A 72,089-nucleotide genomic window follows, 5' to 3' on the forward strand; every position below is an offset into this window, starting at 1 on the left:
GCAACTTAACTTCTAATTTCTAGCATATGGCTATTATTTTCAATTCTAACCATTTCAACACAATTATATATGCCAATTAGTGTTTTGTGCCAAGTTTCGTTCATAACAAACAATGTTTGAGCTACTTTACGCGCGAAATTGAAAAAAACGCTTCAAAACCCTTAAAATCGCAACTTAACTTCTAATTTCTAGCATATGACTATTATTTTCAATTCTAACCATTTCACCACAATCATATATGCCAAATAGTGTTGTTTTCCAAGTTTCGTGCATAACAAACCATGTTTGACCTACTTTACGCGCGAAATTGAAAAAAACGCTTAAAAATCCTTAAAAGTACAACTTAACACCTAATTTCTACCATATGACTATTATTTTCAATTCTAACCATTTCAACACAATAATACATGGCAAATAGTCTTGTGTGCGAACTTTCGTGCATAACAAACCAATTTTGACATACTTTACGCGCGAAATTGACACAGCAGCAAACTAGTGACCAGACCACCTTGCACGACATGTGGAGACCAAACCTATGCATCCAGGACCTAGGCTAAAGTGGAAATGGAATCTTGGTACTTGGATCTAGCTATCATGGTCCTAAAACCATTCTAACAATCCCCGTGGACTCCTAGAAGCTGAGCTGAAGGAGGGCTGCTCGACAGTTTGCTAGATCAGAATTTTGTTTAAGTGTTTGTGGTTGTTTCGTGTTCTTTTAATGATCATTTGTAGTTTTTGACTGTGTCATTAATCAAATCTTACGCACAACATTAATCCTTGCATAACCAAGGCCTTAATCAGCCCCGATTTTCGCATCAAAACCAAGTTTGAGTACTTTACGCGCGAAATTGAAAAAAACGCTTTAAAACCCATAAAATCGCAACTTAACTTCTAATTTCTAGCATATGGCTATTATTTTCAATTCTAACCATTTCAACACAATAATATATGCCAAACAGTGTTGTGTGCCAAGTTTCGTGCATAACAAACAAAGTTTGAGCTTCTTTACGCGCGAAATTGACAAAAACGCTTAAAAACCCTTAAAATCGCAACTTAACTTCTAATTTCTAGCATATGACTATTGTTTTCAATTCTAACCATTTCAGCACAATAATATATGCCAAGTAGTGTTGTTTGCCAAGTTTCGTGCATAACAAACCATGTTTGACCTACTTTACGCGCGAAATTCACAAAAACGCTTAAAAATCCTTAAAATCGCAACTTAACACCTAATTTCTATCATATGACTATTATTTTCAATTCTAACCATTTCAACACAATAATACATGCCAAATAGTCTTGTGTGCCAAGTTTCGTGCATAACAAACCAATTTTGACCTATTTTACGCGCGAAATTGACACAGCAACAAACTAGTGACCAGACCACCTTGCACGACACGTGGAGACCAACACTATGCATCCAGGACCTAGGCTAAAGTTGAAATGGAATCTTGGTTCTTGGATCTAGCTATCAAGGTCCTAAAACCATTCTAACAATCCCCGTGGACTCCTAGAAGCTGAGTTGAAAGAGGGCTGCTCGATAGTTTGCTAGATCAGAGTTTTGTTTAAGTGTTTGTGGTTGTTTCGTGTTCTTTTAATGATCATTTGTAGTTTTTGACTGTGTCATTAATCAAATTTTACGCACAACATTAATCTTTGCATAACCAAGGCCTTAATCAGCCCCGATTTCGCATCAAAACCAAGTTTGAGTACTTTACGCGCGAAATTTGAAAAAACGCTTTAAAACCCATAAAATCGCAACTTAACTTCTAATTTCTAGCATATGGATATTATTTTAAATTCTAACCATTTCAACACAATAATATATGCCAAACAGTGTTGTGTGCCAAGTTTCGTGCAAAACAAACAAAGTTTGAGCTTCTTTATGCGCGAAATTGACAAAAACGCTTAAAAACCCTTAAAATCGCAACTTAACTTCTAATTTCTAGCATATGACTATTATTTTCAATTCTAACCATTTCAACACAATAATATATGCCAAATAGTGTTGTGTGCCATGTTTCGTGCATAACAAACCATGTTTGACCTACTTTACGCGCGAAATTGATAAAAACGCTTAAAAATCATTAAAATCGCAACTTAACACCTAATTTCTACCATATGACTATTATTTTCAATTCTAACCATTTAAACACAATAATACATGCCAAATAGTCTTGTGTGCGAAGCTTCGTGCATAACAAACCAATTTTAACCTACTTTACGCGCGAAATTGTCACAGCAGCAAACTAGTGACCAGACCACCTTGCACGACACGTGGAGACCAAACCTATGCATCCAGGACCTAGGCTAAAGTGGAAATTGAATCTTGGTACTTGGATCTAGCTATCAAGTTCCTAAAACCATTCTAACAATCCCCGTGGACTCCTAGAAGCTGAGCTGAAGGAGGGCTGCTCGACAGTTTGCTAGATCAGAATTTTGTTTAAGTGTTTGTGGTTGTTTCGTGTTCTTTTCATGATCATTTGTAGTTTTTGACTGTTTCATCAATCAAAGCTTACGCACAACATTAATCCTTGCATAACCAAGGCCTTAATCTGACCCGGTTTCGCATCAAAACCAAGTTTGAGTACTTTACGCGCGAAATGGAAAACAACGCTTTAAAACCGATAAAATCGCAACTTAACTTCTAATTTCTAGCATATGGCTATTATTTTCAATTCTAACCATTTCAACCCAATTATATATGCCAAATAGTGTTGTGTGCCAAGTTTCGTTCATAACAAACAATGTTTGAGCTACTTTACACGCGAAATTGAAAAAAACGCTTCAAAACCCTTAAAATCGCAGCTTAGCTTCTAATTTCTAGCATATGACTATTATTTTCAATTCTAACCATTTCACCACAATAATATATGCCAAATAGTGTTGTTTTCCATGTTTCGTGCATAACAAACCTTGTTTGACCTACTTTACGCGCGAAATTGATAAAAACGCTTAAAAATGCATAAAATCGAATTTGTGTACCTTTCTTGCTATCCATTTTGGAAATGTGGCTCTGGATGTAGATCCCATTTGTCCACGCACTCTTTTGATTGCGCTGAAACGCATGGGAAAAGTAATACTTTATATATATATATATAACACTTAATTAAATCAAATTGGTAAAATAATTAATATTACGTATGCATTCAACAATGCTTTGAATTTTGTGTTGCGAGGTGGGCTTTGAGGTTTTAGTAATGAGTCGAAGACGTGCACAGTGTTCGTTAAAGGACAAATGATCAAAAGTATCCAATGCAAACAACAAACACAAATTTAAAATCAACAAATTAGAGATTAGGTGACTTTAAAAATCAAAAGAAAAGTTCAATTTCAATAATAAAACTTACTCTTCCCAATATGGAGCCAGAATGAATGTGTGTTTAGATGCAAGGGAATCAGTCAAAGCAGTCTCAATGTATGCTCTGACCTGATCTGGATCATTTCTACATTTACTACCCGAAATCGACTCTGGACAAAACCATCCAATTTTTATTGGAGGTTCGCAAGAATTTAGCTCCTCGTAAGCCGCACTAAACTCACAAATAAGAGAATTTTGTTAGTAATTCGGTCATTAAAACAATTAAACAACAATGCCTAACTTGTAAGATAATGAACATCACCTCATGTAGACATGGAAAAGAGCTACGTTCAGCATCTCTCTTCTCAAAAATTGCTGGATGTCACTAGGACCAATAATTACAAACGGGCTCTCTAAAAAGCAATATTGCTCCTTCAGCAGGGTCAAAATGATTGGGTCCTCCTCACTTATGCGAGATGCACAATAATGCAGCCATTTGCAATCTTGAGAGAGATCTTTTAGCTCCTCATCAGTCAAAATTGGAGTGCTTGGCATCGACTTTGACCCAGTCGACACCTTTGCTGAGGAACCGACCTCTCTCCATGATCTCTTTGGACTCTTTTGCTATTTCAATTTATACAATTAAATTAGTGTGAGCATGCAATTAAAAAAATAAAAATAAATAAGGTACAAATGATTCTTACCATGTTAGTGAATCGGACCCAAGCATATGACCATGTGACGAAACTACCTAGGGCGTCTGATAGTTTCTCAAGGCTCCATGCTGGCATTGGAATTGGGAGTGAGAAATCTTCAAACCCCTTTACAATAGTCTCCACGACCACACTGATGTGGCCACTTGTAACAGGCATTGAATGCACTGTTTGGCCCTCTTTATTTTCCTGGGCCACACCATATGCAACCTCAGTTAAGTCGCCATCACTAGTAACACCTAACTGAGGCAGCAAAAGAGAACAAGGAGTCGCCTCCTGAAAATTGTATCGTTTAGTATAATAAGCATCATAATAAAATATTAATTACGCGTTGCAATTTAAATTAATAAGTGCTTATATATTTAAAAACTATGTACCTGTAGCACTGGCTCTGGAGTTGGCTCCGGATTTTGAGCAACGAAGTTTATGTTCTCCGGTGTGGTGTTTTCCCCTTTAGGGGTATTAATAATGAGCTGGGGTGCTACGGGGGTAATGGGCTCGGGTGTTGGCTCGACCAAAGCGTTAGGATCCCCATGTTGACTTTCCTGATCCTCGACAATCAGGTTTGCCAAGTCCACAATGGGTGCTCCCATCTTCTGCAACACGGCGGCCAGCTTGGCGAGAACGTCCTTCGTAATCTCCGCTCGGAGGGTTGCTGCTTCTTCCCGCAGTGCCGTTCGGGATTGAGTAGCAACACACTCTTTGCCGAATGCCTTCTGTAACCCCACGCGGACGCCTCCTTTTTCGACTACCCGCCCATTGTGGTCTTTCCCTAAGACCATATGCAATGCGTCAACATTGCCTCTTGGGGTGAACTCCCCCGTAGCTTCTTTTTCCTTCCAGCCCATCTGTTCAAATAAAAAGTGACATATATAGCAATTAGTATAACTACATCAAAGCTAAAGAATACAAAACAAATGAAGAATATACTTAATAATTTCAAAACTCACCACAGCATCAGCAACCTTCTTCGTCCCCGGATCATTAATGGTAAATTTACCACTTGCATCTCGGGAATAAAGCCCGCAAAACCAATCACGCACCCGATCTCCAGCAAGAGTATTCACGGATGCGGAGGTAGTCGTAGATGAGGGCGTGGATGAACTTTGATTGGGGTATAAACCCGCATCCACCCACTCTTTTCGGACCTCATCGTACGTTTTCTGGCCTAAGCGATGGTAAAACTTCCTTTTGCTTGCAGAATCAGAATCTTTACCACGCTTTTCCTAATTAATCAATAGAAATCGAATGTCATGTATTAGTTTAATGACTGAATCAAAAGAAGTAAATTCAAATTGGTAAACTATAATATAATATGAAATACTTACAACTTCTATGGGAGTTGTTCTTTTGGCAACAAAGGCCTCCCAATCCCTCTTCGATATGTGACCCCATATTTCGTAGGGCATCTTCGAAGGTGCTTGCTCTCCACCTTCGTTTCCCGTTTTAACCTTTTTGGTCGTACGAGCACGGCTCTTCGTAATCCAGCCAGTTACTAGCTTGGATTTGAAATCTCTGAATCTTTCAGCAACAGCTGAAAGAAACACATTCTTCTTGTCCTCATCGCTCTCGATGTGGAAAAGATTCTATAAAAAAATTTATATTTATTACTATCAATCAATTTAATATTAAAATGAAAATAAATGAGTAAAAATAGTAAAGTTGCTTACCACAGTATCATGCCATAGAGAATTCTTCAAACCCTTTGGAACCTCGTTCCATGCGTGCAATATGGAAAGCTTGCGGATACATAGACCCACTTGTTTTCCATATTGCCTACGCCATTTTCCGCAGGGTTGACCCAATGCATTGTATTCCAAATGCATGGGTTCTGTGACTTTGAGGTTTTTTGTAGGACCTCGCCCTTTTCTTTTCTTACTGGTAGTGGTGAGAGCATCCATTGGTGGGGCGTCTTCAGTTTCAAAATCATTGTCAATCGGTGGAGCGTCTTCAGCCATACGCTCGTATCTCACAATTTGGTCTTCTTCACTGTCATTACTACGATGCTCATTATCCAAGGTCTCAATCTCGGGGAAAATTTCGTCTCTGAATAAATGCATTGTATATCAGTACCTGAAAGAGTATGAATAGAAATATATTAGAACATAAGCTAAGTAATATTAAGAATATGACAAACAATTCTAATACGTTCAACACAATAATATATAACAAATAGTGTTATGTGCAATGTTTCATGCAAAACAAACCAAGTGCCAAAAAAACTTTTAAAAGCTTTAACTTCATACCTTGTGAATCACTTAATTCAAATGTATTCCTTCCGTGTGATCTACACGCATATAACCAACATCTACATCATCTACATCATCTTGATCCACTGATTTTGGATAGATAAAAGGAGGGGAGTCTTCAAAAGCATCATATTCTTCCTCATCCTCAACATCACCTATACCAAGGATACTTCTTTTTCCCGGTACAACAATAGACCATTTTTTATCAGACGGGTCGACAATGTAGAATACTTGCTTGGCTTGTGTAGCTAGTATGAATGGCTCCTCACTATCACGCAAACGAGCTAAGTCTACAAGAGTAAATCCACAAGGGTCGTCATTTTTAATGCATCGTCGATTATTATCTACCCACTTACATTTGAAAAGACCAATATTGAAAGTAGAGTAGTCAAGCTCCCATATTTCATGTACCCGCCCGTAGTATACCAATTTAGCATCAACCGGCGCTTGATCCTTCGCACTCGCGTAAAATGTAGATGACGCCAAAATAGAAACCCCACTATTCTGTAGATACGATGACTTCTTTTCTTGACCCTCAGTCCAAAATGTGAAGCCATTGACATCGTAACCCTCATATTTGTTGACATCATCACGAGGACCAAAAGCTAACCACTTAACAATTTCGGATACACCCTTGAGTTCTTCGCATATTACTCGATTATGAAACCAATTAATAAACGTCTTGTTATGCAACTGCATCAATGCCCTATCCCCTTTAGAAGGATGTTTTGCGCGCAATATATCAAAATGCTCACTCAAAAAAGGATGAACTTCCGGAATATGATGCAACACATACAAGTGTGCTTGTAGAAGGCTTTCTCGAGGAGGTGTGACCGATTTGGAGCCAATTGTTCATTTTCCCTCAAGCCTTCCTTCATGTCTAGAGGTGGGAAGTCCAATAGGCTTTGCCATGGCCAAATACTCGGCCATAAAGTTACTAATCTCATCGCTCACAGTGCCTTGAATCATACTCCCCTCGGGTTGTGCTGGACTCCTCACTTTGTTTTGTAAAACACCCATGTGTCTTTCAAAAGGATAACACCACCTTAAAAAAATTGGACCCAAAAGCTTGATCTCACGAACAAGATGGACAATAAGATGAACCATTATGTCAAAGAAAGAAGGTGGAAAATACATCTCAAACTTGCATAAAGTTACAATCACGTCGAGTTGAAGTGCATCAAGTTTAAAGGGATCAAGAACTTTACTACAAATTGTGTTGAAGAACGAACATAGCTCGGTAATAGCATATCTCACATGTTTTGGCAGTATTCCACGGATTGCAATTGGTAAGAACACTTGCATCATTACATGGCAATCGTGAGATTTCATGCTTTCCAACTTCAGCTCACCATTTAGGCTCACAAATCTCTTCATGTTGGATGAGTACCCAGACGGAACCTTAATGCCATACAAAGACTCACAAAATGTCCGCTTCTCTGATTTGGACAATGTGTAGCAAGCTGGAGGCAAATAAACTTTGTCCTTACTCATCTTCTTCTTACTGCCACCAACTTCATCAGCTCTATTTCTTTTCTTACTCACCTTAACATGTGCCCACAACTCCGGACGAAGACCCTTACATTCAAACCAATCTCGGACGGCCCTAACATCTTTTGTCTTACCCGGAATGTTCATGAGAGTCCCGAGTATGGCATCGCATACATTTTTCTCTATATGCATAACGTCAAGACAATGCCTAACCTGTAGATCTCTCCAATATGGAAGCTTCCAAAAGATTGATTCTTTTTTCCATAATCGGTCTTCACCCCCTTGCACTTGCCCCATTTTACCAAATACAGTCTCAACTCCCTTAACCTGTTCATAAACCTCATAATCGGTCAACGATCGACGAGCTACACGGTCCTCAACCTCCCCGTTGAACAACTTCTTCTTCTTACGATATTGGTGGTCTCGTGGGAGGAACTTTCGATGGTGCATGAATACGTGTTTGCACTTAGGAATCCACGTGGATTCCATGTCATCGATACATATTGGGCATGCTTTCTTCCCTTTGTTCTTATACCCCGATAAGTTGCCATATGCCGGAAAATCATTAACGGTGCATAAAAGCATTGCACGCAAGGTGAACTCCTCATTAGCATATGCATCAAACACTGAAACGCCTTCATCCCACATCTTTCTCAAATCCTCAACGAGAGGTGCAAGATACACATCTATGTCATTGCCAGGTTGTTTAGGACCCGAGATAAGAAGCGAAAGCATTATGTACTTACGCTTCATACACAACCAAGGTGGCAACTTATAGATCACTAAAAGTACCGGCCAAGTATTATGTTAAGAACTAAGATTGCCGAATGGGTTCATTTTATCCGTACACAGTCCGAGCCTTAAATTACGAACCTCATCCCCAAAAGTCTTATGCAACCTATCAATACTCTTCCACTCCGGAGAATCAGATGGATGTGTGAGCAAGTGACCTTTCTTCACCCTATCTGCATGCCACCTCAAATTTAACGCATCTTTCTTTATAGAAAACAAGCGCTTGAATCTAGGTATTATTGGAAGATACCACAATACTTTAGCCGGGGGCCCTTTAGCATCCCGAGCCCCTTTACGCTTGTAGCGCGATAACCCACACCTAGGACACTCTTCTAAGTTCTCGTTTTCATTCCGATACAACACACAATCATTCGGACACGCATGAATCTTCTGGTACTCTAAGCCGAAAGGACACATGAGCTTTTTGGCATAATATGTCGACTTTGGAAGTTCATTTCCCTCAGGAAGCATCTCACCTAACGCTTCTAATAATATTGTGAAACTAGCGTCACTCCAATTGAACTTTGACTTAATGTTGAAAATTGTCAACACTGCTGTTAGTTTGGTGAACTTTGTACATCCAGGGTACAAAGGCTTTTGAGAAGCCTCTGTCAACAAGTCAAAAACACGAGGACGTTTTCCTAACTCATCCTCGACTCCCTCCATCATCTCATCAAGACGATCCACATCCTCATCGACATTCTCTTCATCTGTCTCATACCCATCAACATGATCTACTACATCCTCATTGACATCGGCCACATTATTGACGTCCTCAACAACACTTTTGTCTTTGTAAACTCCCTCCTCACCATGCCAAACCCAAACATGATATTGAGGCCTAAACCCACGTCGAAGTATGTGCTCCCTAAGGATATCAACACTATCTACCTTTGATACATTGCCACAACTGACACATGGGGAATAAAAACCAACTCCCCCCGTCCTAACTTGATGTTCAACCGCAATACTACAAAATTCTAATACGCCATCAATAAATTCCGACGATTCAATGCTTCCATACATCCAAGAACGATCGTTTGTCATCCTAATTAGTGTAATTAATTGATTCAAAACAAAATTAATACACAACTTTTAAACATATATACTTAACGAACTCTAACTAACCACAAAATTAAGTAATAATCATTCATTTAACACTAATTAACCCAAATAATAACACAATGTTCATTTAACACTATCCAAATGATGTTTATTATAGTAACCATAATTAATAATATTCATATAAAAACAATAAAAATTAATAATTAATAATGTTTTTTAAGATTGTTAATGATGACTTCAATACTATAAAAAGTGATCATTTTAAACTTGTAGGTGATTACTTTATAACTATAATTGGTCACTTTAGAATTGCTACAAATTATTTGAAGGTACTTAAACTCTTTAATTATAAATAATCTTTCTAAAAATTTTAAAAAAAATAAAATTTAAAGTTATAATTGACTTTAATATACATCAAATTAACCTAATAGTGATCTTATTTGAAAATTTATGATACTACATACTAGACGTAGAGTATAAACAAACATAAGTCCAATTCACCCTTAAAATTCGGTCTAGTGGCTTACCAAGAAGGACTGATTTATAGATTATGTATCATGCATTATTTTTCCAGTTAAGGGAATGATTTAAAAAAAAGCGTTGTTGAAAGAATTTTACAAATAAAATTGATTTATATGAATGTGAATTATAGAATGTGATTAGATCATTTGCATATTATTTCTAGTGAATTATATAATTCTATAATTCTAATCACAAACTACAAACAACTCATACATCAATGAACTCTAACAACAACATAAACGAATCATACACATTTAAAACTTAAACGAACAAGAAACTTAAAAATTAAATATACTTTCTGAACAAAAATTATTTACTCCACAAATAATAATATACTAGTATTATTTATCAACTAGGAGTATTATTATTTTGTATTAACTATAATAGAAATAACATGAAAAATAAGAATGCAATATTAATATTTTCATATTAAAATTTTCATCTCTGAATCGAAAGAGATGAAACAAATTTAAGTAGAAAGGAGATCAGAGTAGCAAGCTAACCTTGAATTTCTATAATTTCTAGTGCATAAACGAACATGTATGACAAATCAAAATTAAAACTTAAAAAAAACAACATACACATTCATAAAGTATGAAAAATTTAAACCTAATTTACAAAATCAAAATGAAAAAGATACCTTGAATTTCGTGGGTTTGAGAGAAAATGTAGAACAAGAAGAAGAAAATGGCGTGATAATGGCGTGATAATGGTTTGAGAGAAGGATGAAGATGAACACAAGAAATGAACACAAATCTTGATTATGCTTAATCTTACGTTGGTGAAGATGAAGAACGATACGTTGTAGTCGAGTTTTTTCAATGGGTTTGAGAAGAGGAAACGTTGTGTAGTCGAGTTTTGTGAAAAATAATGGCGGGCTGTGTAATTAAAGTGATGAAGAAGCATGTTGTATACAATAAGATAGGTTATTTGCTACGGACCTTAACCAACCGCAGCAATAAAAGCTTTTTTTTTTAAATTTTGCTGTGTTAAAACGGTTATTTTGGGATATTTGCTGCGGGCTCAATGATAACCGCAGCAATAAATGCAATTAATACGGTTATTTGCTGCGGGCCCTAGCCAACCGCAGCAATTAATGCTTTTTTTTTTAATTTTGCTATGTGTTAACGGTAATTTTGGATTATTTGCTGCGGGCCCATAAATAACCGCATCAATTAATATTAGAATGGCGTATTTGCTGTGGTCAACCAACAAAAATCGCAGCAATTAGTTCTTTTTTTTTTCCAAATCTTTTTCCTATTTATTGCTGCGAATAAACAAAAACCGCAGCAAATGATAAGCAGCAAATACGTTTTTTCCCACTAGTGCGTTTTGGGGGCTGACCGCAGCAAATAATGCCACTTATTTGCTGCGGTTTTGGGGGCTGACCGCAACAAATAATGCCCTGTTTTGCTGCGGTGTTAAACCACAGCATTTAAAATAGGTCATTTGCTGCTATCACTATTGCTTGGGGCCAAAACCGCAGCAAATAATGGCCAAAAAACTGCAGCAAATGAAGTTTTTTCTACTAGTGAAAATTTTCAGGACAGTTTACTTTCGATTTTGGTTTGGATTTTCGGGTCTGATTACATTTGAACAACTCTATAGGAGTGTTATGTTATAAGTTTAATAACATAGTTTAGAATATCACTAATCAACAGTTGATCTACTGGTTGGAGTGTGATAATAATAATAATAATAATCATAATAATAATAATAATAATAATAATAATAATAATAATATTAATAACACTTTTTGAGGTGTTGGTGCCACGTGTGCTCCAAGTGGGTGTGTAGAGGTTGCCAATTTTTCATCCAATTTTTTTTTGGACCAATCTGGTGGTCAGAATCTGGTCGGAAAAATGGTCGAAAATTTTTTTAGCAACCTTTTTCTTGTTATTTTCGGATAAATTCTAAAATAGTGTTTTCCGACTAATTTCCGACTAATTTCCACCTATTTATTAGTAGGAAATTAGTCGGAAATTTCCTACTGTTTTCTGACTAACTTGGTAGTTGAAATTTCCGACTAATTTTTCGACTAACCATGGTTAGTCGGAATTACCGAATGTTTTCCTACTAAAATGAAATTTCGACCATTCTGAACGACTATTCCAATATAGTCGGAAATCAGTCTGTATAGAGCTATAACGACTTATTTTCGATTGTTTTGGGCAGTCGAAAAGTTGCTGTTTTTTTGTAGTGCTTGTAACAGTTTTATCATCAACCAAAATTAATACAAAAAACCCTAATACAGAGAGTTATTCAACTCTTCAGAATGTACGCAACCTTGCCTTTTTTATTAATGATAATACTAACAAAAAAAATTATTTCTGATTGATTGTTGGTAGCAAATGTCATGTATAAATTGATATAGATAAGTGCACATGACTTAAATATATAATCTATTCATATTTAATAATTTTTAAAATTAACAAAAATCAATGACTTGGAATTTATAGTAAAAATGAATGATTAAGATTGCTTAATTGTGGTGATTGGCTTAAAGAGTATAAATAGTCCTGTCACACTCGGCTCTCCCACATCCCCTTGAAAAGTATAAGCATATCCTCAAGATTTGTCAGCCGATCGAATAGGAATTTCCAACTTGGATAAGTTAAGCTTTGCCAATTTTGCGTCTAACATTTCCGAATGTTTTGAAGAAAAGTGTCAAAGTCCAAATAAATCAAATCATTTCATATATAAATCCCCTTATTGGAAAAACCCTCAAACAAACACCTGGAGATCAGCTAACTAGATAGATCATGAGTTCAGCAACTCGGAGTAGCAAATGTTATTCAATGATGATGCTCCAAGTCTTATGGGTTTTGGTTGTTTACATGTTCAGTGCATTTGCTGATTCTGATGATTGCCCACCTAATACACCTGCTCATGAAGGTTTGCATATTATTCTAGCTTTTTAAAAACTACTCGCTCCTTTAGTTTTATATTTATTTATTCATATTTTTGTGTCGACTTAGCTTTTAAGTGTTCTACCTTGCATGCATGCATATTATTATTGATTATGTTTGAAATACAAAATAAAACAATTTAAGCTTAATTATGTTGTTGCATGTATATTTTGAAGATATATATGTTGGCCAGATCACCATATTTATATATACACGTTTGTGCTATATTATTATTGACATTGGCAATGCAAAAACTTAAGATGAGAATGGGACGTAAACATAACACAAGATTAGAATTGTTCGAGCCGCTAGAATTAATAAAAATTTCTTCTCAACTAGTATCCACTAGAGCAGTGTCTTTCTTGATATTTCATGGCCTTAGAAAAATCGAAAGAAATAGTCTTTTTTATGTAAAGTCTAAATAAAACTTAAACGGGTGTTTGAATAAATAACAGAGACGGACCGTATATATTGTAATTATCATTATTAAATATAAATTGTAAATTTTTAAATAACCATAATTTTCATATATCAAAATCCTTTTAAGTGCTATACAAATATCTATTTTATAACAAATAACCTACGCCAAAGGAAAAATTTAATTAAGGAGAGCCGTGTCCGCCCCCAACACCTCTATCTACGCGACTAGGCCTATAACTATTGGTTGACATAAAATACTTTGAAAAACTCTAATTTGGTAAAAATATTAATCAATAATAAAAGGTCAACTCCACCAATTTATAATCTTGTTTGGAGATATTTTTTTAGAAGAGAATGTATTCTCTCTACACAAAGTGTCAATATTATTAGAGTGATATTCCGAATTACAATCAAGAGTATTTTGATAAGATGCATAAAAAGTTTGGGTTATTACGAGAAGAATACATTAATTATAAGGATAATTTGAGTTAACTAATTATTAGTCAGAATTAAATTATTTTAAATATATTTTTCCTAAAATAAATTAACGTCCAACAATAATATTATATCTCAATATTCATCATAATTATTACATTTTAGTTTTTACTATTAGTTTACTCAGCTCTAAGTCACAAATGCATTATGTATTTGTGGCTGGTTACAAGTGTATCATTCGAAGCGATCTTTACGTTTTCCATCGCAAATTGAAGCCACTTCAAATATTCTTTAATCTCTAAAAAAATATCCCTACAATTATTTTAGTTCACATGTAGGATTGGAGGATCGAAACCAAAAATAAAGTAACATAATATCATACCTCACCTAAATAAACTAAAATTTTTTTAATTAATGATCATCTGGCCGTAAGTATATTTTTTTTCTTTCTTGATTCTTTATAGGAAAATCATTAAGTTCCTTGCCTTATAATACTTTATTATAATCGTTAAGCTAATCTTGAATTAAATTTAGTTAAAAGTTAATGTTGAATTGATTAGAATACGTATCATATATGCATCAGTTCTGTCTCTATCAATAGGTTTGTTGGTCAATTTAGTTGCCGTGAGCTGATTGGGATTAATATTTAATTAAGATTTAACTCATATCGCTTCCTTTTTACAAGTTTTTCGTACTCTATTATTATGTACACACTAAAACCAGGTGGAAGATTTAATATCACTAATTTTTTATTAAGATTGTCTCACCGTAAGACAATTTTAATTGGGTTAGCTCAAATTATTAAAAGAAAACCGCTTCATGCACAAGTTTAAATTCAATTTTCATTGTTTTGTAATTTTTTTTTACTCATAGACCTTTTGTATAAGCCGATATCACAGTGAGACGGTCTCATACAAGACGTGTTGTCTACTAATTCATTGATGTATTAACACTAAAACCGGTTTCTTTCACTCCCCGTGTGAAAAAACTTCAAACCCTTTAAAGCATCATCAATCATACTTTTTTAATTTGGTCAATGACCTTGTCTTTTTTCCCGCAATAATAATCTGTGTTGAACATTTCCTAATATTCAAATTAAATGGAATTCATGAGGCACAACAGAAGGGAACAATAAATTGTAATGCATCTTTTAAGTATAGTTAAAAAGAAAGAAATTATAAATAAAACGTTATCGTGATTATTTTTCCATAATAAAATAGGGTAGAGTCACTATTGTTAGTAAAATGTAGTATATAAGTAAGAGTAGCTATCTTGAGTTGGTGAAGTTTGAGATGTAACAAGGAGAAGTAAACGAGAGAATTAAGAGCCCGAATTCAGAGGGCTTAACTGGTCTTAGAAGACTAATATTCCCATTTCCAAATATAAAACCTTACTCAAATTAGGTTATTGTTGGCTAAAAAGTACTCCTAATATTTTTTAAAGTTGATCCCACAAATAACTTGTCTTATTTGTTGTTTATCCGAAGATTATTTCTATTTACCACTAATGTTTTAAATATTTTTTAATACTCTTTTCATTTTTTCCACTAACTTTATTTAATATATTTTTTAATGTTTTTAGTTTTCACTTTTCCTCAATCAAATTAATTATTTAATAAAATAATATATCTATAATCAAAAAGATTTTATTTTTAATTCTAGAAACGGAGAAGTAATAATAAGTAAGAACAATAATAAAAAAGAGTTTTTGTTACTGTTATAAAACAATATTTGTAATTGTCTCGAACTTCTGATGATTATTCTCGAGTGAGCGACTCTTTATGAATAGTTATAGTTCCTTATATACAATGAATACGATGATGATGCCTCCGTATATTCTAATCAACTAAAAAACCTTAACACAATAATGCGTGTAATATTTGCTTTCTACTTTTCATTATTGTTATGTATTAGTTTGAATATAATAAGAATTAATCTTACAAGGTGTAATAGTCTTTTCTGTTATTTGAGTACATACTCATTTTTGCAATAATCCTGTTATTTAATTAAGTCATGTTACTCATGTAAGATTAAGATGTTTACTGTGGCTGGTCTCTAATTGCTGCTTTCTAGATTCGGGCGACGAGAAATATTCAAACTAGCGTTTTCACTCTAATGTTTGACAATTATAATTATAATTTATAATAATAATATAATATAATATAATAAATTGTCAATCGTTTTAATTTTCTATAAACAGTTTGAATGTTAAATTATTTAATTTGGGTATAAACCTGTACAGTGGCGGGCCTAGGATTCGAAATATGGGGTTGCAACCTTAATAAAGGCGTCTTAAAATAAAATTAAAGTTAAACTAAATCATACAAAAATACAAAACTAAATTATTATTAAATTATACTCCCTCATATTCTCTTTACTTGTTCCATTTGGTTTTGGCATATTTACCAATGCACGTTTTCAATCTTAAATGTCTCTTATTTTGCTTGAATAATAATTATAAAAAGTTGATATTAATGAAATCTACAATTATAAGACGAATTAAACGAGATACCACATGACTTTATTGTAACTTATAGATTAAGAACAAATTACATAATAAAAGTAATTGATGAATAGTGTTGAAAAAACAAATGAAATAAGTAAAGCGAATATATTAAATTATACACAAATAAAATTGAAATTATACATCTTTGTTTAAAGCAAAAAAATTATACCCAAATCAAATTATACTTAAATTCACAATACAAAACTAAATTAAATTCTAAATTCTAATTCAATTTCAATAGTTTACCTAATTATGGGAGAATTGTAGTGTGTAGAAGAGGCCAAATGGGCGCGACTAAAAATGGACGAATATCAACAATAAAATTTAGAATGCGACAGCCGATGCAATGGTGTAAATAGGATGCAACAAGTCGGCAACACCAATTTAGAAAACACCGAAATAGAGTCAATGGTGTAAGAGGAAGGAACCGACAGTCGCCTAACAATTTCCTTCTTATAATAGTTATTAATTGCAATTGCTATCTTAAAGTATTAATAATAATAAAATTATAAATTATCAAAAGTGAATGTTATAGCTTAGTAGTATTGAACTAGGTCCGCCACTGGACATGTAGATGCATGCAGTACTCACAGTTCTCCATCATTTAATTCATTCAGGCGCAGATCCAATATAAGGTCAGTAATGTTAACTGACATCACTTCAAATTTTGGAGATGAAACACAATATTAGAAATCCTATTGAATAAATTGGTAAAGAAATTGACTTTTAACATAAAGATCATAAGTTCAAACCCTTCTAACTCATATTTTGTTGGCTTTTGCTGATTTGATGAATATATCCCATCCGGCCATTCCTATTGTTGATCCTTTTTTTTATTTATTTTTTGTTAATTTCTAATCTCAATCCCCCATTTTCACAAACCGTAATTCTTCTTATTTAGTATTTTCTTCCAAGTCTTGTTAGATAATCATGTTAAATTGTTAATATAATGTTTAGATTGTGTCGAAATAATGGAGAAATGAGGTTGATAAGTTATACTTTTAGAGGTGTTTGGTAATGGAACATAAAATATAATGAAAAGGAAATAATAAAAAAGAGTAAGGGTAAGGGTATAGGTTGTAGTTATATATTGTTTGGTATAAAGTTATAAAGGAAATATTTACTTGATCAAAATAAGGATATCCATTACCCTCAAGAAAGAGATTGTGTTAATCTAATAATTATACCAAATAAAAAATATAAAGTAATGGTAATTGAATCTCTTACTTGCTATTAAAAAATTCTTACCAAACACCTCCTTAATTAGTATATTATGTTTGTCATGTAAATATATATTTTCATGGAGTAAAATAGAACTAGAAAAAATATAATCTTTTAATTAGAATCATTAATTTCTGTTTTTGTCGATATTTAATATTTTAATGATTTATTTTATATTTAACTTTTATTTGAATTTAAGTATGAAATGTGTACTTTACTAATTTAAATTTAAATAAGAAATGTTTATTGAAAAAAAATACATAAATAAAATAAAAAATTAAATATGTGAATAAAAATAAAATATTGTGACTCATACTAAAAAAGAAAATATAATAAATACTACTACACGAAATAAAAAGGTAAATTGTTAAAATTAAACTAATATTTGCTCGATACGCTGAAAATAAACTCAACTTGTTAAGTTATTAAATTTATATAATCTACATGATGACATTATGCGTCGTATTTAGGAAATAAAAACTCGGCATGGACAATTACGTTTATCAATTATTGTTCATTTTAATTTTTTAACGCAATTAATTATATTTTTTTAAATTATCGACATTCATTTTATAATTTTCTGGTTCCGCCCATAAATTCATAATAATCGACTTTTACAGTTGTACTCCTCCATATACTCTGTCGCATATAGATTACCATTTGCCCGTGCATGCAAATTGTATTCACCTTTTTATGTACTACCTTAGACATTCTATTTTTTTTTTCGATCATTTTGATTATCTATCATCTTACGAATAAATTTAAATTAAATATCCCGTTTCGTAGGACTTGATTCTTTCACCGAAGAATATAGCCACTTCCACGAAAATTACTAAACGAGTATTTAATTACTTGCTTATTACTCCATAACTACGTCATATCTTACGATCATACCTCGTACAATCATACTTCGTACAATAATAAATACTTGCTAAATAAATGTTTTATTTACCATGCTTTGTCAAATGACAATGTTTACATTCGAGACAGAATAAAAACAAACTTGCTACCTTATTAAATACTTATATGATTTGAAAGTTAGCCCTCATATAAAAAACAATATATTTAGTTTTTAAAATCACACCAATTTAAATTTATACTCCCTCTGAACCAATTTAGTAGTCTCATTTTCTTATTTGGTAAAGTCTTTTTAGTTGTCCCATTTCTATTTTTGTCAATCTTTTTTTACCTAAATATCCTTAGTTCACACAAGTAATTACGAATATACCCTCATATACCTTACTTACCCAACTACCCTTCACTATTTACCCTTTATTACTTACCCTTTTTAATGGACCATACACCATCCTTAATAACCATACCCAAGCAAATGGGACATCTAAATTGATTCGGAGGGAGTATTATTTTATGTAAGTTTTAAAAAAGTAATTATCACCTCAAATTAGTCTATGCAATGAAACTATATAACTTGTAAAACTTTACATGAATAAAATTACAATCTTTTGTTATAAGGAAACATATTTTTGAATTACTTTGGAATTATCTAATTAATTGAATGAATTACATCTTTATTACCTCATCATAAACTGTAGAAATACTAATGGATGATCGAATGCAACAAGAGGGGGGTGAATTGTTGTGTAGTAGGTTTAAGATTTTTTGCTCAACTTTTTGCGGAATTATATTAAGTAAAGGACAAAACTTAAACTTAAAAACGAAAAGAAAAATAATAAAGGAGACAAGGATTTTTACGTGGAAACCTTCTTGGCCTAATAAGAAGGAAAAACCACGACCCCCCGGGATTTCAAAATTCTCACTATGTTAAGGCAATCAATTACAATTACACATAACAATAATTTGCTTCACTTGAAGCTTCTTAATTCTCTAAGTGCTTTTCTCAAAGCTTCTCTACTTAGGCCTAATTCTCTTCTCTTCTATTCTCTCCTTCTCTTTCTCTTCTCACGATTCTCTCTTCTACTACCCTTAGACTTCCCACAAGTCTAATTACAACAATAACACTCAATTACCCTTTACAAGGCCAATTCATAAAGATCAAAATGAAATAGTTGCATTAAGAAAAATATTATGAATTAATTGGCATTAAAAACTTAGAATATTTTTCTCAAATAAATCTCCCTTTTGATGGACACTCTTAATTCATGCATACCCATCTGAACCGTAAGTTCCCTCTTTTAAAGGGGAACAGCAAGTAGTGCACTCAGCCCATGTTCTCCAGGAGCTGCACACATCCCACGTTCTCCATAACTAACTTACTCCCAAAGAAAACGGGAAGTTAGTTAAAGGTGGGAGTGGAATGTAACTGCTGTATACACGGTTAAATCATCATGGGTCAAGGAGATCCTAAACTGTAGGAGACCAATTCAAAGTAGAGAACAAGTCTCTTGAATTCCGAGTTTATAGGAGATAAACAAGGAATTGATTTTCTCCATGTTTTTAGGCGAATTAAAATTATTTTGCCAATTAATAAATAAATTTAATTAAGCAACTAATTAAATTTTAACCTTTTACATTAACCAAAAACAGAAAATATAATTTTCGTAATCTTCCAGTCAATGTCTTCTTCGGACCTGTATCATGAGGAACAGCACACTGTCTCCATCTACAACATTCGTCAGAACTTCAACTCTAGGAACAGCAGACTGTTTTCCAGAGCAATTTCCCAACTTCTTGGATATTTGAGACATGTACTTCTTCCACGAATCAAGTCATAGGCTTCATCAACGATTCACATTAAATCGGATATGTACCTACAAAACAATCTCTAATAATATGTTTGTTTATTTAAAAGTAAAGTCATCATCAAAACCTTAAGAGGCCAACATAAACTATTTTAGTCACTAAATGAATTTTCCTTTTTAAAAAGTTTTTTTTTTAATAAAAATGATACATCATATTGTGATTCTAAGGTAATTTTGAGGTCATTTAATATGTTAGAAAAAATCTTTTGATCAAAAAACTTTATCTGATTTTTTTTAATATACTTGACTCTTTAGTCAGAATTAGAACCACATTTAAAGTACTTTCAACTATAAATAAATTTACTTTTATTCTACATTTGCACATTCAATTTCTATTAATATATATGCTAAAATTTATTTTATTCTCTCATAAAAAATCCATTGCATTATGTCAATTCACTTAAAAATAATTATGAATTTAACTTTACACATGAAATTATTAGCTTTATATCAATTTATTTATAAACAAATGGAAATATTTTTATATATGTCAATACTAAGAGCTAAATGCGTAGCACAAATATTCTATATTAGTATATAATATATAGATCGGTATTGTATTTGTTTTTTAGTTTTTAAACAATGAACATCCATAAAGTAGACTATTAATTCCTTAGACTTATTTTTTCTTACTTAAAAAATTTTAGTTTTTACAAAACAATTAACTCCTTAACATAAGTTTATTATAAAACAGTAGTATAGAGAAGAAAAAATTCATTATATAATGTTTATTTCCTCTTTCCTAATTCCCATTCGAATTCTCTAGCTTATCCCGCATGAAAAATAGCATACACCATGACAATTTTGTTGGTGGAAAATATTTAAGAATAATAATCATTATAAAATATTACAATTGGACATTTTCGTTTTCAAACATGCTGGTTTAAGGGGTGTGCGCAACCGTACAAAGCCCCCGAAATGAACGACTTTATATATGATTACATAGCTAATAATTTTCTTAGGAGGTGTAATGACAGGATTATGCTAGTTAGGATAGTAGTGAGGGAAGAAATCATATCCATTATCAGTGCGTACGGGCCCCAAGCTGGACTCGATGAGCAGGTAAGGTGTGAATTCTGGGATAACCTAGGAGAGCTCATGAGAACTATCCCCGAGGATGAGAAAGTTTTCTTAAGAGGGGACTTTAACGGACATATAGGCAGAGATGCAGGCTACTATAACTCGGTACATGGAGGGTTTGGTTTGGGGGTAAGGAATGCGAGTGGAGAGAATTTGTTGGACTTTGCGCTAGCAAAAGATTTGATTATACAATCTTTAGAAAGAAAGAAGAGCATTCAATTACATATAAGAGCGGAGGGCATGCAACCCAAGTTGACTATTTCTTAGTGTGCAAGGGAGATCGGCCCTCATGCTTGGATTGTAAGGTGGTGTTGGGTACAGAGATGCCCACCCAACACAAGCTTCTAGTAATGGTTTTCAAGACGAGGAAGAAAATCGTAGAGAAGAAGGTCGAGTCTAGGGTGAAAATCATGTCGAGGAGACTCAAAGGGGATATGGTCAGAATCAAATATTCATGAGAACTTCAACAAACTTAGCAACACAGATGATCACTAAACTAGCATAAACACAGCAGCACACATATCATTCATAAGAATCAATATAAATCAACAAGATATGTAACTGTGTATTCACTACTCCTGTTAAGTTTGTGCATAATCTTCCCCCTTTTGACATCAATCAAAAAGAAATGGAAGTTATCAAATCTCAGCACAAACCATATAGATTTGTTAGTGATGAAAACAACAAACAACAATAATAAAAGCAAGTGCTATGAACAATGATTAAACCTGCATAGAGTTAATTGTTTCAGACCATGAAAATAAAAAACAAAGAAAAGTAGCAATTGTTCAAAGTTACAACAACCATGTACCCCAGATGGTACAAGGCAAAAAAAAAATTGTTTGATAAGTGATACAGCCAACAAATCATTAAATTTTTGAGCAGAGGGATCAACGGTCAGTCTCTTCATCAATGTACTCAGTCTGCACCTCCACTGTGTCCAGCTTGGCACCAAGGCGTTGTTCCATTTGGTTTAGCTGATCCACAAAACTTTTCTTTTCAATGCAGTCTGATAAATGAGAGATCATCAACGAAGGAAAATTTATTTTAATATGTTTTTCCATGCAGTAAATCAAGGTGGCATCACGCAAACTCACTTGACTACGTTTTGAGTTTCGTGGTAAGATAAATCTGCGAGCAACATTGTACAACAATTTATGCATAGGGGACAGAACATTGTGACTGATCTTCCCCTTTTGATCAATTCCTAAAAATTTTAAAATTGTTCGTTCATTAATGCCAGAAAATGCAATCTTTGACCCAATATGATATGTATCGAAACCAACATTGGGAACATTAAACCATTCCCCTAATAAAGCGCTGTTAAATTCAATTTTAACAGTTTTAACAACACTAGTACACATACCGCCATCATTAGAGAAATTTACAATAAATTCTCTCATTAGGTTTGGAAAAATCGAATTGCAACTGAAATTTGACATTAACAATTCCCATTCTTGATACTGTAAAATCTCATGCAATCTAGGAAAGTTCGTAGAATCATACCAATATTTGTCCAACCCGAACGCTACAGTCATCTCCTTTGAGACTTCTTCTGCGCTGTTTGGATCAACATGCTTCGATCGCTTAACTACTCTAGAAGATGAACCACCTGTTGACATTTTTCTTTTGGTACTGGTGGGTTCAGTGGAGTGTTTCGGTGATTCTTGTGTAATTTCAGTTGGTGTTGGTGGTGCGTCCTGCAGTAATGGAGGTGGAAGTACTACCCTTAGTGGTTTTGGTTGATCAGGCATACAGGATTTCGGAGTTTTCTTGCCTGATTTAGAGGATTTGGGGGTTTTCATTTTTGAATTTTGAAGGTTTTTTGAGAGGAAGAAGGACGGTTCTTGAGTGAGAGATTGAGAGAAGGTTTGGGAAGGTGACGTGAAGCAGGGGTTTTTAAATTATTGAAGTGACGGTTACTCCTCCAAGTCCCATCTCTTTATTGCTTTGCATTACTTGAGTGAAGAAGAACCGTTTTCCCAAAAGTTCTCAGACGGTTTGGCCGTATAAAAATGTTAAATATGAATAAAATATAAAATAAGAAATAAAGAAAATTAATTATGATTTTATGAAATATTATGAAGAAAATGATGAACACATTGCTTTGGTCTGATTGAATTAACAACATGCAAACATAAAAACATTCATAGTACAAACTTTATTACGTGTTTACTTGATCCATGCAATAATTGATTTTCAATCAAGATATTGAGATTGATTCCTGACCTTTTCATTCTCATGATGCTTCAATGGGAAATATATGCAACTAACTTTAGTGGAGCTTGATCATACCAAGTTCCAATCTCATCTTTTCATATTGTTCCCTAGGAAGTGGTTTGGTCAGAATATCTGCAACTTGTTCATTTGTGTTAACATGCTTCAATACAATATTTTTGTGTTCTACGTTATCCTTTAGAAAATGATGTCTAATGTGTATATGTTTAGCACGTGAATGATGCACTGGATCTTTGGATATACATATGGCACTGGTATTGTCACAATAAATAGGAATGCATTCAACTTTAATACCAAAATCTCTAAGTTGCTGTTTTATCCAGAGCATTTGGGAACAGCAAGCTGCTGCTGCTACGTATTCAGCTTCGGCAGTGGATAATGCAACTGTGTTTTGTTTCTTGGAACTCCATGAAACTAAACATGAGCCAAGATATTGTACCATACCTGATGTACTTTTTCTATTAACAAGATCACCTGCATAATCTGCATCACTAAAACCTTTTAAATCATAAACATCACTTTTAGGATAAAATAGGGACAAGTCGTCTGTTCCCTTCAGATATCTCAAAATTCTCTTTACTGCCGTGAGATGTGATTCTTTAGGATTTGATTGAAATCTAGCACATAAACCAACACTAAAAGAGATATCAGGTCTACTTGCAGTTAGATACAATAAAGAACCTATCATGCCTCTATACATGGTTTGATCTACGTTGTTCCCATTTGGGTCTTCATCTAGTCTAACATTGGTAGCCATAGGTGTGTGGTTGGTTTTAGAGTTGTTTAGTCCATATTTCTTAAGAAGTTCTTTAATGTATTTTTGTTGATGAATAAAAATACCATTTTCAGTTTGTTTAATTTGCAAACCAAGAAAGAAATTTAATTCTCCCATCATGCTCATTTCAAATTCTGTACCCATAAGGTTAGCAAATTCTTTACATAATAAATCATTAGTAGCACCAAAAATAATATCATCAACATAAATTTGAACAACCAAAATATGAGAACCTTTATTCTTAAAGAACAAGGTTTTATCGATTTTTCCTCTTACAAAGTTATTTTGAATCAAAAACTTTGAAAGTCTTTCGTACCATTGCCTAGGTGCTTGCTTCAAGCCATATAGGGCTTTGTCAAGCTTGTAGACATGATTAGGACAAGAGGTATTCTCAAAACCTGGGGGTTGTTCCACAAAAACTTCTTCATCAAGATAACCATTCAAAAAAGCACATTTCACATCCATTTGATATAGTTTAAAATTCATAAATGCAGCAAAAGAAATTAAGATTCGGATAGCCTCTAACCTTGCTACTGGAGCAAAAGTCTCAGTGTAATCAATACCTTCTTGTTGATTATAACCTTTAACCACGAGTCTAGCTTTATTTCTAACAATTATTCCATGCTCATCAAGCTTGTTCCGAAATACCCATTTCAAACCAATAACTTTCTTGTTTTTCGGTTTGAGTTCCAAGTGCCACACTTTATTTCTTTCAAACTCATTTAATTCATCTTGCATGGCAACTATCCAATCGGAATCCTTCAAAGCTTCCTCGTGATTTTTAGGTTCAAGTGATGATAGGAACGCAAAGTGTGCACAAAAGTTTCTCAATTGAGATCTAGTTTGTGTTCCCTTATTTATATCACTTACAATTGAATCAAGAGGATGATATCTTTGATACTTCCAAGGTTTAGGCACAAATTCTCTTGAAGGAACAGTAGCATGTTCTTGTTCAGTAACTTGATTGACATTCTGTTCAGCTACTGGATCATTTTGTTCATCTGTGGGAACAGCTGGATTGGGAACAGTCTGCTGGTCCTGTTGTGCTGGCAGTTCCTGGGTTTGGTCAGTTTCTTCTGCCTCTTCTTGTATCGACTGTTCGCTTGCTGTTCCTCGATCTTGCACTTTTATTCCTTCATCTTCATCTTCCAAATTTGCAAGACCTATTTTAATATTACTTGTTTCCTGTTCACTTGTTGAAAAGTTAGTTTCATCAAAGATTATGTGAACAGACTCTTCTACACTCATTGTTCTCTTATTATATACTCTGTAAGCTTTGCTTTGTGATGAATAACCAAGAAATACTGCCTCATCACTTCTTTCATCAAATTTACCTATGTTTCGTTTTCCATTCACATGAACAAAACATTTGCATCCAAATATACGAAAATAGGAAATATTTGGTTTAACACCTTTGAGCAATTAATAGGGTGTCTTTGAAGTGATTGGTCTAATTAGTACACGATTCAATGTATAGCATGCAGTATTAACGGCTTCTGCCCAAAAATTCCTAGGTAGACCACTAGCAATCAACATGGTCCTAGCCATTTCTTCTAAGGTCCTATTTTTCCTTTCTACCACACCATTTTGTTGTGGTGTTCTAGGTGCGAAAAAATTGTGATTTATACCATGTTCATTGCAATAATTCATGAAGTTTGAATTTTCAAATTCTTTCCCATGATCAGACCTAATGTGAACAATTTGATTATTGGTAGATTTTTGTGTTTTATTAGCAAAGGAAACAAACTCATCAAAAGCTTCATCTTTGCTTGCCAAAAATAAGGTCCACGTGAATCTACTATAATCATCAACAACAACAAACACATACTTTTTGCCACTACGGCTTTGTGTTCTCATTGGTCCACATAAATCCATATGAATTAATTCTAATGGTCTAGTGGTAGTCACAACGTTCTTTGATTTAAAGGATGACCGCACTTGTTTCCCTTTAGCACAAGGATCACAAACTTCATTTTTAAGGAATTTTATTGCAGGTAATCCTCTTACTAGGTCTTTTGATCTTAAAGTGTTAATCAATGAATAACTAGCATGACCTAGACGCTTGTGCCAAAGAAGTGGGTCTTCTTCAATAACACTTAAACACGTTAGACTGTTTCTGGGAACAGTGTCCAGGTCCACCACATAGGTGTTCCCTTTTCTGATTCCCTCCAGCACAGGGTCTCCTGTACTGTTCCTAGAAATTATGCATTTTTCAGAAGTAAACTTAACAAAGTTACCTTTGTCGCAAAATTGAGAAATACTTAACAAATTGTGTTTTAAATTCTCGACTAAAAATACATTATCAATAGCATGGGAACTAGACCTTCCAACCTTTCCTTTGGCGATTATCTCACCCTTCATGTTGTCACCGAAGGTTACTGTTCCCCCATCATAGGCTTCAAGTGAGAGAAATTTAGATTTATCACCCGTCATATGCTTGGAACACCCACTGTCGAGATACCATGAGTTGTTCCCCCTCACTTGATCCTGCAAAGCAAATTAGTGGTTAGGTGCAGGAACCCATTCATCCTTGGGTTCCTTGTCGACAATATTTGAATCACATTTCTTAATCCATGTACGTTCGACATAATTTTTATTTGCTTTGACATGCTGTTCCTTCTTTATACATTGATGTTTTAGGTGTCCACTTTTACCACAGAAGGAACATATTTTGCTACTTGGGAGATCTACATAGAACTTTTTCTTTTTATCATTCCTTATATAGCCTAGACCTTCTTTACTTTTGGTTTTAGCATTTAGAATCCATTTGGGAATTTCATTGATTTTCCCTTTTCCTCTTAAGTTTATTTTATTTTTCAAATTTTCATTTTCAATTTCGCAGGATTCTAATTTTGATTTCAACCTTTGAAATTTAGTGCTAACCATGTGAGTGGTTTTATCATTTTCAACCGATTTTGATCTTAACAAATTGCTTTGATTCAATTCAATATTAAGAGTGATAAATTCCTGTTTTAATTTTTCCAACTGCTCTTTCAAAATGATATTCTTATCTAGCAAATCAAAGAATCTACTTTGTACATCGATTCTAAAGGAGTTTAGATATGAGATATGATCTTCACTTAAGTTAAGATCTTTCTCAATCTGGAGACACCTAGCTGTTTTTTCATCTAGCTTTTCTTGTTTCTCTAAGAGTAATTTGATTAAATCGTTTTTACTCATGTTGGACAGTTGTTTAGGAGATGGTACAGAAAGCATTACCTCTTTTTCTTCGGATTCTTCATGAGATGCCATGAGGCATAGGTTTGCTGTTTCCTCCTCCACTGGAGCTTCTGTCTCAGCCTCGCTTTCCGTATCTCCCCAAGCTGCTACCATTGCTTTTCTAAAATCTGTTTTGAAATTACCCTTCTTATATTGTCTTCCAACTTCTTTTGCTTTTCCCTTGCCCTTCTCATTTTTCCATTGAGGGCAATTCTTGATGAAGTGTTCAGTGCTCCCACACTTGTGGCATTCAAAACTTGTCTTCAAGTTCGGTGTTCCCTTCTCTTTGTTATTCCTTTGATTACCATACCTTCTGTTCCTGAAGAATTTTTTGAATTTTCGAGCCAACAGTGCTGCTTCCTCTTCACCAGTTTCTGATTCATCGCTATCATCAGCTGCTAGAGCCAGTCCTTTGTTTCGGGAACTGTCAGCTGTTCCCAAATGCAATTCATGGGTCATAAGAGAACCAGCCAGCTCTTCCAAATTGAACTTGGTGAAATCTTTGGACTCCTGAATGGCTGTTACCTTTGCTCTCCAGCGTTCGTCTTGAGGAAGACTCCTAAGCACTTTTCTAACTTGTTCATCAACGGGAATGATTCTACCAAGAGAGACTAACTCATTCGTAATATTTGTGAACCTAGTGAACATTTCTTGAATGTTTTCCCTAGGTTCCATTACGAATCTTTCATATTTGGACATTAGCAAATCAATCTTGGATCTCTTTACTTCACTAGTACCTTCATGGGTAACTTCGAGCAGGTCCCAAATCTGCTTAGCGGTTTTGCAACCCATAATTCGATTGTGCTCATTTGGACCAAGCCCACAGTGAAGTAACTTGATAGCAAAAGCGTTCATCTCCATCTTTTGGAAATCTTCCTTTTCATATTCAGTGATTGGCTTTGGAATTACTTCATTATTGGAGTTGATGGTCGTCACCTTAAAGTCTCCAATTTCAATGACTCTCCAAACTTGATAATTTTCGGCCTTTATGAAGATTTCCATTCTATTTTTCCAGTAAGTATAGAATTTCCCATCGAACATGGGTGGCCTTTGTGTGGAGTACCCCTCTTCCATGCGCTCGTTCATCTTCAACATCTTGACAGGGAACAGGATACAGCTCTCAGGGTTTCCTGATTAAATGAGGAACAGGGCTCTGATACCAATTGTAGAAATACTAATGGATGATCGAATGCAACAAGAGAGGGGGTGAATTGTTGTGTAGTAGGTTTAAGATTTTTTGCTCAACTTTTTGCGGAATTATATTAAGTAAAGGACAAAACTTAAACTTAAAAACGAAAAGAAAAATAATAAAGGAGACAAGGATTTTTACGTGGAAACCTTCTTGGCCTAATAAGAAGGAAAAACCACGACCCCCCGGGATTTCAAAATTCTCACTATGTTAAGGCAATCAATTACAATTACACATAACAATAATTTGCTTCACTTGAAGCTTCTTAATTCTCTAAGTGCTTTTCTCAAAGCTTCTCTACTTAGGCCTAATTCTCTTCTCTTCTATTCTCTCCTTCTCTTTCTCTTCTCACGATTCTCTCTTCTACTACCCTTAGACTTCCCACAAGTCTAATTACAACAATAACACTCAATTACCCTTTACAAGGCCAATTCATAAAGATCAAAATGAAATAGTTGCATTAAGAAAAATATTATGAATTAATTGGCATTAAAAACTTAGAATATTTTTCTCAAATAAATCTCCCTTTTGATGGACACTCTTAATTCATGCATACCCATCTGAACCGTAAGTTCCCTCTTTTAAAGGGGAACAGCAAGTAGTGCACTCAGCCCATGTTCTCCAGGAGCTGCACACATCCCACGTTCTCCATAACTAACTTACTCCCAAAGAAAACGGGAAGTTAGTTAAAGGTGGGAGTGGAATGTAACTGCTGTATACACGGTTAAATCATCATGGGTCAAGGAGATCCTAAACTGTAGGAGACCAATTCAAAGTAGAGAACAAGTCTCTTGAATTCCGAGTTTATAGGAGATAAACAAGGAATTGATTTTCTCCATGTTTTTAGGCGAATTAAAATTATTTTGCCAATTAATAAATAAATTTAATTAAGCAACTAATTAAATTTTAACCTTTTACATTAACCAAAAACAGAAAATATAATTTTCGTAATCTTCCAGTCAATGTCTTCTTCGGACCTGTATCATGAGGAACAGCACACTGTCTCCATCTACAACATTCGTCAGAACTTCAACTCTAGGAACAGCAGACTGTTTTCCAGAGCAATTTCCCAACTTCTTGGATATTTGAGACATGTACTTCTTCCACGAATCAAGTCATAGGCTTCATCAACGATTCACATTAAATCGGATATGTACCTACAAAACAATCTCTAATAATATGTTTGTTTATTTAAAAGTAAAGTCATCATCAAAACCTTAAGAGGCCAACATAAACTATTTTAGTCACTAAATGAATTTTCCTTTTTAAAAAGTTTTTTTTTTAATAAAAATGATACATCATATTGTGATTCTAAGGTAATTTTGAGGTCATTTAATATGTTAGAAAAAATCTTTTGATCAAAAAACTTTATCTGATTTTTTTTAATATACTTGACTCTTTAGTCAGAATTAGAACCACATTTAAAGTACTTTCAACTATAAATAAATTTACTTTTATTCTACATTTGCACATTCAATTTCTATTAATATATATGCTAAAATTTATTTTATTCTCTCATAAAAAATCCATTGCATTATGTCAATTCACTTAAAAATAATTATGAATTTAACTTTACACATGAAATTATTAGCTTTATATCAATTTATTTATAAACAAATGGAAATATTTTTATATATGTCAATACTAAGAGCTAAATGCGTAGCACAAATATTCTATATTAGTATATAATATATAGATCGGTATTGTATTTGTTTTTTAGTTTTTAAACAATGAACATCCATAAAGTAGACTATTAATTCCTTAGACTTATTTTTTCTTACTTAAAAAATTTTAGTTTTTACAAAACAATTAACTCCTTAACATAAGTTTATTATAAAACAGTAGTATAGAGAAGAAAAAATTCATTATATAATGTTTATTTCCTCTTTCCTAATTCCCATTCGAATTCTCTAGCTTATCCCGCATGAAAAATAGCATACACCATGACAATTTTGTTGGTGGAAAATATTTAAGAATAATAATCATTATAAAATATTACAATTGGACATTTTCGTTTTCAAACATGCTGGTTTAAGGGGTGTGCGCAACCGTACAAAGCCCCCGAAATGAACGACTTTATATATGATTACATAGCTAATAATTTTCTTAGGAGGTGTAATGACAGGATTATGCTAGTTAGGATAGTAGTGAGGGAAGAAATCATATCCATTATCAGTGCGTACGGGCCCCAAGCTGGACTCGATGAGCAGGTAAGGTGTGAATTCTGGGATAACCTAGGAGAGCTCATGAGAACTATCCCCGAGGATGAGAAAGTTTTCTTAAGAGGGGACTTTAACGGACATATAGGCAGAGATGCAGGCTACTATAACTCGGTACATGGAGGGTTTGGTTTGGGGGTAAGGAATGCGAGTGGAGAGAATTTGTTGGACTTTGCGCTAGCAAAAGATTTGATTATACAATCTTTAGAAAGAAAGAAGAGCATTCAATTACATATAAGAGCGGAGGGCATGCAACCCAAGTTGACTATTTCTTAGTGTGCAAGGGAGATCGGCCCTCATGCTTGGATTGTAAGGTGGTGTTGGGTACAGAGATGCCCACCCAACACAAGCTTCTAGTAATGGTTTTCAAGACGAGGAAGAAAATCGTAGAGAAGAAGGTCGAGTCTAGGGTGAAAATCATGTCGAGGAGACTCAAAGGGGATATGGTCATAACCTTGTCAAGCAAGATAAGTTTATTGGGCTTCCCAAGTCAGTCAGAAAATGTGAATGAAATGTGGGTGAACATGGCAAAAACCATTAGAACAGTGGTAAAAGAGACCTTGGGGGTGTCGTCGGGTAAACCAAAAGTGTTCAAAGAGTAGTGGTGGTGGAATGATGAGGTGGAAAAGAAGATAAAGGATAAAAACAAGAGATTTAAGGATCTTATGGCATGCACAGAAGATTAGGATAAGAGAGTGAGCTATAAAGAAGCAAAACGGGCGGCAAAGAAAGCGGTAACGGAGGCAACAAACTGTGGTTACGAGGACTGTATCGGAATCTTGACACCAAAGAGGGGGAGAAGCAGATTTTTAAGTTGGCAAGGACTAGGTCCAGGCAGAGGCAAAACTTAGAGGCAGTGAAATATATCAAGGATGAGGGCGGACGAGTTCTCCTGAGACAAGAGGACATCAAAACGAGATGGCTACAGCATTTCTCTCAACTACTCAATGACTCTAGGGGCCAAAGGACGCAGAAAATCAAATTTCTGACGGCCAAAGACCACTGGAATATGGGTGAACAAGTGATATTACAACAGGATAAGTAAGAGAAGCACTCAAAAGGATGGGGAGAACAAAGGCAGTCGGGCCAGATAACATCCCGATTGAAGTGTGGAGGGGTTTACGAGAAGAGGGCATTAGTTGGTTGAGTAACCTCTTTAATATTATTCTGAGGACACATAAGATGTTAGAAGAATGGAGGAATAGCACCCCAAATACCTTTGTTTAAAAACAAAAGCGATGCGCAAGTATGCGGGAACTACAGAGGTATCAAACTTCTAAGTCACACAATGAAACTGTGGGAAAGAGTAATAGAGAGGAGAATTAAAACGGTGATTAGAGAGAACCAATTCGGTTTTATGCCATGAAGGTCAACCATTAAGGCAATTCATGTTTTGAGAAGTCTGATGGAGAAATATAGGAAGCGAAAGAAAGATCTACATACGATATTCATTCACTTGGAGAAAGCATATGATAGCATACCACGACGTGTCATATGGGATAGCCTCAAGGCTATCGGCTCTAAGCCCTTTCATTTTTACTGTCATTATGGAAGATATTTCTAAATCTATTTGGGAGACAGTACCGTGGTGTATGCTTTTCGCTGATGACATAATGCTGGTAGCAGAAACTGGAGAGGAGGTTAGTAACAAATTGGATGAGTAGAAGGAAGCTTTAGAAGGTAAAGGGTTGCGCATTAGTTGTACGAAGACCGAGTATTTGCACTGTGACTTTAGTGGGACAGCACTGGCAGGTGAACCAGAGGTGTCCATTGATGAAGCAGTTGTCAAAAGTACGATTAAATACAAGTATTTGGATCGTTCATTCAAAGGGATGGGGAGATTGATGGATATTTAAATAATCGTATACAAGCGGGTTAGCTCAAGTGGCGAGCAGCCACCGCGGTGCTATGCGATAGAAAATTCCCAAGCAAGTTAAAAGGAAAATTCTACCGAGCAGCAATCAGACCTGCCCTACTATATGGGACCGAATGTTGGTATGTAAAGAAGTTTGTTGAACATAAGATGGAAGTCACAGAAATGCGTATGCTGAGGTGGATGTGTGGGCACACATTGATGGGTTGAATTAGAAACCAAGAGTTTAAGGATAAACTAGGGGTAGCCACTATTTCTCGAAAATGCGCGAAAATAAATTGAGGTGGTTTAGACATGTGCAGAGAATGACTTTTGCCGCCCCAGTGAGGACGGTAGAAAGCATTATAGTAGAGGGTAAGAGGGGTGGAGGCAGACCCAGGAGAATTTGGGATGAGTAAATGAGAGTTAACTTGCATGTGTTAAACCTCTTTGAGGGCCTGACTAGGGATAAGGGTAGTTGGAGGCGTCATATTCATGTTGTAGACTTCTGAAACGAACTACTGTGTTTATTAGGTCTTATATACATTAATTTAAGGTAATATATATGTGGTTATAGGCTTGCTTTGGTAGTGAATACTATGGAAATATGAATTAAGTTGTGACTCATGAACATATTATATATTGGCAGCACGGCCGATCTTATAAGGGGTAAGAGAAGCTTATGCCTAAATTAATCAAAAAAATTAGAAAAATAATGCTTTAATATTTAATAGTTAGGTGCTATAAAAGTATATTTAGTAATTAGGAGTCCATATTAATATTTTCCCGAATCTTTCAAATCTCAGGGTCGACCATGATTGCCGTTGGAAACACAATATAGCTGAAGGAACAAGATGAATATAGTTAGGGATTAGGGGGAAAAAAGTTGTGCAAGGGAAGGAAGATATTTCTTAAGGGAAGATATGGGTTGAAGATTGGCCGTAGTTGAAGATAGCGTGAACAGTCATAGTGTTTGGACTAAAACAAGGACTTAAGATAGAAAAAGGGTTTGAAGGATCAAAATGTAGTAATATGATCATACCAAATTAAAAATATTGGCTTGTCAATATAAAAATTATTAGCTTGAACATTATTGCACAATAAAATAAGGATGGTATTTCTAATTTAAAAGTTATTTTATCTTGGAGAACAAGTTAAACATTAACCTAGGGTTACCAGGTAATAACAAAAATAATAAATATTGACATACTCTCTTCGTTTCTTAAAAAAGTTTTCTTTTGTCAGTTTTGAATGTTTCAGTTGTTGATATTACAAATTTTGGACAAAAATAACCTTATTCCTTTTTATTTTAATATCTTAATAATGCTTATAGTTTCCACATATTTTCCACTAACTTCATTTTAACATTTGTATATTCCTTATTGAAAGAATAGATTGGTTGAATGGTGTCCATTCTCATTAGAAGGAATGATAATATATACAATAATACAATCTATAGTTTAGGAAACTAAATATTTACCCAATATTCTATATAATCATATTGATTATATAAAATGTTTTATCAATAAAAATATATTATTCTAACGCACCCTCGCAGTCGAATTGGAAGGTTGACAGACGCTGAGACTGGAGCGAAAATCATCAAATAAGACTTGAGAACGACCTTTGGTAAAAATGTCAGCAATCTGATAATGAGTTGGGACATGAAGCACCCGAACATCACCACATTTAACTTTTTCACGAACAAAGTGAATGTCGATCTCAATATGTTTAGTGCGCTGGTGATGCACTGGGTTACCGGCCAAATTATCTTCACTAACATTGTCACAATAAACAAGAGTAGTTGTAGTAATAGGAGAGTGAAGCTCAAGGAGTAAGTTACGAATCCAATAAGTCTCAGAAACAACATTAGCAACAGCACGATATTCAGCCTCAGCACTAGATTTAGAAACAGTAGGCTGCCGTTTAGCGGACTAAGAAATTAAATTATCACTAAGAAAAACAAAATAACCAGAAGTAGAACAGCGGGTGTCAGGGCAACCACCCCAATCAGCATCGGTATAGAACAAAAGAGTCGAAATGGTAGATCGATACAATTGTAGACCGTGATGAATAGTACCCTTGACATAGCGAAGAATGCGGTGAATAGCAGCCATATGTTCAACTCTAGGATCATACATATATAGGCAAACTTGCTGAACAACATATGAAAAATTTGGTCGAGTGAAAGTAAGATACTGCAAAGCACCAGCCAGACTACGATACAATGTAGGATCATCACACGGGGAACCAGCATTAGCGCAAAGTTTCCCAGATGTAGCAACAGGAGTAGAAACAGGCTTGCATTAAGACATGACGGCCTTTTCATGAATCTCAGAGGCATACCGCTGTTGAGAGAGAAAGAGTCCCGTAGAAGTATGATTAATAACAATACCCAAAAAATAATTAAGAGGACCTAAGTCCTTCATAGCATTCTCAAAGCTAAGTTTGGACATAAGAGATTTACGAAGAAAATCAGAAGAAGCTATAAGAATAATATCATCCACATATAACAAAAGATAAGCAATATCAGAACCACGACAGTAAACAAAAAGAGAACTATTGGAGATGCTGTTAGAAAAACCAATAGTAGACGCAAAATTGGCAAACCGTTGGTACCAAGCACGTGGGGCTTGTTTGAGACCATAAAGAGATTTGCGAAGAAGACAAACATGATCAGGATGAGCATGATGACGAAAACCCAGAGGTTGACGCATGTATACAGTCTCAGTCAAGTGACCATGAAGAAAATCATTCTTAACATCCAATTGATGAATAGACCAAGACCGGGAAAGAGCAATGCTTAAAACAATGCGAATAGAAGCAGGTTTCATAACCGGACTAAAAGTTTCATCACAGTCAATGCCTTCCCTTTGAGAATTACCATCACCAACAAGACACGCTTTATAACGCTCAAAAGAACCGTCGGACTTGGTCTTTACACGAAACACCCACAAGGACGGAATGATATTAGTATTAGGAGGACGAGGTACATGATCCAAGTGTGATTTTCAATTAAGGCATCAAATTCCTCTTGCATAGCTAACTTCAAATTCGGGTCACAAAGGGCATGGAAAAGAGTTTTGGGTAAGGATGAAAACGAAACCGATAAAGCTTGGGAGTAGTATTTGGGATTGGGTTTGAAAATACCATGTTTACTACGCGTAACCATGCCGGGTGGTGAGGATGGAGAGTTGGGATTGGAAAAAAAAAGAGGGCGGTTGGAGCTGGTGGCGTACTGGGCTACGTAAGGCAGGCCTAGTAGAGCTAGGTGGGTTAATGGAAGGAGAGGATGAGAGGAGAGGACTGGGCTGGAATGTAGCTGGGCCGGAAGCAAAAACAGGCCCAGTTGAGAATAAAGGTGAGCAGGGGGGAATTGGGGTTAGCTGTTGGGCCGAGAGTGGGAGCAGGCCCAGTTTGGGGCATAGGCTGGGTAAGGGAATGTGTTTGGCTTGTTTTGAGCAAAAGAGTGGGAATAAGATCATCCAAAGAATTGGTAGGTTTGGGGAGATAGTGAATGAGAGCGAGAAAAAGGAAAAGTGGCCTCATCAAAGAGAACATGTCGAGAGATAATGATTTTACGGGACGAGAGATCATAGCACTTGTAACCTCTATGGGAAGACGGGTAACCCAAAAAGACACATGGAGTGGAACGAGGATGGAGTTTTTGGATAGTAGTAGACAGAAAGAGAGGGAAATATAAACACCCGAAAACTCGTAGATGAGTATAGGTAGAAGACTTATGATAAAGTAAGTGAGTAGGAGTAAGATTTCCAAGGAGTTTAGAAGGGAGAAAATTAAGGAGATAAGTGGCCGTGTTTAAGGCGTGAGGCCAAAAACACGGAGGAAGAGAAGCATGACACAAAAGAGTACGGATTATGTTATTGATGGAGCGGATTTTGCGTTCGAATTTGCCATTTTGAGAAAAGGTGTAAGTACAAGTGAAACGAAGAGTAATACCCCGACTAGTAGACAAAACGGAAAAAGCTGATGATGTGGATGAAGTAGAAGAAGCTCCATGTGCTGACTTGAAAGGATAAAGATCACCTGTGCTATTAGATCTCAGAATGATGTTCCCCGTGGCCAAGTCCTTCACAGAAAATCCAAAATGATCAAATTCAACGAAGACCATATTATCATGAGTAAATTTACGGACAGATATTAAGTTTTTAATAAGTTTGGGTGCATATAAGACATTTTTGAGGGTAAGGGGTTGTTGTGAGGAAGGAAAAGAAAGTTGTCCGTGACCATGAACTGGAATCATGTGACTATTACCAACAACAATAACATTATTTAATCGATGCTTTAAAGGAAAATATGGCACCGGTATGCATGTAAAATTGCTCATCAAGAGTAGACAAAGAAAGAGTATTCATGGCTTGATTAATATCCGTAGGAACATAACCCATAGAAGCACTAGTCCCGGTGTGGTAACTTTGAACCGACAGTGGGCCAAGAAGTCCAGCAGAAGAGGAGGAGGCATTGCTTTGTGTAGGATGAAAAGCTCATGGAGTAGTAGGAAGGGGGTTGGAGGTTCGGCCCAAGTCTGAGTGGCCCAGTATGGCCAAGAAGGGGAATGCCATGGATTGAAAGAAGATGGGCCAGAGGGGGGAGCAAAGCTGCTGGGCCTGTGACCAAAAGAAGAGTTGGGCCTGTGAACGAAGGAAGAGTTGGGCCTTTGACGCTGCAGGGACTGGCCAAAACCACTAGTGATGCCATGGTGGCTGCTGCGGCTATTTCGGCCACCACGTCGAGGCTGATGGTGGCCACCACGGTCGTGAGGGGTACCACAGAACGCAAAATGGTCGGAATTGGCCTTAATTGTAGCAATAAGAGCCGAATCTTGAGTGGTAGAAGAGTGTTTATGATTAGAACGCTCTTCTAATTCCAACATAGAACGAAGAGTATCAAAAGAGGGAATCAGAGTCGTGTTGAACCAAAGACCGAAAGGTTTTATAATCCGAATTCAAACCATGAAGAACTTGAAGAGCCAATCGATTATCGGAGATAGAAGCACCAAGATTAGTGAGAGAAGTAGCAATAGTTTCAAGTTCGTTGCAATAGGCTTTGACATTGGGAAAATTTACAAGAGAAATTTCATTAAATTGAGACTCAAGATGGAGAATTCGGGAGGTTTTATTATTTTGAAAATTGTTCTCAAGACGAGTCCAAGAATCAAAAGCACAATCATCGGGACGAACAATGGATTGGAGAAGGGATGGACTAATAGAACCATAAATCCATGTGCGAACGATGTCATCAAGTCGTTGTTATTCGGAATCCTTAGAGGCCGATGCTTTAGTTGAGTCATCGGGAAGAATGTGACCATCCACAAGATGAGCCCGACAATGAAGTTTGAATAAAGTAACCCAAGTATGAAAGTTGGTGCCTTCTTCATCAAGTTGGATTGGCACACTAGTTTTAATATTAGTAAGCAAAGTTGCGGGATAAATTTTTGTGGGAGAAGCCATAGGAGGAACAAGAAAAGATAAGAGAAAGATAGAAGGTGGAGGGAGTAGGATGCAAGAAACCTAGGCAAATGATACCATGAAAGAATAGATTGGTTGAATGGTGTCCATTCTCATTAGAAGGAATGATAATATATACAATAATACAATCTATAGTTTAGGAAACTAAATATTTACCCAATATTCTACACAATCATATTGATTACACAAAATATTCTATCAATCAAAAGATATTATTCTAACACTTATGGTTTCCACATGATTTCGATCCCACTAACTTTATAAAAATATTTTTTTTTAGTTTTATTTTCTATACTTTTTCCACTAACTTTCTTTTAATATTACTAATGTTTATGATTCTCACTTTTCCTCCATCAAATTTAATATTCAATAAAATAATATATCCATTATCCAAAAGATTTTATTTTTCTTAATCTCCATAAGTATTTATTGTGAAAACTTCATTAAGGATCGGAGGGAGTATTTTTAATTCTATCACATACATGATACAAGCTGTGGTTGTGTGCAGTTGCTGCCCTTGGAGAGGTTGCTAAAGAATTGAAGTATGTTTTAAAGTGCAAGGGGGATCCATGTAACAAGAATAATAGTTGCTGGCATACACCAGTTGATCCAAGCAGGCATAGTTACGTCAACCAACTATCTTGTGAATGCATCGATGGTGTATCGCATGTCACTAATATGTACATCATCACTCCAACTTTTCAGTGTCTTATCATAACTTGAATGAAAAATTACAATAAACTACTTAATGTATAGAACTTTTTTGCAAGAAAAAAAAAAAATAACTACCTAATTTTTTTATTTTTGCAAAAGACTACTTTATATGACTAAAACATTTGCAAAGCACTACAATTTGACAGAAATCATAAGTTGACCGTTAAATGGAGGTTTGACCAAACATGTGTTTGACACATAATGCCACTAATTGAACCTTATGACAGGGGAAATTTGTTACTTTCATGGTCAACTTAATAGTGGCGGTTCAATTAGTGGCACCATGTGCCAAACACGTGATTGGTTAAACCTCCACTTAATGGTCAACTTATGACTTCTGTCGATATAGTGTTTGAACATATTTTTTACTTTGTTTTTTATTTGTTTATGAACATATACTGAAATTTCAGAAGCGGTAAGTTTTTGCAAAAAAAAAGAAAAAAGATTAAATAGTTTTTTTGTTGTAGGAGTTATACATTAGGTAGTTTCTTGTAATTATTTCTAACTTTAATTCACTAATACAGTGACTAAATTTACGTTGTTTGTCTTTAAAAGCAGTTCATGGAAAGGCCAAAGTCTTAAAGGCATCCTGCCCAGATCCATTGCAAAGCTTCCCTACATTAAGACTATGTGAGAATTCGCTGGCTTAGCCCTCTCAATTACATAGTAGACACAGATATTTATTATTTAAAAATGTTTTTAATTAAATATAGAAGTATATATTTGTAGTGATTTATCAAGGAGTCTTCTTACTGGAACAATACCAAAAGAATGGACTGCTACAAAATTGGAATTTGTGTAAGCAATAACCCATTTCTTGTTTTATAATTTATTTGTGCATAACATTCTCTGAAATGCAATAATAAGATGGATTTTTGCAGGTCTCTCTTTGCTAATCGTTTGTCAGGTCCTATTCCAGATTACTTGGGAAATATTACTTCTCTAACATATTTGTATGCTCCTTTCTCTTTTTCTCTTTATACCTTGTGTTTGAACATATTTCTTTCTTTGTTTTTTATTCTCTTATGAATATATACTGAAATTTCAGAAGTATAGAGAGCAATCTATTCAATGGAACAATTCCACCCCAACTTGGAAAATTAGTTAACTTGAGCAACTTGTAAGATTAGTTTTTTTTATAATTATGAAATTAAAAGAACACTTAATATAATTTGAGCAATCTACACAGCTGCTGACCTTTTTTGTTGCGTTCTTTGATGTTGTCCTGGGTAAAAGAACACTTACAGATAATGCACTTACGGGCTCTTTGCCTGTTGAGTTAAAGAAGCTCAGTAATCTAGCAGAACTGTAAGTATTCTATGCACTTTTGAGGCCGATTACAAGAGATTATATCCTTACGCTCAGAGATTTACCACTATATATAATTTCTTGTTCTTGTGCATTGCTAGTCGATTAAGCAGTAACAACTTCAGTGGGCAATTGCCTGATTATTTTCAGAGTTGGACAAACCTTAGAGCGTTGTAAGCTTCCGTTGTTTTCTCAAAACATGAAAACTTGTTAGATCTTCCAACTCTATATTATTACTCATTTTTCTTGTTTTGTTGGCAGAGAAATTCAAGGAAGTGGCTTTGAGGGGCCAATACCTGCTTCGATTTCTCGTCTGCTTGATTTACAAGAACTGTATGTAACCTACTTGGTTCTTTTTTGTGTTTATATCTTCCTTGCCTAAGCAATAAAAACACCCTATCTGTCGTTAATTTCACTTAATTTATCTGCAGGAGAATTACTGATTTGAAAGGAGATGGTTCCAAGGTTCCACCATTGAATAATTTGCAACAACTAAGGACATTGTGAGCCAATTCTTGTTAAAAAAAAAAGTGAATTAATTCAAACTATATACTTCTTCCGCTCTTTAAATCTTGCTCCATTTGACCATTGGCATTATTCACAGCAAAATTTGACTCTTATATTGTCGTTAATCTATAAGTTAAAATATAGTCATATAGAATCTTGTTTAAATTGTTTTGATCTAAAACTATATTAATTTGTTGTTTTCATAATTTTTTAATAAGCATAAATAGAGATATTAACAATTGAAAACGATTAAAGTTGTGCATTTGGGGATGTAAAAAGTCAACTGGTGCAAGATTTAAAAAACGGAAGTTGTATAATACTTCATAGAAGTTTCTAATCTTAAATTATTTTGATTATTGATAGGACTTTAAGGAACTGTAATCTCACCGGAGAAATTCCTCCATACATAGGAATTAGTATGCCGCAATTAGTTCAAATGTATCTCCTCTCCCTTTCTGTCTCTCTTTTCTTTTAAATATAGAAATATGTTTTTGCTGAATGTTTTCAGTAATGGTTAATTCCATGTTGCAGAGATCTTAGCTTTAACAAATTAACAGGAAATATTCCAGATACTTTTCAAAATTTATATGCTCTGCGGAAAGTGTAAGCAACTAAAACATATATATTCTTAAGAAAACAAAATTTCAGCATCGATTTAAATTGCTTATTTCCACTTGAAAGATTTTAATTAGATCATGTTAACCGTAAGCAACCTAAGCATAATCTATGTTTAGGTATCTAACAAGCAACATGTTTACTGGAACTATCCCAAGTTGGATCACTGACACGGATGACAGTAGGTATGCTCTTTCTTTCTTCCATTTATATTCTCTAGAACTTCCCAATCATCCTACAAGTAACCTTAAAAGATACTTGTAGGGGTGTTCATTGGTCTGGGCCCCCCATTTTAGGCTTTGAAAGCGTCGGGCTGAAAATGGGCTGTACTTATACTAATGTGGAGTGGGCTGTAAAAAGGGCTCTATACAATAACATATGTATATTTTGATCCAATCACTTTGTTCATTCTACGATGGCAAATTGACAAATTACACAGGCACAATCTGTGACGCGAAGGCAATAACCAGAAAATTTTAGAATTGCAATAAACATGCAGGCCAGCGTTTGGGAAATCATAAAATGAATAGAAAGGAACTGCAATAGTAGTTTTAGCTTAATAACGAATTTTTTTTAAGTAAAAAGGGGTCATATTGGCTATGTTGGGTTTTAAATCCCGACCTATATTATCATCCCACATCAAGTTTCCTAAGCCCAAGCCAACTCCGGCTAGTATTTCATTAAGCTCAGCCCGACCTCTATCTATCTTGTTAAACAACCTTAGATACTAGTATGAGATATATTAGTGTCTATTGTGTACATTGCTTGGATGATTTTATGTCATTTTTTTTCTCTTTTTCCTTTGCTTCAGCCGAATAGACCTTTCTTACAACAACTTTAATGATAGCACGTTACCATCTCATTGCGAGAAAGCAACTTTGTAAGTATACTCCATTTTTTTTCTTCTGACCTTCCATAGATTGTTTAAGATAATAATAATTTTACATTTTTGTCCTTTCATTTGTCACAGAAATTTATACAGAAGTAATGCAAGGGAAGAAAACTTGTAAGTGGATTAGTTTTATCATTTTTAGTCCTATTGGATGATATCTAATAGTTTAATCTAATGCATTACTTTTGATTTTTTTTTTCTGCTCTATTCAAATTAAAAAAAGAGATTCAAGTGCGTGCTTAACAGACTTAAAATGTTCAAAAGGTAAATAAACGACTATCTCTCTATAGGTATGTGTGTTTAGTCCTTTAATTTAATCAGCTTGTTTCTTCTAAATTCTAATTCTATTTTCGCATTTGTAAATAAAGCGCGATATTCATTACATATCAATTGTGGAGGGCAAGAAACGAGAACAGAAAAAGGTAGGTTTGAGCAAGATAATGAGGATGAGGGTGCAGCTAAATTTATTCCACGAACAGCAGAGTGGGGATACAGTAGCAGTGGGGAATTCTGGAATCCTAGATTTCCTACTGGTAATTTTATAGCACAAAGTAGTACCAAACTCAAAATGAATGACACACAACTGTATCAAGAAGCTAGGCTTGCTGCCACATCTTTAACGTACTATGGTCGTTGCTTGGCAAGAGGGAACTACACTGTCACCCTATACTTTTCTGAAATCGTCTTCAAAAATAACAACACATATTTCGGTCTTGGTAGACGCTTTTTTGATATCTATATCCAGGTTTCCACTATTTTCTCTTTTACTCTTCGACTCCCTATATCCTTAAATGTTAACATTTACTAAAAATATCAACATTTGGTTATTTTTATCTGATGAACATTATAAATTATTATTTCATGATCTTTAGGAGAAGTTGGTTGCCAAGGACTTCAATATAGAAATGGAGGCAAACGGCACAGATAGGGCTCTCATAAAAACATTTCCACACATTGCGGTAACCAATTTTATTGAAGTTCGCTTCTATTACGCGGGAAAAGGGAGTTGGCAACTCCCTGTAAGAGGAAATTATGGTCCTCTTATCTCAGCTATTTCAGTGGAGGCGGGTGAGCTGTCCTAACCCTTTATATATGTTCAATTTTTACTATATTCTGTTGGATAATTTAGAGTATAAAAGTATAAAAGTATAAAAATATAAAAGTCATAAGTATACTCAGGAATAATAAGTTAAAGACAAGTACTATGGAGAACTTATCTATGTAAGTTCAAAGTTAGCCACTTCAATAATTCAAGATGGACATATAAACTTCCTTGAGCTTATGAAAAGATACAGACAAAGGTATAAGAGAAGTTATTTTATATGTACTTCTCTTTAGGCGGATAGATATATATATCTTTGATTCACTCCCTAAGGGACATCATCGATATATTTCCACTTGTGATTGAGAATGTACTAGGTGTCAATTCAATCCATAGAGACATTGAGCATCAATGTATAGCATGGCGCGTCTTGCAGCGTGCTCCTGTTTGCGTCTCACATGATTATTATACGTGGCTCGTGACATGTGGACAATGTAGCGTTTTTCTCGGCTTGCGAATTTCTTTGCTACTCGCAAATCCTTGTAGTTCGGTTCTTGGCTTGGTTTTCAATTTTTTTGGACTTTGTTTAATTAAATGGCGGTTAAGGCTATTTCACCCTAAAATTTTCATTAACCACACATGGAAGGGTAGGTTAATCATGGGATAATAGGGTTTTAATTAAATTCCTATACAAAGAGATCAAATTGTGAGTTTTGGGCATGCTTTTCTGTAGTCAGTTTTTGCTCTTCTTTTCTCTATAAGTTCTTAAAATTGAAGGAAATTAGCTAGTTCTTTTCAATTTATTTCTAAGTTTTCTCTATATAATCTCATTTTCTTCATATTGTTCAATTATATAGTTCTTATAATTGAATGCAAATCATTATATCTCAAAAGTGTATTCTACGATTTTAAGTCTTAGCACCAAGAAGACGGGATAACGCTTTTAGGAAAACTAGATAGTAACTGAGTTTGGTAGCAAGTTTCCTAAAATAATATTGTCTAAATTATCTTCAATTTGAGTTAGTTTTATATTTCATGTCATTTATTTACATGTAAGTTTCAATTTCTAGAATTTTGGAGTTGTTGTTAAGACTTGTAATCTCGTTTACAATGATTGTAATCTTTTCAAGTGTTCCTATTAATACAAACACATAACAATTTAAAAGAGTTCTTAACATTCTAAAAGCCGCCTGGAATTAACCGTCTCTTACAGAGTCCTAATTTTTTCCATTCTACAACACCATTTAATTATGGTGAATATCTCACGATGGTTTCATGAATGATACCATTAGATTGAACATAACCCGGGTCATAGTATTCAGCACCCTTATCCGTTCATGGTCTTTTTACATGAATTTCTTGTTTTAACTCAACTTCACTTTCATAGATTTTAAACTTGTCTAAAACCTCACCTTAAGCATGCAATAAATATACATAGCAAAATATAGAATGATCATCAATAAAAATTATCATATATTTCTTATTTCCTAAAGGACGACTAGAGTGAAAATCACATAAATTATTATGAATCAACTCAAATAATTGAGTGTTCCTTTCTACCGTTCTAAATGGTGTCCTTGTTATCTTATTTAACATGCATGTATGACACTTTTGTTTAGGCATCTCAAAAGTTGGAATGATTTCATACTTCACATATGAAACATCTTAGTAAAATTAACATGACATTGACGATTATGCCATAAACAAGAAACTGATTCATCAATAATATTCAAAACTAAAGTTTCATAAGATTGTTTTAAACTGAAATAAAAGTAAGCAGAGGTGAATTTTAAAGATGATGAAGGATGAAAAATATAATGTGGTGAAGAAGGTTGTCAGGATTGGGATTATATGTAGGATAAAAATCAACTAGTGGAATCAGATTGTAGGGTTGGATCGTAAGATCAAACAATCCTACAAATTTGCAGATTAACAAGTTGTATTATGTCTATGTTTATTGTTTTATCATTTTCAATATAAAAAAGCATTAAGAACCCAGAAAATTTCTTATGATTATGCTTTAATTTTAAATACATACATATCTTTCTTTTTTAATACTGTTTTTTTTCTCTATTCTTAATGAAATGACAATATTAATAAATACACTACACATAATATATTTAGAGCACATACCACAAGCATATAATAATAAAACATTGTAAGAAAAAAAGAACAAAGATACTAGCAAAGAATTTAAATTAGTAAGTTTGGACGATCTACCCAACGATTCTAACGATCCTACCAACAATCTTAGCCGATCCTAACGATTCTACCAACGATTCTATTCGATCCTAGCTGATTCTAACAATTCCACCAATGATTGTGGAAAAGATAAAGGAAAAGGAAGATGATCAACTTTATTTGGGGGAGTGGGAGGAAAGTATTTCCTCTCCATCCCTATAGGGTAATTATTACACCAAAAATGAGGAAACTAAAGCTTGTATTTCATCTCTATCGCTTTAAAACTATTTTTTGTTTTGATGACAATAAGATTCTCTTATTTTTATACTTTAATAACCTTAATTTTTTTAGTTTAATTTTATTTCCCCTATAAATATTTACTCTCAATGCAAGTATGACCCTTGGTTGCAGTGATTCTTGGCACTTCAAATAACACTGTCATAACATGATTATTTCAGCTTGGCCATATTTAATTATAACTTACGATTAATTTATTATAGTTTTGCTATAGATTATATTAAGTAATGAGCGACAGATTCTTTTATCTTCATGTTAATGAGTTTTAATCATTTTTATTGCGCTATTAGAAACCGTTAATTGTTTATTTGTCGCAGAGTTTGACCCTCCATTTAACTGGAAATTGCTCCTATGGATCTTAGCTGGGACTACATTGTGCCTTATCGCTGTTGTTTTTGGTATAATTTGGTGGAAACGACGCTTGGCAAACATAGCAGCAAGAGAACAAGGTTAGTGTGTTATCTAAAGAGGACTGGTTAGTTGTTAATCACTTTTATCTTTTTTTGGAATCAAGACTCTGACGTTGTTTGTTACCCAGAACTTCTAGGACAAAATCCACAAATTGGTTTGTTCACATACAAACAAATCAAAACAGCATGTAACAACTTTAACGCTGCAAACAAGATTGGACAAGGCGGATTTGGTTCAGTATACAAGGTATTAGGAATGTTATTTATCCTCTCTTGGATTCTATTTATAGACAACTTGAGAACCAGAAAGCTAAAAATATTGTATTTCTCGATCTATGTAGGGGATATTATTGGACGGTACCCATATTGCTGTGAAGCAACTCTCTTCGAGATCATCCCAAGGGAATAGAGAATTTGTGAATGAGATTGGTATAGTTTCTACTTTGCGCCATCCCAATCTAGTAAAATTGTATGGATGTAGTGTTGATAGTAGCCAACTCTTCTTGGTTTATGAATATATGGAGAACAATGACCTTGGCCATGCTTTGTTTGGTATGAATTTTGCTCATTATTATTCTTAATACTCTCCTTGCATGCATTTGTCATCCTATCTCATTCTCTGTTTAAACTTCTTATTATTATTTTGTTATTCTAGGTAAAAGCTCAATGAGATTAGATTGGGCAACAAGGAATAAAATATGTGTAGGCATAGCTAGAGGTTTGGCCTTCTTGCATGATGAATCAACAATAAAAATAGTTCATAGAGATATTAAAGCAACTAATGTATTGCTTGATCACCATCTTAACCCTAAAATATCCGACTTTGGTTTGGCAAAGCTCAATGAAGACGAGAATACTCATATTAGCACTAGAATTGCTGGAACTATGTAAGTTCACTCTTTATATACATCATTCTTCAACAACTTCCTTTTTTATCTCTATTTTTATTTTGTATTCTTCTTATTCTAATGCCAATTAATTCGAGTGACATATCACAAAATTATTTTTATGGGTGCTAATTTATTTCTTTTTGTGGTCTATTAGCGGATACATGGCTCCAGAATATGCAATGCGGGGTTATTTGACAGAGAAGGCAGATGTTTACAGCTTTGGGGTGGTTGCATTAGAAATAGTAGCTGGAAGAAGCAACATGAATTTTGAACCTAGTGGAGATCCTTTTTGTCTGTTGGATTGGGTAATTTTCATTCTCTATTTCCCTACAGAGTAAAAGATTTCTGTTAGACATGCAACATGGAAATTGTAATGAGGTCGGGGGATTATAACATTCAATTACGTACACAGTATCGATATGTAACAAAAGATCAAATATTCTAAGATTGCTATATATATCTCTTGCTGCATAAACAATATCTTTTTTCTATTGATAAACTATTTGAATATGTACTTAACAATTATATGTTGCATACAAAAATGTGCTAACCTTTATTTATTGTCTAGGCCTTTGTGCTGGAGCAGAAAGGAAACTTGATGGAGCTAATTGATCCAAGGTTGGGGACAGAATACAAGGAACAAGAAGCATTAACAATAATTAAGGTGGCACTACTATGCATTAATCCATCTCCAGCACTTAGGCCAACAATGTCTCGAGCTCTAAGCATACTTGAAGGGAAGGTAAAGGTAGAAGAGCTTGTTCTAGAGCATAATACATCACATGCTCATCAGATGATGCTCCCAGCTACAACATCTGATAAATGGAATAAACAAATAACTGACAACACCGAAACTCAAAGCCTCATACATTCTTCAGTTACAACGAACACTAAATCATGGTCTTCTATGTCTATACATGATCTTTATCCAGTTGATAATTATTCCTCTTGAAGAATTCGTGTATATTATGCTCAGAATCCATGTATTAGATCATATATATGTGACTTGTGTGATCAAACCAATTGCCTTTTATATATTATTTAGCTCCTAAGTTATGTTATGTTATCTATTCTTATAATAGTAATATTGATTTGTAGTTGGAGGATAAGACTAAACACAATAACACAAAATAAGTATAGAGAAAGGGAGTAAGATCAATTCCAAAAAAAGAATGACGCAAAGAAAATGAGACAAACTTAGATAGATTTAAGTGCAATTTCATAGGGATAAAGAAGTGATTTGCACACCATATTTGTAGTAATTTTTCAAAGTGCATGTTAAGAGATGTTATATTTTACTTATACCATAAGGGCACAATAAACGTGTAACAAGAAGGTCTAACACAAGGAAATGTAGATTAAATTAAGATTACTTAATTCAACTACTTGTGCATGGACAGAGTATAATATATGTGAATATAGCTCTAAGAACACAGATAAATTGAGAAAAATGATTAATCTAAAGATAACTACACTGTAAATAAAGGTCAAATTGTGTTTTCGATATTGTTAGGATAAGGTTTAGTATAGTGGGCCTATAAATCGAAGGCAGTGAACAAGTTGAAATTGATTAGTAAAGATCATGAAGAACCATACAAACTAAAATAGTTGAATAATAGAACTAGAATAAAGGTGAAGAAACAAGTTCTTAGTCTATTTTTCTATCAAGGGATTTAAATATGAAAGGTGGTTTGAACACAGTGGTTATTTGGAACATTATGGTTATTAGATCACAATTCGGAGCATAGAGGACAAAGTAATGAATATCTTGTAATTACTAAGGATTGAAGAAAAGTTAAATTGCTTCTCGTACCCAATAAAGTTATAAAACAAATGGAAAAGGCAAATATGGTTTTACTAGTAATGAATTTAAAAAAATAGTAAAAAAGAATGGTGGAAGATATGCTTTGGTTGTAAGAGCCAAAGAAAAAAATGTTACTTCTCATGATAACTCATCATCCTTAAATGAATTATTAGAAGAGTACAAAGATATGTTTACCAATGACTTGCCCAAGGGCCTCCCTCTAATTATAGGCAGTGTACACGCCATTGATCGAAAAAAATATAAAGAACTTTAAAGGTAAATGAAAGAGTTGATTGAAAAGGGCCATGTGAGAGGAAGTCTTAGTCCTTGTGTTGTTCCTCCTCTTTTGGTGCCTAAGAAAGAGGGTACTTAGAAATAGGTGTCGATAGTCGATCCACATTAACATTATTGTTAAATATTTTTTTTCCTATGCCTAGATTTCAAGACATGCTTGATGAGTTAATTCGAGACTTAGGGTCCGTTTGGTTCAGTGAGCAGGATTGGAATGGTATGGAACCCCATACCAGAATGGTATGGATTCAGAACCCCATACCAGACTAAAACTGTTTGGTTCAATCCTGTAATAGATATTCAATCCATTCACACTGTTTGGTTCAATTATGGAATGGATTCTTGATCTGTGCACTTTATACTATACTTTTATGCTCCCTTCCCTTGCATTTTTATGGCATTTTGATGTGTGATTTCGCATTTTCCATGTGGTTTTACGTTTGGTTGGAGTTTTGTGTGTCTTTGATTATTTCAGGCCATTTTACTCCACTCTTGTATTGGAAGCGAATCACTCCTGAGCATTAGAATGTGTGCTTCGAGATTTGGCAGAGTTCGAGACCGCATTACGACACTTTTGTGAGCTCACGGGCCCATTCGGACATGCTTTTAGTCCCGTTGGGTTTCGTTTGTACTTTTACCGCGTTCTCATGAAGAAAAGTAAGCACAAGATGATAGGCCCGGGCGGGTATTTTCATACCCGGGTGATTTCAAGCAAGAAATAAGAACGTAAGCATCCAAGCCCAGGACCCGGTCGGGTCAAGCTTACACCCGGCCTGGTTTGTCTAAAATCACTTGCTGGAATGATCAACCCACGGACCCGGTCGGGTCTTGCTTAAACCCGGTCGGGTCCTGCAATTTCTATTCTCTGGAAAATTCTCAGCACACGGACCCGGTCGGGTCTTTCATAAACCCGGTCCGGTCTTCCAGAAACCCGGTCCGGTCTGTCAGAAACCCGGTCCGGTCCTGCTTTAATAACCGTTTTCCGTGCAGTTTTCTTATTTAATCACTAGGGAATGTAATAGAACGAGGAGGTTAACATTTTCTCGGTTTTCTTTAGAGACTTTTAATTCTTCACTTTGGGGAAGAAACTTTGTAACTTCATTTACTTTCGTTCGTCATTTGGTGTTCGAATTCAAGTACTATTTCTTTATCCCTTCCTTGTTATTACTTTTAATCATGTTTTCTTTAATGAATTTTTATTTTGTTGCAATTAATATGTGTGAGTAGTTTCTTAATCTAGGGTTAGATGGAACCCTAGCCATGATTTTGATGATGAATTATTGAGTTCCAATCCCTTTTTGTTATGCATAATCCTTGTTCATGCTTGATCTCTTATGCTAGTTAACTTACGTTTTTCAATGGAAACTTTGGAAATTGTGGTTAACAATTCATTCAATCGCTAACGAAAGTTAGGGTTGAATGAATTGCCTTTTAGATCAAATACTTGATAAACTTCATGAAAATAGATAGATTTGATTGTTGGACCTTATAGAATACTATGCTCAATGTCATTACTATACTTGTTTCCATGAAAATAGGTTTGATAGTATGGTAGTGAAGCTAATAGTCTTCGAAAGGAGTTATTAGTATTTACAATGGTGTATTCGTCCCATTGAACTTGGTTATGATTGTTGTAGGGGTAGTAGGATCTCATTGTCATCAAATCATGCTAGTGGGGATGTTTATCCCTAGATGTTTTAATATCATTAGTTTACCTTTATAATTTAATTGCTTGTATTCTAGTTATTTAGTTAGTTTAGGTACATATTCTCTGAAATTTTGTGTTACTAAGGATCAATTGGTAGCCGAAAAATAATCATTTACTACGTTGTTCCCTGTGGATTCGACCCTAACTGCCGTTGTACTAGTTGCATATTAGGATTTGTTTGATAGTACATAAACGACCTATCAAATTTTGGCGCCGTTGCCGGGGAACAAGGATTAGTTTAGTGTTTATTTTCTGAGTTTAAATTGATTCTTTTTCTATGATTCTGCTTAGGTTAGGTCCCCCTCCCCTGTTTATTTAACCCTTTGCTTTTAGTTTCTTTTGTTGCATGCAATCCAGACGACAGGGACACGAACTAGTACCTTTTGACCCTGAAATCGAAGCAACAGCAAGAAAACTCAACTCTAGGCAAAGAAGGCGAAGAAACAAGAGAAGGGAAGATTTAACCATGGCTGAAACACCAGAGAAACCCCTCATGGATTACATCACTCCTGATGCTAGCATTGTCACTACAAGCATTGTGAGGCCAGATATTTCCGGGAACCAGTATGAGATCCGATCAGCATTCTTCAACTGGATTGCTCAGGACCAATTTCATGGTATTGAGAATGAGAGCCCAACCGACCATATTAATCTGTTCATCGACAAGTGCATGACACACAAGTACAACAACGTCACCTCCGATCAATTAATGTTAATAGCTTTCCCTTTTTCTCTTGCGGGGGCGGCTAAACAGTGGCTTCGTGAGGAAGAACCCAACTCCATTGCTACTTGGGAGGCTCTGAAAAAGGCATTCTTGCATCGATACCACCCACCCGGAAAAACTTCAAAGTACCGAAATGAGATCTCTACTTTCAAGCAAAAAGACGGGGAATCACTCTATGATGCATGGGAGAGATTTAAAAGTCTAATCAGAAAGTACCCACATCACGGATTACCGGATTGGATGGTTATTGAGACAGTCTACAATGCTTTGAGGCATGAGATCCAGACTTCTTTGGATGCTGCTGCTGGGGGTAACTTCATGATGAAAACACTGACCCAGGCCAAGAAAATTCTTGATGATATGGCTTCAAATTACCACTGGCGAGAACAATCAACTCCAAGGCGAGGTGGTAGGTATGAAGTGGATGCTATTGTTGCTTTGACTAATAATGTACAGGCTTTGACAAGGAAGGTTGAGCAATTGAATGTAGCTGCAATAAATAAAGTCTGTGGTGCTTGGGGCTTAAATGGGCATTCTAGTGTGGATTGCCAACTTCAAGCCGAAGGGGTTGCTGCTGTGGAACAAGTCAATGCCATCCAAAATCAGAATGCGAGACAACAATACAACCCCTACTCCAACACCTTCAATCCAGGATGGAGGGATCATCCAAATTTTTCCTACAAAAACAACAATGCGCAGAATCCCTCATCCTCGTACAACATACCATCGGGTTTCCAACAAAGGCCTCTCTTCCCACCTCAACAACAACATCCACCGAAGTCCAACCTTGAGAGCTTGATGGAGAACTTTATTGCTACCCAAAGCAAGCAAAATGAATACTTCAGCACCTCTATTAATCAGATTTTGGCTCACAACAAAATGATCGACACTCAGATGGCTCAGATGGCTCAGCAATTGAGTAACTTATCCATGCAAAAGGGGCAACTTCCGGGAAACACAGAAAGGAACCCAACCACATCCCCACATCAGCAACTCAATGCAATAACTACGAGGAGTGGTAGGACACTTCATGATCCAGCCCCTCAGGTAAAGACTTCACCTATTGTTGTTCCAGCTCCAGGTACTAATGATGATGTTTCTGAAGAAAGGAAAGATGAGCCAGTCAATTCAGACAAGTCCATAACCGCCGGTCGAACTTACACACCACCAGTGCCATTTCCGTCTAGATTGGCACAGGCGAAGCTTGAGCAAAAATATGGAAAATTTCTTCAAGTATTGAGCAAGTTTCAACTCAACATCCCCTTCTTAGAAGCCATTAAGGAAATGCCCTCTTATGCTAAATTCCTCAAGGACATCATTTCCAACAAACGCAAGCTAGAGGAGAGTGTGGTGGAAACTCTTAATGGGCAATGTAGCGCTACTTTGCACTGCAAGGTTCCTAAGAAACAAGCTGATCCTGGTAGTTTTACTATCCCACTGAAGTTGGGGAACGATGTGTCTGCTGTAGCCCTTGCTGATTTAGGGGCTAGTGTGAGTGTGATACCTTTAACACTATGCAAAAAGATCAAAGGCGAGATGAAAGCCACTCGGATGTCCATACAATTAGCCGATCGATCTGTGAGATACCCAGTTGGTATTCTTGAGGATTTTCCCGTCCAAGGTGGTAATTACTTCGTACCCTGCGATTTCGTCATTATAGATATGGAAGAGGATGCCCGCATTCCGGTGATTTTGGGTCGTGATTTTTTAAAGACTACAGCAGCCAATTTTGATGTGAAGAATGGAAAGTTATCACTTGAGATTTTGGGAGAACAGCTGCATTTCCATCTCCCCTCATCCATAGCACATTCTGCCACTGGGGAGACTGTTTATCGGGTAGATGCGAAAGTTGATGCTACTACAGAGCGGGAGTCCACACCCCCCATTGTTGATCCACTTTATGCAGCTATTGAAGGCAACTATGAGAAGGATAGGGCCGATGTGATTGAGATGGTCCAAGTTTTAGATGTTGCACCTACAATTGTTCTTGCAAAAGCTCAGTTTGAGGACATCCCACCTTGGAAGGTGTCCACCATTGAGGAACGAAAGGAGTGTAATACGCCTCCTCAGGTAGAATTAAAATCCCTTCCTCCTTCTTTGAAATATGTCTTTCTAGAGGATAATGACACTTACCCTGTTATTGTCAATGTTGAACTCAATGGCACTCAAATTGAGCGATTGCTCACAGTTCTGAAAAAGTATAAGAGTGTTATTGGGTACACTATTGATGACATCAAGGTTATTAATCCCTCATTCTGCACTCATGAGATGTGGTCCCTCTGGTCCTGGAGGTGGTGGTTCGGGCCAGTGATCATTTATTTGATCTTTTGCCAAACACTGCGGACCGTGCTTGGGCTGGCTTGGGGGGGATAATCACTTCCCACTCACTCACTCCCTCATGCAACTGCATAATTTTATCATTTTCGGCATATAGAGTTAGGTTTTATTTCTCGCATGCATAGGCATATAGAGTTAGGTTTTATTTCTCGCATACATACAAAAAAAAAAAAAAAAAAAAAAAACGTGTTATGGCTTGATGAGAATTGTTGGAATGCCCTGTATATGAACACTGTCTTTTCCCCTAAAATGAATTTTGCAAAATGTTTTGACTGGTATTTTGGCATGTGATACTGTTATTTGGATGTTAGAAGCAAACTGCAGACACTCCTAATTTGAGAACCAGTTAAGTGGCATTTAATTACCTCATGAGCATGAGTAGGTTAGCTGGTGAGTTGGCCTAATCAAATGTGTGTGCATTATGTGCTAGGATGCCCATTAGGGGCTAGACTGATCTTGACTTTGCTTTACTCCTCCTAGAATTTGACTAGATATACCTTGTTGAAAATGATTTTCAGACTTAGATGTTACTTGAAACCACATGGACTAAAAAGCCACCTTGCACTACTTGACTTTAGGTTTTAGCCCTCTTGAGCTTGAGCCCCTTTTCTTTCAACCCGCATTACTAAAGCTCCACAATCCCAAAATTTCCCCCTCTTACACCTTAGGGAGTGAATTAATTATTTAAGTTTGATGTTGGTTGTTGGTGTGGTTACTGATCCATGATGGTAAAATCTCGAGCTTCTTTTAAACTCTTTTGTATATAGACACCCCCAAGTATTATTTCATTAAAAAAAAAAAAAAAAAAAAAAAAAAAAAAAAAAACTCTCAACAGAAACAACAAAAAGAATGTGATTTTTGCTTTTAGTTATAAATTAAATAAAAAGGGGTAATATATTGTTCTTTCAGAAGCTCGAAATTTCATTGGTTAAGTTTATTTACGATTGGTTATATGATGTTCATGCTCGAAGTGTGTGTTGTTGCGAGAAAAGAGATTTCACTCCTTATTGTCCCTACTAGGTCTCATACTTTTAGCACGACCAATAACCTTAGCCAACGTTGCTCCCATTATTAGCCTGAATTGATTCTCTTGGTAGTTGAAGTCTATTTCGAAGGAGAAGGATAGCAAAGTTAAAGTGAAAGTCTTTAGAATGTTGTTTGCATTAGAGAGAACTTTTTGTCCTTCTAGACACATGAGAGTGAGAGTTGGGAGGGAAACACTGCTGGGGAATGGAAGTAGTCATTTTCACTACTTCGGTGTGTGTAATGAGTTTTAGACTCATCGACAATGGAGTGGTGAGTTGCCCCGTGAGTACCTCCTCATTTAATTTATGATGTATTTACGATGGCCTTAACTGGTTACCTTTTGGATGAATCGTGAAAGCCTGATTGCGCTATGATAGTCCGGATTGATGTTGAGTGTGCCTAAATGCCGAGTCGTTTGAAGTTGCTTTTAAATGAATTTCGAAAACCTTTGGGGAAGAACTTTGTTGACCTCTATGATCTCCACTTTTGTTTGACGGTCCATTTGCTTGGGGACAAGCAAGGGTTTGGCTTGGGAGAGTTTGATCTGTGCACTTTATACTATACTTTTATGTTCCCTTCCCTTGCATTTTTATGGCATTTTGATGTGTGATTTCGCATTTTCCATGTGGTTTACGCTTGGTTGGAGTTTTGTGCGTCTTTGATTATTTCAGGCCATTTTACTCCACTCTTGTATTGGAAGCGAATCACTCCTGAGCATTAGAATGTGTGCTTCAAGATTTGGCAGAGTTCGAGACCGCATTACGACACTTTTGTGAGCTCACGGGCCCATTCGGACATGCTTTTAGTCCTGTTGGGTTTCGTTTGTACTTTTACCGCGTTCTCATGAAGAAAAGGAAGCACAAGATGATAGGCCCGGGCGGGTATTTTCATACCCGGGTGATTTCAAGCAAGAAATAAGAACGTAAGCATCCAAGCCCAGGACCCGGTCGGGTTAAGCTTACACCCGGCCGGGTTTGACTAAAATCACTTGCTGGAATGATCAACCCACGGACCCGGTCGGGTCTTGCTTAAACCCGGTCGGGTCCTGCAATTTCTATTCTCTGGAAAATTCTCAGCACACGGACCCGGTCGGGTCTTTCATAAACCCGGTCCGGTCTTCCAGAAACCCGGTCCGGTCTGTCAGAAACCCGGTCCGGTCCTGCTTTAATAACCGTTTTCCGTGCAGTTTTCTTATTTAATCACTAGGGAATGTAATAGAACGAGGAGGTTAACATTTTCTCGGTTTTCTTTAGAGACTTTTAATTCTTCACTTTGGGGAAGAAACTTTGTAACTTCATTTACTTTCGTTCGTCATTTGGTGTTCGAATTCAAGTACTATTTCTTTATCCCTTCCTTGTTATTACTTTTAATCATGTTTTCTTTAATGAATTTTTATTTTGTTGCAATTAATATGTGTGAGTAGTTTCTTAATCTAGGGTTAGATGGAACCCTAGCCATGATTTTGATGATGAATTATTGAGTTCCAATCCCTTTTTGTTATGCATAATCCTTGTTCATGCTTGATCTCTTATGCTAGTTAACTTACGTTTTTCAATGGAAACTTTGGAAATTGTGGTTAACAATTCATTCAATCGCTTACGAAAGTTAGGGTTGAATGAATTGCCTTTTAGATCAAGGACTTGATAAACTTCATGAAAATAGATAGATTTGATTGTTGGACCTTATAGAATACTATGCTCAATGTCATTACTATACTTGATTCCATGAAAATATGTTTGATAGTATGGTAGTGAAGCTAATAGTCTTCGAAAGGAGTTATTAGTATTTATAATGGTGTATTCGTTCCATTGAACTTGGTTATGATCGTTGTAGGGGTAGTAGGATCTCATTGTCATCACATCATGCTAGTGGGGAAGTTTATCCCTAGATGTTTTAATATCATTAATTTACCTTTCTAATTTAATTGCTTGTATTCTAGTCATTTAGTTAGTTTAGATACATATTCTCTGAAATTGTGTGTTACTGAGGATCAATTGGTAGTCGGAAAATAATCATTTACTACGTTGTTCCCTGTGGATTCGACCCTAACTGCCGCTGTACTAGTTGCATATTAGGATTTTTTTGATAGTACATAAACGACCTATCAATTCTCTGTCCAGTTTATATATTTAGATACATACATACATTTATTAAACACACAAATACATACACATATTATGTTTAAGTAAATTACAACCGAAATGTGTTTAAGTAAATACAAATTTGAAGAAGAAACATCCCCAAATCAAGCTACAATTAGAGACAAAACAACCCAAATAAAACATACTAGTTTTCCCTCCAACTTCACCAGCTCTAAATCTCAATTTCAGCTAACATTTAAACACAAGATTAGCACAAAATATTCCACAATCAGACAACATGTAACACCCCGAGATTTTAATGACGTAATTATTTAATATTTTAATAGTTTTTAAAGATTTTACAATTATTATTTAATTATTTCCGAATTAGTTTTAATAAATTTCCTTCATATACGGATTTAAATGTCAACTTATATATATATATATATATATATATATATATATATATATATATATATATATATATATATATATATATATATATATATATATATATATATATATATATATATATATATATATATATATATATATATATATATATATATATATATATATATATATATATATATATATATATATATATATTATATATATATATATATATATATATATATATATATATATATATATATATATATATATATATTTTAAAAATATAGTTACGATGTCTTAAATAAAGAGGTTCGAACCAAAATGAGTATTTTATTAAAATGTGTGAGTCTCTTAGTTGGGCCTCGCAAGAAAAATAAACCGAGATAAAAATAAATAAATAAATAAAGCTAATAATAATAATAATAATAATAATAATAATAATAATAATAATAATAAAAACAAGTATAAAAAGCCCATGAAACCCTAAATACTAAGCTAGCTGTCATTCTCCCCCCTTCTCCTCCTTTCTCTTCTTCTTCCTTCCTCTCTCACTCCCGCATCCTTTCCCTTCCCGCACAGCAGCCCAACCGCCCACAGAATACCACCAGCACCTCACCTCCGCCAGCAACCAGCCGCCAACAGCAACCAACAGCAGGGTTGCGATTTCTTTTCAACCCAAACAGCTGCTGCCCAGCAGCCACGACCGCCCGCGTGCTCCTCCTCTTCCGCCGCTGCAATAAAGCTTGTGGCTTTATTCTTGCCATCTACCCCTTCTTTAATTTCCCAAATTTGAAATCTTTCTAAATACCCAAAAGAGAAAAAGATAAAAATTAAGCAATCAAAATGAGAATTTAAGACATACCTAAGTTGAAATTCAGCAGAAATTGGGCGTAGTAGGATCTCATTGTCATCACATCATGCTAGTGGGGAAGTTTATCCCTAGATGTTTTAATATCATTAATTTACCTTTCTAATTTAATTGCTTGTATTCTAGTCATTTAGTTAGTTTAGATACATATTCTCTGAAATTGTGTGTTACTAAGGATCAATTGGTAGTCGGAAAATAATCATTTACTACGTTGTTCCCTGTGGATTCGACCCTAACTGCCGCTGTACTAGTTGCATATTAGGATTTTTTTGATAGTACATAAACGACCTATCAATTCTCTGTCCAGTTTATATATATAGATACATACATACATTTATTAAACACACAAATACATACACATATTATGTTTAAGTAAATTACAACCGAAATGTGTTTAAGTAAATACAAATTTGAAGAAGAAACATCCCCAAATCAAGCTACAATTAGAGACAAAACAACCCAAATAAAACATACTAGTTTTCCCTCCAACTTCACCAGCTCTAAATCTCAATTTCAGCTAACATTTAAACACAAGATTAGCACAAAATATTCCACAATCAGACAACATGTAACACCCCGAGATTTTAATGACGTAATTATTTAATATTTTAATAGTTTTTAAAGATTTTACAATTATTATTTAATTATTTCCGAATTAGTTTTAATAAATTTCCTTCATATACGGATTTAAATGTCAACTTATATATATATATATATATATATATATATATATATATATATATATATATATATATATATATATATATATATATATATATATATATATATATATATATATATATATATATATATATATATATATATATATATATATATATATATATATATATATATATATATATTATATATATATATATATATATATATATATATATATATATATATATATATATTTTAAAAATATAGTTACGATGTCTTAAATAAAGAGGTTCGAACCAAAATGAGTATTTTATTAAAATGTGTGAGTCTCTTAGTTGGGCCTCGCAAGAAAAATAAACCGAGATAAAAATAAATAAATAAATAAACCTAATAATAATAATAATAATAATAATAATAATAATAATAATAATAATAATAATAATAATAATAATAATAATAATAATAAAAACAAGTATAAAAATCCCATGAAACCCTAAATACTAAGCTAGCTGTCATTCTCCCCCCTTCTCCTCCTTTCTCTTCTTCTTCCTTCCTCTCTCACTCCCGCATCCTTTCCCTTCCCGCACAGCAGCCCAACCGCCCACAGAATACCACCAGCACCTCACCTCCGCCAGCAACCAGCCGCCAACAGCAACCAACAGCAGGGTTGCGATTTCTTTTCAACCCAAGCAGCTGCTGCCCAGCAGCCACGACCGCCCGCGTGCTCCTCCTCTTCCGCCGCTGCAATAAAGCTTGTGGCTTTATTCTTGCCATCTACCCCTTCTTTAATTTCCCAAATTTGAAATCTTTCTAAATACCCAAAAGAGAAAAAGATAAAAATTAAGCAATCAAAATGAGAATTTAAGACATACCTAAGTTGAAATTCAGCAAAAATTGGGCGTAATGAAATCCAAAAGCTCTCCTTTGAGATTAGGGTTTGAATATGGGATGGAATGGAGTTTGAAACTTGAGGGGGTAGGAGGGTATGGGATTCTAGAGGATTGGAATGGGATGAGAATCCAGAGGGTATGACATCCCAATGTAAAAATGCCTAACCAAACATTGGAATGGTTGTGATACCATTCCATACCATTAAAAATGAACCAACCAAACACCCCCTTAGTCTTTTCCAGAATAGACATAAGGAGTAGTTATCATCAGATGAGATTAGAAGAAGGGGACAAATAAAAAACAACTATTAAAAGAAAACATGGGTTATATGAGTGGTTAATGATGCCATTTGGGCTTTGCAATGCTCTAAGTTATTTTGTGAGGTTGATGAATGAGGTTCCACGTCCTTTTATCAATGATTTTATGATTTTTTACTTGGATGACATTTAAACGTACAGTAAAAACAATAAAGATCATGTCGTACAATTCAGAAGGTTGTTTGAGAAATTAAAAGAAGTGAAGGTGTATGGCAAACTTGAGAAGTATGTGTTCATGACTCCATGTATAGTATTTTTGGGGTAAATCGTGATTGAGGAAGGTGTGCTTATTGATCCAAAAAAATTTGAGACTGTGAACTCTTGGTTAGCTGCAACCATTGTACATGAGATTATGAGTTTTCATGAACTTGCTTCAATCTATAGAGGGTTCATTCCAAACTTCTTAATATTATGTTTCCCATTATTGAGTTGACAAAAAAACAGAGAGTTTAAGAGGGGATAAAATGCTTTAAAAGCTTTTAAGAATGTGAAAAATATACTTTGTAATGGTTCAATACTTGTGCTTCTTAATTTTAATAAAGTGTTTGAAGTAGAGTGTGATGCGAATGAGATTGGAATATGGGTTGTCTTTGTCCTAATTTAAGATAAAAACCAAGAAGTTATCTTAGTGAGAAGTTAAATGAGGCTAAGTTAAATTAACCTACTTATGATTGTGACATTTATACCATAGTTAGAGTTCTTAATCATTGGTCTTACTACTTAAGACCAAAACCAGTTGTTCTTCATTCTGGCCATGACGCTTTAAAATTTATGCATAGGCAAATAAAGATAAACAAAAGGCATGAAAAATGGGTAGAATTTCTTTGAACATTTACCTTTTGTTCCAAATATAAAGATGCAAAGATTAATGTGGTGGTTGTTGCTTTATCTCATTGCACATGCTTTCTATGGTGAATGCTAGAATTTTGGGTTTGAAAAACTCAAAGAACGTTACAAAGATGATCTTGGTTCTACTAATGAGTTTTAAAAGAAAACAAAATAAATTAGTTGAGTAAGATTTTTATCTTTTCAAGGGTAATAAGTTATGTGTGCCTAAGGGTGGTGTTCGAAAATTATTGGTGCAAAAAGTTCATAGTTCAAGATTGGCTTGTCATTTTGGTGTTCAGATTACACTTGATTTTCTTGGTGAGCAATTCTATTTGGCAAGGATGATTAAAATTGTTACCTTAGTGGTGGAGAGATATGAAACATGTCAAAAGGCAAAAGGGTATCTCACAATGGGGATGTAGACTTCGATACCCATTCCAAATGTTCTTTTGGGAAAGTTTTAGCATGGACTCTATTGTTAGCCTGCCTCAAACACAAAGAAGTGAAGATAACATTATGATGGTTGTTGATACAGTTTCAAAATGACTCATTTTGTAGCGCATAATAAAATCGATGATGTTGTGAAAGTGGCCTAGTAGTACTTCAACAATTTTGCCGAACTTCACGGTATTCCTCGAGTATAGTTTGGGATATTGACTCAAAGTGTTAAGCCATTTTTGGAGGACCTTATGGAAGTTGGTTGCTAGCAAGTTACAATTTAGCACCTCTCATCATCACTAAACAAATAGGAAAATCGCAAAAATATTAGAACAGGAAACTAGCCCATGCAGAGTCTCCTTATAACTAGGCTCATTCCTTAACCACTTCTCATTCTCCTTTTGAAGCAGTGTATATGGTAATTCCGTTTGTACTTGATGATCTGATTCCTTTAATGGTGTGGTGATTAATTGAATAACCTTACAAGTTATTTTAAGACTTAGTTGGTTGTTTATTGTTGTGATAATTAATAATGGTTATGATTGTGGTTAAATATGTAAGTGATTTTTGATTGTTAATTGGGAATAATAGTTGTTAATTGTTGTTGTTTGATTGTTGTTAATTATAAATACTCTTGTTAGGTTGTTATTGAAGTTATAGATAAGGTAATCAGTATAGTGCCAACTTATCGTTGATGGTTACTAAAGATACTTTTTGTGATGATTTGATTATAGTTTTTCTAGCTATGGAGAATGTTATGAATGATGTTGCGATTTGATAACTTTAAGATTTTTGATTATCGTCATACTAGTGTCATATTAACATTGTAAAATTTAAGTGTGATTTGTTATATATTTGAAGTGACATGAATTAATATAACTGACATTTAGTTGATGTAAAAGAAAGATTCACATAATGCTTCAATCTTAAAGTGATAAAAAAACTTGCGTCGTTGTTAAGTTGATGATTATGATTATGTTAAATGAGATGTGTGCGTGCTAGAGTAATTGGAGACTTATCTTGAATGGATGATAGTGGTTTGGCATTTAGTTGGTATGACAAAGTAGATAAGTGGACTTATTAGTAACGTATATAGGTGCCTATTTCATAAGAGGAAGGTAGGACTTTAGTTGGGTGATTTTTGGTGACTTTTTGGTCATTCAGTGACGCTTACAGGTACGTATACGCAATAACTAACCCTTATATATGATTTTCTTTAAGACATTATTGTTTATTGTGATAATACGCATTGTATCGAAACTATGAGGTACTAGTGAGTACACTTTATATGAATAGCTATCGATTATAAAATCCTTGTGCTTAAATTAGTTTAGAGAATGAGAGTTTTAGTAGAAGGGAAGGACCACCCCCTCATTTATTCAAGAATTGGATTTTGTCTTACTAGGAGTTAGAATGACTCCTTTCTAGGTGAATTTCGTATTTTGTTTGAGTTTCTCAGTGGGTCTACAATCCCAGGGCACTCATTAATAGTAGAAAGCGGGAGTTATTCCCATTTGATAAAGCATTACATTATAATTAGATGGCGTGACTCAACTGGATTATGTTCGGTTGATTTAATAGTCCTCTAGGTGAGATCCGACGGGATCACCGTATGGGGGGTATGAGCATACATTTGTTATTGGGCGCCGGGTGGCCGATACTTCCCCTTGATCGAGGTGTTACTATGCAGGCTTTGCAAACCCCAATTTGGTGGCCTCTTCACTAGAACGGTACCCCGGTGTGGTATATTTTTCCCGAAGGTAGGATCCGAGAGGGTCAGCTGGAGGGGGTATGAGCTCATACTTTGCCATTGGCGCCGGATGGCCGATAACGCCCTTGGCCTTGTCACTACGCCATGCAGTAGAAGAAAAATCCACTGATAGAAAGTTATTCAATGATAGAAAGCTTATTCATTGATCGAAAGTTATTTAATGATTGAAAGTTATTCATTGATCGAAAGCTTACATATTAATAGAATGTTTACTCATTGGTAGAAAATTTTCTCATTGATAAAATAGTTTATGCTAGCGAGAAGTATGCCTAAGTTAAGTTACCTCAAGGGAGTTACCAATCCTGAAGATAGACTATAATCACACTTACTTTAAAATAGACAAGCTCTATAAGGTCATGCGTTAGATAGTCTGTTAATGCCTTAGTCGAGTTGATACTACACGTGTTTTACAAGAGTTTATGTTTTGAGAAGAGGAGTGTGGAGACCTATATTCTACCCAAGAACACATGGTTCGGGTTGGAAATGACGTAATGAGATTAAGAAGTATAGGTGGACGATAAACGGTTACTATTTGTGCTTGTGTCTTATGAAATCATCTCATGTTATTGTATAACATGATGTTATCTGGTAGGTTGACGTTATTATATTTGATGTTAGTTACTGACGTGTACATGTTTATATTTATGTTTGATGACTTTCTATTATTGTCCTGCTATGACACATTGGCCTTTAGTCTGATGTGGAGCAGTAGGAGGATCATAGACAAGCGTAGCAGGTATTGGAGCTTCTTTTGCATTGCATTGCATTGTTGGAGAGTAATGAGGGTGCAACATAACCTGTGTCATACCATAATCTTTTGACCTTGTAGCCCTTAATTATATTTTAGTAAACTTTGGTTTGAATACGTTTTGCTACGAGGCCTTGTGTCCTCCTTTGTATATTTGTATTTCTGCTACGTAGTTAATAACTTTGCATGGTTCTAAAGAGTAAAGTCATTTTAAAATGCAAGCGTTAACACTAGAACCACGATCCACGCTTGGCATGCTGATTTGAGAAGCCGGCGATGAATCATTCTGCCGTGGTGTGAGATTTTAAGGGCAATGATACCTTAAATTAGTTTAATGTTTTTATTGTGCTAATTGCTCTACCACATGTTTGATTTTTAGCAGAGATGCTGCCGAAGTTTTTACTCACCTTTATAAATTTTATTATTATTTTATTTATTTATTTTATTTTAATGTAACACCCGAATTTCCTCCCGTCCTTTACGATTTTGGTTTCGTTTAAGGGGTTGGAAATTCAGGGGTGTTACAAGAAACACTAGTGGAAAAAACGTATATGCTGCTAATCATTTGCTGCGGTTTTTAATATACGCAGCAATAAAAAGGAAAAAGAATTAGAAAAAAAAATCAATAAATGTTGTGGTTTTTTTAGTTGCCTGCAGCATATACTCTTGTGGATCATCAAATGTTACGGTTTTGTCTTTGCTCGCAGCATATAACTTCATCAAATGTTGCGGTTATGTTTATGCCCGCAGCATATACTATTGGTAAAGAATTATTTGTTGCGGTTCCTTGTTAAACCGCAGCATATAACTTGTTATTTTTTCTTTCAAAATCCTGCCAACCTTAATAATAGGGCAAAGCCTCGAAATTTTTTACACTTATTGCATATTATTACTATATTATTCTTCTTCCTAAACTTGCATACTACTGTGTTCTTGAAAACCCACGTAAAATTCAACTTTCATCTACAAAATCCCGCCAGTAGCATTGTTCTTCGAAGACCCACCATTGTTCCTTCTTGCATACTACTGTTCTTCGTTTCCTTCAAAAACCCACCATTGTTGCTTTTCCTTCTTCATCTTCAAAAACCCACAAAATTTCAACGTATTGTTGATTTTCCTTGTTTTAATCTATTACATTTCAACCCACCATTGTTGCTCTTCCATCAAAAACCCACGTAAGGTATAAATTTTTCAATCTTTATTATTTAAGTTCTTCAAGTTTAGCTTCATTGTGTTTTATGGATTTAGTTTGTTTTTTTAAATATTAATTTTGATTTTGTTCTTCATTGTAGGTTAGATAATCCAATTGTAGAAAAAAAATTATCATATCTAATTACCAAGGTATGTACTTGAATATTTGAATGTGAATAATTTACTTATGTATGTACATAAATATTTGAATGTGAACAATTTTAATCAATTAGGAGTTTTAGGGTAGATTGAATGTGAATAATTTACTTATGTATGTAGTTGTATATTATTAGTTATGTTGTTTTATTCTGAAAAATCTGAAATCTTCCTTACAAAGGCTTAGGCCTCCTATTTATAGAGCTATATATGAGACCTTCTAAAATTAGTTAATACACATGTTTACACAGCCAAACAAGAATAACGGCTAAAAATTAACACGTGACTATCATGTGCACGTTTTAAGAACAAAAATCAGAAAACAGAATAATGTTGATTTATTCTGGTATGATATCAATTGACCAGGGGTACCCTTGGTGCTGGTCCTGTGGGCTCTCTATGGATTATTAGGGCTACCCTTTAACCTTGAGTTCTTGTTCCATGTACAAAGATGCCATCCCTTGGGTTTTTCTTGTCCTTGGTGTACAGACCGGCTCTCCAAATGTCGTGCAAGGTCAGCTGGCAGAAAGGCTGTTGTTGTTTGTTCTTCTATCTCTGCTGTTGGATTGATTGGTGCACACATTGAGTTGCTGCTGTACTTTGCTGAATAGTCATACACACACCATTTGCTTGCTTGCACAAGTTATTACATAGTTTTAGATGTGTAAGAAACCTGCATCATGTCAAATATGGATTATTATTATTTTGATTTATGTGTATTTGATTAAAGAAAATGGCTATTTTTTGGTTATATATGTTTTGTCATTAAAATATGTTTTTGGTTATATAGGGTTAAATAGGGTTAATTTAGGTTAAGTATATATGTTAAAAGTTGTGTATTAATTTTGTTTTGAATTAATTAAATCATAGTAATTAGGATGACAAAAGATCGTTCTTGGATATATGGAAGCATTGAATCGTCAGAATTTATTGATGGCGTATTAGAATTCTGTAGTATTGCGGTTGAACATCAAGTTAGGACGGGGGAGTTGGTTTTTATTGCCTATGTGTCACTTGTGACAATGTATCAAAGGTAGATAGTGTTGATATCCTTAGGGAACACATACTTCGACGTGGGTTTAGGCCTTAATATCATGTTTAGGTTTGGCATGGTGAGGAGAGAGGTTACAAAGAGAAAAGTTTTGTTGAGGACGTCAATAATGTGGCCGATGTCAATGAGAATGTAGTAGATCATTTTGATGGGTATGAGACAGATGAAGAGAATGTCGATGAGGATGTGGATCGTGTTGATGAGATGATGGATGGAGTCGAGGATGAGTTAGGAAAACGTTCTCGTGTTTTTGACTTGTTGACAGAGGCTTCTCAAAAGCCTTTGTACTCTAGATGTACAAAGTTCACCAAACTAACAGCAGTGTTGACAATTTTCAACATTAAGTCAAAGTTCAATTGGAGTGACGCTAGTTTCACAATGTTATTAGAATCGTTAGGTGAGATGCTTCCTGAGGGAAATGAACTTCCAAAGTGGACATATTATGCCAAAAAGCTCATGTGTCCTTTCGGCTTAGAGTACCAGAAGATTCATGCGTGTCCGAATGATTGTGTGTTGTATCAGAATGAAAACGAGAACTTAGAAGAGTGTCCTAGGTTTGGGTTATCGCACTACAAGCGTAAAGGGGCTCGGGATGCTAAAGGGCCCCCGGCTAAGGTATTGTGGTATTTTCCAATAATACCTAGATTCAAGCGCTTGTGTTCTATAAAGAAAGATGCGTTAAATTTGAGGTGGCATGCAGATAAGGTGAAGAAAGGTCACTTGCTCACACATCCATCTGATTCTCCGGAGTGGAAGAGTATTGATAGGTTGCATAAGACTTTTGGGGATGAGGTTCGTAATTTGAGGCTCGGACTGTGTATGAATGGAATGAACCCATTCGGCAATCTTAGTACTCAACATAGTACTTGGCTGGTACTGTTAGTGATCTATAATTTGCCACCTTGGTTGTGTATGAAGCGTAAGTACATTATGCTTTCGCTTCTTATCTCGGGTCCTAAACATCCTGGCAATGACATAGATGTATATCTTGCACCTCTCGTTGAGGATTTGAGAAAGATGTGGGATGAAGGCGTTTCCGTGTTTGATGCATATGCTAATGAGGAGTTCACCTTGCATGCAATGCTTTTATGCACCGTTAATGATTTTTTGGCATATGGCAACTTATCGGGGTATAAGAACAAAGGGAAGAAAGCATGCCCAATATGTATCGATGACATGGAATCCACGTGGATTCCTAAGTGCAAACACGTATTCATGCACCATCGAAAGTTCCTCCCACGAGATCACCAATATCGTAAGAAGAAGAAGATGTTCAACGGGGATGTTGAGGACCGTGTAGCTCGTCGACCGTTAACCGGTTATGAGGTTTATGAACAGGTTAAGGGAGTTGAGACTGTATTTGGTAAAACAGGGAAAGTGCAAGGGGGTGAAGACCGATTATGGAAAAAAGAATCAATATTTTGGAAGCTTCCATATTGGAGAGATCTATAGGTTAGGCATTGTCTTGACGTTATGCATATAGAGAAAAATGTATGTGATGCCATACTCGGGACTCTCATGAACATTCCGGGTAAGACAAAGGATGTTAGGGTCGTGCGAGATTGGTTTGAATGTAAGGGTCTTCGTCCGGAGTTGTGGGTAAGGATGGCAATTCAGTCCGAATCCGCCCCTGATCCGACTCGATCCGATTCGACTCCGAGGTGGAAAATATCCGACTCTGAATCCGATAACATAATCCGAGTCCGAATCCGACTCCAACTCCGACTCCGACTCCGACTCCAACTCGACTTGATTCGACCCGACATCCGACTCAACTTTTAATTTAAGGCATTTTTTTTATTTTGAAAATTTTGAACTTTATATGAAAATAAGTTTATTCTAACCAAAATTGCAAACTTGACATCTGAATATCTGATTGACTAATTACATTGTAAGTGAGATTGAATATTGTAAGTTTAATCAAGTTGAGTGAATGAAACTTATCAAAACAATAGATTAGATTATTATATACTTATAGTCTTACATAGTTTTGAAGTTTTTTAAGTATAATGAAACCTAAAACTAACTAAAATAAACTATTAGAAATATAGTATTAGTGTATATATTAATTAATATTAATCAATTAGATACTTAATCGATCGTTTGATAAAGATTTAATTGGAACTTGTCTAATATAGACTTGAAGCTATGTCGTTAAATTGTAAGTGAGATTGAATATTGTAAGTTTGATCAAGTTGAATGAACAAAACTAATCAAAACAATCTATTAGACTATCAGACTTATAGTCTTACATAGATACTTAATCGATAGTATATTAAAGATTTAATTGTAACTTGTAAGTTGTCAATTATTATGAATTAAACGAAATATGAAGGATTTTCCTAATACATTAGGAATTGGTAGCAAATACAAGTTTAATCAACAATATTCTAGAAATGCGTTAGTTAGCATGATTGTGAATCATGAGTATCCTCTTGCTATGGTTGATCATATTGGATTTAAGAGATACTTTAATAGTTTGAATCCTGATTTTAAAGTGATCTCAAGAAACACAGTAAAAGCTAATATATTTAGGGAATACAATGAAGAAAGGCGTCTGTTAGAAAAATTTTTAGCGAGGAACAAATCTAGGATTGCTTTCACAAGTGACATGTGGACTTGCACTAATCAAAGAAAAGGGTACATGGCTGTGACAACACACTATATTGACGATGATTGGATTTGATAGAATCAACTTATTAGGTATCTTTCCTTTACTTTAATCAAATAATATGTTATATTATTAGGTCTGCAAACTTATTTGATTTTATATGATGTTATTTAGGTTTCTTTATTTCCCATGCCCACACAACAAGTACACAATAAGCAAGATCTTAGTTGAATGCTTGAAAAGTTTTAATTTGGATGAAAAGATTTCTACCATTAACCTTGATAATTGCACAACAAATGATGCTGTAGCAGATGTTTTGCTTGAGAAACTTCAACCTTCTAAGCTTATGTTATATGGCTTTTTTTTGCATATGAGATGTTGTGTACATATTTTGAATTTGGTTGTTCAAGATGGTTTAGAAATAATTAGTGGTGCAATTGAAAAAGTCTGAAATGTAGTTGCCTTTTGTACTTCATCGCCAAATAGATATGAGAAGCTTGAAGATGCTTGTAATTATTGTAGAATTCCTATTACTAAAAAACTACAACTAGATTGTAAGACTAGATGGAATTCATGTTCTGATATGTTGCAAGTTGCTCTTTTATATAAATATGCATTTACTAGGTTGGAATCCAAGGTTGGAAAAAGTGGAAAAGAAAAGTTTAGGTTACCGAGTAAAGAAGAGTGGAAAATGGCAAGTGACATTTGTGATAAATTGACGTTGTTTAGTAGGACAACTGAGGCTTTTTCCGGTTAAAAGTATCCTACTGCCAATCTTTACTTTCAAAATCTATGTGAAATAAGGCTCAATTTAAGAAGATGGTTGTGTTGTGGAAATACAGTAATTGAGTCCATGGCTAAAGCAATGATTTTAAAGTTTGATAAGTATTGGGAAGTGGTTAACGGCATGTTGTCTGTGGCTTCAATATTGGATCCAAGCAGAAATTTTGAATGTGTGTCTTTTTATTTTGAACTTCTTTGTGAAGCTACTGCTAAATTAGAATGTGAAAGGATTGGAAGGATTTGAAGTATTTGGTTAATGAATATGAAACGGTGGCTAATGAAAATTTTCTCCTTTTTCACCCTCATCAAATTCAAACAATAATAATAAGAGGATAATTGATGATTCAAGTGATGTTGAGGGCTTATGGGAAAAGCATGTTTCTAGCTAACCAAATAAAAAGCCACGCAAATGTGAATTAGATATATATTTAGAGGAGGAAAGACTCGTGGTGGATGAAAACAAATTCAACTTATTGGCATGGTGGAATGTGGAATCAAGTAAGTTTCCTACACTTTCTAAGACTGCTAGAGACATACTTGCAGTGCCTATTTCAACTGTTGTAACTAAGAGTGCTTTTAGCACTATTGGTAGAGTCATTGGACCTCATCGTAGTAGGCTTCTTCCTGAGACTGTCGAAGCTTTGATGTGCCTTCAAAGTTGGAGGCATATGGAATTCAAAGGTATTTAATTTTTAGTACGTACTATTAAGAAATTATATAATCATATTATTTATTAATCTTGTTATTTCTAATTTGTAGACGCTAAAGCAAATCCCCTTCAATATGCACCAATTTTTGAAGACGAGGATGTTGAAGCTATAGAAGAAGAATGATAATGGGTATGTTTAGTTTTGATTTATTTAAAATTAAGTTTTTGCTTACTACATCATTTATGCTTATATTACTTTTTTTTATAAACTTGTGTTAGGGAACTAAGGATGGATTAAATGATGTTGTAATGTTGAGAATGAAGAATTAAAGACTTCATCATTTATGTAATTTTTCTGTTTGTTAATGTAATTTTAAGGAACTAAGGACTATTTTGTTTATTGTAATTGTAAGACTAATTTTTCTTATTAAGTTGTTTTCGAAAGATATATTTTCTTTGTTAGGTTGTAATTAAAGACTAATCTATATCAACTTTTTCGTGCTTTAAAATCATTAAAATAGTATCGATAATAATAAATCTTGATAATAATTCGAACTCTGCCGGAGGTCCGAGAGCCCGAGTCGGAGCAATGTTGGAGTATGCATAATCCGACTCCGAATGGAGGTGGACTAAAAAACATAGTCCGAGATTTATCCGAAGCAAAGTCGGAGGGGGGATAGTCCGAGCCGAGTCCGACCCATTGCCATCCCTAGTTGTGGGCACATGTTAAGGTGAGTAAGAAATGAAATAGAGCTGATGAAGTTGGTGGCAGTAACAAGGGAAAGGGCGGTAAGAAGAAGATGAGTAATGACAAAGTTTATTTGCTCCAGCTTGCTACACATTGTCCAAAGCAGAGAAGCGGACATTTTGTGAGCCTTTGTATGGCATTAAGGTTCCGTCTGGGTACTCATCCAACATGAAGAGATTTGTGACCCTAAATGGTGAGCTGAAGTTTGAAAGTATGAAATCTTACGATTGCCATGTAATGATGCAAGTGTTCTTACCAATTGCAATCTGTGGAATACTGCCAAAACATGTGAGATATGCTATTACCGAGCTATGTTAGTTCTTCAACACAATTTGTAGTAAAGTTCTTGATCCCTTTAAACTTGATGCTCTTCAAGTCGACATGATTGTAACTTTATGCAAGTTTGAGATGTATTTTCCACCTTCTTTCTTTGACATAATGGTTCATCTTATTGTCCATCTCGTTCGTGCGATCAAGCTTTTGGGTCCAGTTTTTTTAAGGTGGTGTTATCCTTTTGAAAGACACATGATTATTTTACAAAACAAGGTGAGGAATCTAGCACAACCCGAGGGGAGTATGATTCAAGGCACTGTGAGCGATGAGATTAGTAAGTTTATAGCCGAGTATTTAGCCATGGCAAAGCCTATTGGACTTCCCATCTCTCAACATGAAGGAAGGCTTGAGGGAAAAGGAACAATTGGCTCAAAATCAATCACACCTCCTCGAGACAGTCTTCTACAAGCACACTTGTA

At 34.9% G+C, this 72,089-nt stretch overlaps 2 protein-coding genes and 1 non-coding gene across 3 annotated transcripts; 2 read left to right on the forward strand and 1 right to left on the reverse strand.

The window, feature by feature from the left end:
• Positions 1–12,754: 12,754 nt before the first annotated feature.
• Positions 12,755–48,309, forward strand: LOC130805195 (probable LRR receptor-like serine/threonine-protein kinase At1g07650). The gene is made up of 24 exons (XM_057669860.1): positions 12,755–13,028; positions 38,913–39,084; positions 39,677–39,748; positions 39,848–39,916; positions 40,000–40,071; positions 40,167–40,238; positions 40,355–40,426; positions 40,528–40,599; positions 40,688–40,759; positions 40,858–40,929; positions 41,297–41,371; positions 41,465–41,536; positions 41,668–41,733; positions 42,360–42,428; positions 42,519–42,554; positions 42,664–42,704; positions 42,809–43,185; positions 43,313–43,508; positions 46,278–46,409; positions 46,499–46,617; positions 46,712–46,922; positions 47,026–47,257; positions 47,415–47,565; positions 47,829–48,309. Exons 1-24 carry the CDS (start codon positions 12,896–12,898, stop codon positions 48,210–48,212), a joined length of 3,039 nt encoding a protein of 1,012 aa, XP_057525843.1. The 5' UTR covers positions 12,755–12,895; the 3' UTR covers positions 48,213–48,309.
• Positions 48,310–51,911: 3,602 nt separating this feature from the next.
• Positions 51,912–52,017, reverse strand: LOC130807093 (small nucleolar RNA R71). The gene has a single exon (XR_009040466.1). It is a non-coding gene; the product is annotated as a small nucleolar RNA R71 (small nucleolar RNA).
• A 16,858-nt stretch (positions 52,018–68,875) lies between these two features.
• LOC130805628 (zinc finger BED domain-containing protein RICESLEEPER 2-like) lies at positions 68,876–69,914 on the forward strand. Its single transcript, XM_057670412.1, has 3 exons — positions 68,876–69,186; positions 69,332–69,505; positions 69,644–69,914. The coding sequence occupies exons 1-3, from the start codon at positions 68,876–68,878 to the stop codon at positions 69,912–69,914; spliced, it is 756 nt and encodes a 251-aa protein (XP_057526395.1).
• The last annotated feature ends 2,175 nt before the right edge of the window (positions 69,915–72,089 follow it).

The sequence above is a fragment of the Amaranthus tricolor genome, chromosome 2 (genome assembly GCF_026212465.1).
Source record: "Amaranthus tricolor cultivar Red isolate AtriRed21 chromosome 2, ASM2621246v1, whole genome shotgun sequence".
Taxonomy (NCBI): domain Eukaryota; kingdom Viridiplantae; phylum Streptophyta; class Magnoliopsida; order Caryophyllales; family Amaranthaceae; genus Amaranthus; species Amaranthus tricolor.

Excerpts from the sequence above, each read along its gene's own strand:
- LOC130805628 (XM_057670412.1), top strand. The coding sequence starts at position 68,876 with ATGAAGGATTTTCCTAATACATTAGGAATTGGTAGCAAATACAAGTTT. Across the intron at positions 69,187-69,331 it reads TGCACTAATCAAAGAAAAGG|GTTTCTTTATTTCCCATGCC; the intron begins GTACATGGCTGT and ends GATGTTATTTAG. Across the intron at positions 69,506-69,643 it reads CTTCAACCTTCTAAGCTTAT|ATATGAGAAGCTTGAAGATG; the intron begins GTTATATGGCTT and ends ATCGCCAAATAG.
- LOC130805195 (XM_057669860.1), top strand. The coding sequence starts at position 12,896 with ATGAGTTCAGCAACTCGGAGTAGCAAATGTTATTCAATGATGATGCTC. Across the intron at positions 42,555-42,663 it reads AATGCAAGGGAAGAAAACTT|AGATTCAAGTGCGTGCTTAA; the intron begins GTAAGTGGATTA and ends AATTAAAAAAAG. Across the intron at positions 46,923-47,025 it reads CCTTGGCCATGCTTTGTTTG|GTAAAAGCTCAATGAGATTA; the intron begins GTATGAATTTTG and ends TTGTTATTCTAG.